This window comes from Pinus tabuliformis, chromosome 5_1 (assembly GCF_031772625.1).
Source record: "Pinus tabuliformis cultivar Carrire ecotype Pingquan chromosome 5_1, CPIR1, whole genome shotgun sequence".
NCBI lineage: Eukaryota > Viridiplantae > Streptophyta > Pinopsida > Pinales > Pinaceae > Pinus > Pinus tabuliformis.
In genome coordinates this window covers 860,090,087-860,162,175 of record NC_142305.1, presented here as the reverse complement: position 1 = coordinate 860,162,175, position 72,089 = coordinate 860,090,087, and positions in this window count along the sequence as shown.

Here is a 72,089-nt window from a genome sequence, read left to right as displayed (position 1 = left end):
TATTGCTGCTATATGCGACTGGCTCATTTTCTCCCTCTAGTTCTGTAACGATATACTTTTGATGTTTTTTGCCATCAACCCTTATCTGATTTGGCTTGCCATTATAAGGAAGACACATGTGAAACCAGTCAGTTGCAAAATAGCCATGAAGCTTTTCTGACCAGTCTCTGCTAAGGATTAAACCATAGAACTCAGGGATATTAGCCACAAGAATGTCAATGACTTGACACAATTTAGGGTTTGATGAGAGTCTGATAGTGACTTGATTGATCTCTCCTATAACTTCGACTTGGGATCAGTCTAACTGCAAAATGTGCACAACAAATTTTTGGGGCTCAACATTCAATTTCGCACAAACTGTTTGTGGTAGAATGTTATATGAAGCTCCAAAATCAACTAAACAATTGTGTAGATTCTTGTTGAAAATTTCAAAAGTCAACAGGAATGGAGGAGTATGGGATTTGGATCTTCCTCCTATTAGAGCAATATCGGTAGGACCGATCCTGTCTAATGAGGTATTAGGAGGTCTTCCCATTTCTTGGGCAGCTTCCGAGATTACATCAGTGAGAAGTGGAGAAGTAGGGACTGCTTTTAAATCTTTGAGCAATATATTTTGTTGATGTTTCAACTTTCTAAGATCATGAAAGGTAATGTTCACCTTAGTATTTTTCATATCTTCCACTATGTTGTATTCGATTTCATCAGAGACTAATAGGGTTTTAGCTGAAGGTGAAGAATTTGTTTGAGAAGGAGCAATTTGAGTGGATTTAGATGAATATTTATTACCTATTATTTTGTCTTTGGGAGCTGGAGTTGATACCTTATGCTTTGAATTTTTTTGTGGAAAATCAACATGGCTTCTACTCCTGGTTGCAACAGGTAGTGCTTCTTGTGCTTCTTCATCGGGAAGGACAAAATCCCACATTCCTTGTAACTTGACTACTTCATCATCTATTTGCTCTTCATCTTCCTCCACATCCAATTCAACATTTGATATGGTACTTGGAGGCATAGTATCAGAGGGGGGATTTCTTTTGTATGGTTTAAATGGTTTCTTTGAAGAAGTTTCTGCTACCTGTTTCTTGATATCAACCATTTCATTGGACATGGTTTTAAGGAATTTTTGTAGACCTTCAAGATCAAAAGGATATTTGGGCGGTTTTTTCTTGGATTCATCCCTAAAAGTTACTTTCTTGGATTTGCATTCTTCTAATGCATTTTTCTTATCTAAAGATAGAATACGTTTTTCTATAACTATGGCTTCTTTCATGTTTTTTTTCCAAAGTAGGTTTGGTAGCCCTATTGACAAAAATAGTTGTTTTTGAGGGAAGGGCAAAGATGTACCATTCATTTTGGACTTCATCGTCGGGCTTAGATGTTGTTGGGATTTTATTCAATAACTTGTTAAAACGTGAATTGAAGTCCTTAATTGGTTCTCTAGGTTCGGCTTTTAAGTTGGAGAGATCATTGATAAGAGTCATCGTTGATCTGTCATCTCCAAACTTGGTTAGGAACTACTCTTGAAAGGCATCACAACTATTAATGGAACCCAAAGGTAATGAAAAGTACCACAACCCTGCTAATCCTTATAAGGTATAAGGGAATAATCTTACAAATGAATCTTCTTCCACTACTTCATTTAGGTTTACGGACAAGATAAAATTATTTATGTGTTCTTCGGTTGGTAAACCATCATCAAGATTGAACTTTGGTAATCACTTTCTGGATGGGCTAGCAATGGATGTAAGGGTCCTGCCATCTGTACAACTCCTGGATTTGTCCATGGACTTTGTAGGTTTTGAGCCATCGTAGGTATCTGTGTAGAGGAAGATGTTCCTGTATTTGAAGGTGATTAGGTAGAGGAGGCTTGTGCTCCAGTACCAGTGTAAACCATGATTTGGAGTTGTGAGGCGGATGGTTGATTTTGTGATGAAATGGATGGAATGAATGAGGATGTTTGAGGTGATGATGAGAGAACCTCACTATGGGATTTAGATTGTGTCTTCTTAGCTCTCTTACGGTTTGGTAGAGGGAATTCAAATGGGGGGATCCCAAACTTTTCACTTTGTGCTCTAGTTAACCTTTGAGATGAGGGGAACTGAGAAGAAACACTAGCTTGAGATAACTCAAATTCTTCTTGAGATATTGAAATCCCCTGTAGCTTATGGATCAAAGACTAGACTTCAGGGGTTTCTATAGAAGAAGATTGATCTGACTTTTTTGAAATCATAGTAGTGGATTCTAAAGGGTTCTTTACAACTTCTCACTTAGGATTTGGAGATTTGGAATGCGATTGAGAAGTTGGAGGAGATGGTGAGGGAGTTTTACTCTTAGAATGGCCTATTGATTTGAATTTACTTTCCATTCATAGTTAGGCCCTCCTTCTAGTGCCAAAATGTTGAAGCCCCGAAAATCGTTGCTACAACATGGGGGAAAACCACTCGGTCCGAACCTTGGTTAGCAGCTCCTTTTCTGTTTGGTGTAGTGGCTCCAACTGGGGATAATGGGACCAGTTTCCCAGAAGAGATTTTGATAGTGTTGATGGGGTGATATATGACGTAATGGGGGAATGATTGAGCTAAGTGTAATCTAATCTAAAATACTAATAACATGCATATATCCTAGTTTAAACACTATTTAAATATAAATATACCTGGGAATTCAATACAATATGCAATCTACAATAATGTCCTACATCAATTAGTAATATAGATCATTCAACTACAATAAGAAATGAAATCATTTAACAATATTCATTTTGGATAAATAGTTAGCCAAAATGATTGTGAAATATATATCACATGTAAATCGTTCATGTATTCAGAATAAAGTCAAAGCCAACATCATACAAAAGTGCAATAATGCTAAACTTTAATTCATACTTTCACACATAAAACAATTTAAAGAAGAAGTATTTCCTGATACATAAATAAAACAAAATCATAAGATAAAAGTACCATATATAACAAGTCCTACTCATGTGCTTCAACAATATTGATCAAATTTCAATCAATCCAACATATTCGAAGAGTACAAAAGTGAATTTCAGTAGAGCATGCTAGATATTTAAGAGAAAATACATCCTGTTCCATTCATTCCATCTGAACCTCCTCAAAAGTACAGAAGTGCAATGTTTCGAAGAATGTTTCTGATAAAATTTCTGGACCCCTCTTTAAATGCATGAGAGGGGTTTAAATACTAAACTATAGGTCCTAAAATAGATTATTACAAAAATAGCTAAGGAAGTTTAAACGACCCACCTTAGATCATGCAAAAATAAAACTAAAAATAAAATAAACTAAGTGACCAACTCCTTTGCATTCGATCTTTGAGATCGCAAATATCTATCATAGGCTTGAGCTGTGTCGGTTGGCCGATCGCAGATTTCAACTACCCAACAAATATAGTGTATGTTAGCGCTGACACCATTTTTTGTGTAGAGGTTGTTAATCATCTCAAGGTCATCCACTAGTTGTATGGTTTTACCAAGAACTACTAGTACGCTTCCCAGTTTAGCTTACTCACCTGTCTGATCACCTCCTCTTTTTCCTTTGTTGCCTGTCTCCACTGTTGCTCTAATTGTTTGACATTTGGAAGAAATCCTAGTATGCTTTTTGTAACTAGGTTGGCGCCATGCAGATTTTCGTTGATGGCTTCTATTATGCTATTTGCTATTGCTACTGCAATTGTTGTTGCCCTTTCCGCTTGCTTGAGCCGAGAATCCCAATCTGTGAACAAGATGTCTTTATGTGATTCCTCCAGTTTTGGTAGATCAACCTTTCTCCCTTCTTCTGATTCTTGCCAGGTGATAAAGTCAGAAATATTTTTATGGATTTCATCATACTCAAGTCTCATGTCGACAACTTGGCTTGTTATCTTATCACTGATCTCACAATAAGGACTTATTTGCGAGATTTTCTGGCAAAGAACTTCCTTTTGCTGCATTAGTTGGGAGTTAATAATGAGTGCTTAATTTATGAACTCATCGATTTGTGGATTGTATTTATACTTATCTGTCATAGCTTGTATCCGCACATCTATTTCTACTAGGCTGGACTAATGTTGTATTTTCATCTATTCAAATTCTTGTTGGAGCTGGGCTCTGCTTATTGATTGGATTTCTCCTGAGCCAATTGTTGTCACAACAATAGAATTCTTTGTTCCTTTTCTTTAAGCAACATTTAGACCTCTCTCGCTTTTTCAATAATTTCCGTAGCATAGGCCCCTACGAATTGCAACAATCTTGTGATATTTTCAGATGTGTCCATGGGCGAGTCCTTACATACAATGTCCATTGGTTCATTGTCAAGAGTTGTAACAACTGCAACGTCTAACTTTCTCTTCTTCCTTTGTCTCTTGATGACCACTTTTTGGGTAGGACTGTAAAAGACATCCAATGGAGGAATTTTCTCAATTCTCAAAATAATTTCTGAAGTGGGGGTGGTAGGAATGAGCTCAACATCTTGAGTGCCTACAGTTTTCTCTATTGTTGTTTCTTGAGTTGACTTGTGTTGTGCTTGCTTAGGAGTCTGTATCTCAGATGTTTGTTCATATGTGTGAAGCTTCTTGTTGAAATGTTCCCATTCCTTTTCCAAATCAATAATTGGGGTTTTTGCTAACTGAGTGGATGTAGAGTGAACTTCTGCCTGTTTCTTTGTTGTGGTTTGCTCGACTGTTTCCTCTGTAGTTCTAGTTGTGTCCTTTTCAGACTCTTTATTTTTATTGCCTCCTCCATTTTGAGACTGGTGCTCCGAGTGCTTTGACTCATGAGTAGATCTTTCTTGGGTTTCTTCTTCAAAATTCTCTTTGGAGCTATCCTCCAAGCTTACACTAGGAGTTGGCTCCCTTATTGGTTCAATCTGCAGTAGGTCCAATGGGACCTTCAATAATCTCCTCTTTCTGTACACATGGAAAGCTTCAACATCATCTGGGGCAAAAATTAGTGATGCCATATGCGTCACTTCTGAAAATGTTTCTTTTTGTAGGAAGAGGTCATTGAAGGCATCCTCCTCATGGGTGAATGGTTTTACTTTCACCATAATAGTGAAGTATTTAGTAGTGCCATTTGGATCGTAATGCCTTCCCAAGATTGTAGCTAATTTCAGAGACTTCATGATATCTGCTTCTTTTCATGCATGTCCAAAATCATGTAGTGCAAACGCACCACATTAAAATGGAAATGTAGGCCAAATGGCCTTCTTCTGCTCTTTCAATCCTTTGCTCAACCCACCATCCCCTGTCGTTTGGTAGGCTATCTCCCTGGCCATTAACTTTTCGGGGACATAGTATGGGAGAACATGTGGTGAAGTAATTCTCCCAAATACTCTGATATAGGTAAATGTTTCCTCCCCAAACCATCTAGCTACATGTGAGATATCCACTTCAGCTTCATTTGAAAACCTAGGGGCGGTTGTGTTATAGACTTGTTTATGGATGGGTAGCATAAATCCTTGACAAATATTATAAAAATGGGGGTGAAACTGAGACTCCCACAAAATCTTATGGTACACATGGATAGGAAGTGGGTCATACACGGTCCACTTCCATCCCATAATGGGAAATTTGGAACTAAAATAGATTGCATCCATTACAAAAGCGCTCATGAAAAATGGGGGATAAACCCTTAAAGAGGGACTTCTCTTTCTCCTATATTCCATAATGGATTTTTCCAAATTATCAGACAAAATTTGAGCCCAATTCATTATTGTTGCATTCACAGCTGCATCTATTAATGGAAGCCATTTTGGGGAAAATTTGGTGCTATCGGGTTTACTGAACAATCTACATAGCATGGCTGCTGCAAAACTATAAGGGGGAGAGATAGATGTTGTAGAATACATACCCGTCTTATCCCATTTGAGCTTGCCTTCACTTGCTATCCAGGCCCGCGTGACGTCTTCCAGGTCTTCATTCTCCTTAGAAAATTGCTCGAGGAACTGTTTATTGTAGAGCTTCTGTGGCTCTGGTAAATGGTACATTAGCCGTAGGCTGTCTGCTGAAAAAGATCCCATAACCTCTTGCCTTTGATTCTTGAATTCTCTATCCAAAACATCCACCGCATAAATTATCCACTTGATGATATCTATGTATGGGATTATCTTTGGTCTTGCGGCTATGCGGTGTAGGAATGAGCACGTTGTCTCAAAGTAGGAGGTGTCAGAGGAAACATGAGCATTGACCGTGGCCTTTGCTACTAATGGCCTTGGTTTTTCCTCTTCTAACAAATCATACATGGCCTCCCAAGTTGAAGTTCCTCCGTCTCTATTGCATGTAGTATCAGAGAAAAGAGGGATCATTTTTTACTTTTCAGACACAGCTGCCTTTCCCCTCTTTGCTATTGCTTCTACCGACTCTTCCTGCGGATTTTTCCTGAAATGGAGCAAAGCGGAAGATATCAGATAAAGGCAAGTGAGAATGAAAATGAGGATGAATGATACAGATAACCTTGAAAAGGTGACAAGAAAGGAGTTTTAATTAAATGCATATGAAAAGATATCGTATCACGTCGAGATGATTTTTAACATAAATGCCATTAACCCATACTAAATATCCATTAATGGTTCCTTATTGCTACCTTTATTGCTCATTAATGTTCTGCATCATAAAACATGAAGGAAAACTTTTAAGGTGGCGAGATTTAGTTTTGCGAGAATGCCGATTTTGCGATTACCATGTAATATCTCTTTTTTTCTAAAGCAAGAGTCTGACCTTCAATATCATTAAATCAGAAAATAATTTACATAGTTTACAACCATCCAAGTGGATCCATGGACCGGGAAAAATCTACCACCTAACAACCAAGGGCATCTAGTTAAGGGTATAAACCCTGCACCCTCCCAGACAAAACAACCAAAAACCCTCAAGTGCTCGACCGTACCAAGGCCAGCCAATCAACTCACCACAAACCAAATGGGGGACTAACACTCAAACCAAAGAAATACCTAAATCAACACGGAAATCAGCGTTGAAGCCTTTAATCGCCATCGTCAAATCACCATGCCCGATCCAACGGTAGGGGAAGAAATCACAGTGCCAAGGAGCCCGACGTTTAACCGTATTGACCCACTGACATGCACGAAGGTTCCTGTCCGTAGATATCCCAAGCTTGATCCAACGGCTGATGATGAAATCGCGATGCAAAAAAGCTCGCTGCCTAATCACATGGACCCACTGACATGCTCGATGAATCCTAGCTGTCGATCCTTCGTGCTTGATCTGACGGCCCAGGATCATATCGCACGGGCCAAAAGCACTGCTGGTTAGCGTGAGATGAGGGTGGTATTCATACCCACCCCTCGGCCATGTGTAGTGACTTGAGTGGGATTTATCCCAAATCTTTAAGACCACTTTCTGCTTGAAAGGCGCCCAATGACCAGAAAACCACTTTGCAGGCGGAATTACGTCTTCGTGAAGAGAAACAAGGAAATCCCAACCTCCACGAAAGCCTGGATTCTAGCTTCTCACTCCGTCCCCTCTGCACCAGTTGAAGAACCCTTGAAAAGTATAGTCCCAACCCTTCAACCAACTACCCAGGTAGCATAATCTGCCCAGCAAGCAAAGAAGGGTAAAAATGAGGAAAAAGCAGCAACTCATATAGAAACCAAACTATCTGGCCACAGCCTCCATGGCCTTATTGTGATACACTATCCTATCTTCATCGTCTTGGAAACCACACTGTTCCTTGAGTCTATTCAGAGACAGCCCCTGCCAACCCATCACGACTCTGTCAATGGTACAATTCACTCCTTCGTTGGCCAATAAATCCACCAATTTGTTAGCCTTCCTTCGAACATGGTTAAAACTTACTGTGTGTAGGCGCATGAGGTGGAGCTAGATCCGTTGAAAGACCTGGATCGACCTCCAATGTTTGGACACCTTATCCCGCCCCATGCCCCAACTGATTCTTTTGGCTGAGTTAATTATTAGCTCAAAGTCAGCCTTGATAATCACATTTTTCCGATTCTCCTTCACTAGGAGTTCTAAGCATTGCTCCATAGCCATTAGTTCTACCATGTTTTTCGTGGCTCTACCTAAATGGCAATGGAAGATGGAAATGGTATTACCTGATTCATCCCTTAACACCCCTCTAGAGCCAGCTAAACCCGTGTTGCCTCTAGAGGCCCCATCAATATTATACTTAAGAAAACCCTAGGGGGGTGCCAAAAGTCTTGCTCTGTATCCATTACCCTAACTTGTTTGTCCAGGCCCTGAGGAATAAGCCCCTGCATGCCCAACTGTCTGAGAATTCTCATTTCATCCTCTGAAGGTGGCTTCTTAGGGGGATTTCTCACAGTCGTACTAACCGTCTCCCTAAGTTGTCTTAATGTCTGCTCAAAAATACATTGGAAAGGTCTCTTTTCATTTTTAAATATCCTATTGTTCCTTTCTTTCTAGACATTCCAAATAATGAAGCTAGGCATGACAGCCCAAGCAGAGCACAGAATTACAGAGTCAGAAAAATTTCTCCTCCAATTGTTTAGGGCGTTGATAACACTCCTTCTATCCCTATCTATCTTTTGGAAGATGGTGGCAAAAGAGCCCCATAATCTAGAGGTAAAGATGCAATTGTTAAGGAGGTGTTCCATAGTTTCCTCTTGGGCCTCACAGAGTTGGCATCTGGAAGGCCCCACAACCCCTCTTTTCCAAATGTTGTTCCAAGTCAAAATTTTCTTATGGTAAACCAGCCACATGAAGAGTTTAATCTTTGTCCAGCCTTGATGCCTCCATAGATTCTGCCAATTCTGTTTGGAGCAAGAGAATCCAGCTCAAGGAGTATGCGTTTTTCCTCCTTAAGATTAAATGTGCCCTCATTGTTGTTGCCCCATCTTAACTGATCATGCCCCCCTATTACTAGAATCTTCCTTTGTTCCAACATTTTCATAAGAGCCTCTGCTTTAGCTTTCAAGGGGCTTTCTTCCCTGTAGACAATATTCCTCCAGTTTCTCCATTTTCCTGCATTATTGGTTTGATCCCAAAAATATTTAACCTTAGATAGCCCTATGATGTCTATCTCTATCTTGAGGTCCTTAAAATCCTCTTTTAACAATATCAGTTCTTGTTGCCATTTGTCTTCCCAAAATAGTGCTAGATCTCCCTCTCTAATTTCCCAGAAGCTATTCTTTTGAACTAAGCCTCTATTCTCCCATGCCTTATTCCAGATATATGAGCCCTTTATACTTCCTGACATCCTTATATGATCATTAATTTTCCAAGTACTAGCATATTTCTCTTTCCAAATACTAGCCCACTGAGCCTTTGGTTCTTTAACCCAACGCCACCAAAGTTTAGTGCCTAAAGCCCTGCTTAGAACCTCTCGATCATTCAAACCAAGACCTCCATGATTTTTAGGTTTGCAAATCTTTTCCCATGCTACCAAGGCCCATTTCTTTCTATTCTCTCCCTTGCCCCAGAGGAAATCTCTTTGAATGGATCTGAATTGTTGTAAGACTCCTTTTGGTGCAGGGAGAGCTGAAAGCATGAAAACTGGGATAGATTGAAGAACAACCTTTGTGAGCACCAATCTACCAGCCAAGTTTAAAGATCTGATGGTCCAATTTCTAATTTTATCCTGCATCTTGTTAATCACCAGCTCCCATATGCTCTTATGCAGAGGTTTAGCAGTTAGAGGAACACCCAAATATTTTGAAGGAAGGAAATCCCTTTGGAAGCCCAAAATTCTAGAGATATTCCTTTGAATAGCAATATTGGTGTTAAAGAAAAAAATCTTGGATTTGGAAAGATTAACCTCCATACCTGAAGCCATGGCAAAGTCACTTAGAAGTTGTTTGTATGCTAGAGCCTCTTTGACCGTAGGGATTCCTTGCAGCATGGTATCATCCACAAATTGTTGATGAGTTAAGGACTATCCATTCTCAGAAAGTTGGAGACCCTTGATTTTTCCGTCTTCCTTTGCCTGCTTGATGGACCGCCCCAGTCCTTCCATCATGAGAATGAAGAGAAAGGGAGAGAGTGGATCACCCTGCCTAAGTCCTCTTGAAGGAATAAAAGTCTCGGAGGGAGAACCATTTACCAAAATAGAAAAACTGGGAGAAGTTACCAGTGCCATGACCCATCTGACCTAGTTATGATCAAACCCAAAAGCAATAAGAACCCTCCTAATATAGGTCCAATTCAACTTTTCATAAGCTTTGGAAAGTCCAGTTGCATGATCATTCTAGCCTTCCTGTTGCTAGTCAGTGAGTGCACCACCTCCTGTGCTTGAATGATATTATTGAGAATTTTCCTGCCTTCCACATAACCAGATTGTTCCCCAGACACAAGAGTGGGCAAAAGAGGTTTGAGTCTATTGGCTACAACCTTGGATATTATCTTGTAAACCACATTGCACAATGCTATGGGTCTAAACTTATCTGGAGTGAGGGCATTATCCTGTTTAGGGATTAGAGAGATGAAAGAGGTGTTGAGTGCTTTCAGAATAGTTCTATTCCTCCTAGAATCTTCTACTACATTCAGAATATCCTGTTTAACAATATTCCAGCAAGCTTTGAAGAAATCAACATTGAAACCATCAGGGCCTGGCACTTTACCATTCTGCATTTCCTTGAGGACCCCACTGATCTCCTCTTCAGTCACTGGCCTATTGAGGTTAAAGTTATCCTCCCTGGACACTAGTCTTGGTATATGTCTTGTTAAGTCCTTGATGAAATGCTCTCTGTCCGAAATGGTTTCCTTTGCTATCCCATGAAAGTGCTGGACTAACACAGCTTCTATGTCTTCGTGGGAACTGAGAAGTTTCCCTCCCTCATCCTTGATCGAAGAGATTCTATTATGAGATTTGTTTGCCAAGGTGGATCTGTGGAAGAATCTCGTGTTTTGCTCTCCTTCTTTTAGCCATTGCACCCTAGATTTTTGACTCCAAAATATTTCTTCTTGTTTACAAAAGTTCTCCCAATCTTGCTAGATTTTGGTAGCCTTTTCATTGTTGACTATGTCAAAGCCAACCGTGATAAGGGTTTGGTTTAGTTCCTACAATTTGTTTTCAACAACTTTTTTTCCTTCAAAAATATTGCCAAATTCATTCTTGTTCCAATCTTTTAGCTTGCACTTGATATGTTTTAATCTTTTGTGAAGAAGGAACATACTTGTACCCTGAATGTGTAAATCTTCAGACCACCAACCTGAAATGTTGTTGATGAAATCTGGATGGGTGAGCCAGATATTTTCAAATCTGAAAGGTCTATTCCTGGGGGTGCCTATGCCTTTGACCTCCAATTGGACCGGCCAGTGATCTGATCCTCCAAAGGGGAGAATACTTGCTGCCATTTCCTTATTATTGAGCATAAGGTCCTCTGAGATGATGAATCTATCTAACTTTGATGCAACTAGAGACTCTCCTCCTCTTTTATTGTTCCAAGTAAAGAGACCATTACTGGAAACAATATCAACTAGCTTCATAGAATCCATAAAAGTTTGAAAGGCTAAGGAGTCTTTGTTTAGGGTTCTGGTACCCCCTTTTTTCTCCGATAGTGATTTGATCATGTTGAAATCACCACCCAAAATCCAGGGTATATCTGCATATCTTGCTCTGAGATCCACCAGAGAATCTATAAACCTGAGTTTATCATCCATTCTCTGAGGGCCATAAACATTCGTGACCAGATAGATCTCCCTATCCCCCACAGGTTGAATAACCACTGATAAATAATTTCTAGAAGCCTCAGCATCTATTATACCAATCTTTTGGGGGTTCCAAAGAGTAAGAATGCCACCTACTGAGTTTTCTGCCTTGACTTCTAAAAACTCAAAACGATTGAGCCATTTGCTATATATTTCTTTAATTCTCTGAATGGAACATTTAGTTTCCTGGATAAAAATCATATCCAGAGCTTCTTGTTTCATTCTGTTACTAATTAATCTTTGTTTCCTTTTACTACCTAGACCCCTGATATTCCAAGAAGTGAACTTCATCATTAAAGATTTGTGAAGGAGTAACTGGTTAGGTCTTTCATCTTACCTGAATCTATCATTAGCTTTCCACATTCCATCAACAACTCATTCTGCTTTTTTTTGCCTCTCTTCTTTCCTGGGCATCTAGGTGCTAATCCTGGTGTGTTTTTCAAAGTTTTCACCCCTTCGCTACCCTGTCTTGCAGTGTTACTTTGCCTGTCCATCCCTGTGGTCTGGGTTTTCCATAAGTACAACTGTTGTACTCTAGTGAACTCCTCTTGAGGTAATGAGTCTATCCCTCCCATGGTTCCTTGTTTCAAGAACCCTTCCAAATCTAGGTTTTCTCTCTCAAGAATCTCCTGTAGTTCATGGTCCTCCATTTCCATCTCGCTCTGGGTCATTTCTTGGTCCATATCCAATTCAACATTGCTCATCATAGTCTCTTTCTGTTTATTATTATCCTTTGTTTGCTCCTTGTCTTCCTCTTTCTCCTTCTCCTCTGGACTTCCCTCCATTCTCTAATCTGCTTTTTTTGTCTCTTCTTCTTCTTCGAGCACTTGGTACCTATTCATACTGACTTGAGGCCCTTCTGCTTGATGTTGCTTAAGTCCCCTTTTTCCCCCTTTTCCTTTATGGCTCACTTTATGAAAGCTTTTAGTGTCTTTCATAGTGGTAGCTTTGCTCCTATTCTCTATTTTATTGAGAGGGAAATCCCTGAAAAGGTGTCCATGCTCATGGCATCTGCGACATCTAAATGGAATATGTTCATAATCAACTGTTTAAAACCATTCTTCATAAAAAAACCTCCAAAATAACCTCATTCGGTAGGGCTCTGGATAGATCCATTTCCACGCAGATTTGTACAAAATAAGTGTATTTTCCCCTTCTGGTGGCTTCAGAGGCCTTGACAAAACGTCCTAATTTATTTCCTATGGCTGTTAATGACTCTGTTTTCCAATAATCAAGAGGAAGGGAGTAAATCCTTACCCATACCAGAACCAAGGTGAATGTCTCCCACTCCGGGACAAAGTTCATCATCCACAGCCTCATATAGAGGCCCACTGCCTTGAAGAAGTAGGATCCCCCTTCAAACACTCTGTCTTTATCTTCAATATTTGTGAAGACAACTGTGAAGAATCCCTTTGACCAAAGATGTAGGTCAATGCTTCCCTTTGGTTTCCAATGATATTTAATCCATGTCTGTAAAGCTTTTTTAGTGGGCCATACTCCCATGAATTTACAGATGATAGCATATGTCCGCATGTGGTCCCTGTGTGCCTGCAGAGCAGGATCATTCAGAACTACTCTAGGTCTGACTTCGGTTTTGGGTTTACATGGACCCTTCTGTGCCTTGGTTTTTTCCCCCTGTTCCTTATCGTCTTCCTCCTTGTCTTTTGTGCTATTATTCTCCTTTGCTGTATTTCCCTCTTGCTCTTCTTCCATGCTTTCTTTCCCTACTTCAGCAATACCTTTGACCTCTTCTATTGGCTTCTTACCTCGGCTGGCTACAACTTGCTTGTAGGAGGGAGTGGAGCTCCCTCATTTGTTCCCTTCCATGGAGTTCAATGTCTACTAATGACTGTAAACCCTAGTTGCTCGTTCCTCATGAAGTTGCTTCATGATTGCGATGCAATATCACAAATCACATTATCCCATAATTGATTGTGTAGTTTCTTAGAGTTCCTTAGGTTCCCGCGGGATATGAGATGTTGGATAAGCAGTGTGTTCTTTAAAGCGTAGCTTGTTTGATGGAATTTTTACCTTATAAAGCGTTTTTTGTTGCGTGGCGGACTTAAGTGCTACTTTATGACATAGGCTTTAATCGAGTCTAGGCTTTTATCGCATTTCGCAACATCGCGCAGTTCGTAAGATTTTAGACCTTTCTTAAGTGTTTCCGACGCGATGCGATAAGGTTGACTGTCTCATCGCAATATCGCATTTCACATGTTTCAACATGCTTCGTGAGAGTGCGCTCTTTGTGAATGATGATATGCAATACAGGCTTTTGTTTTAATAGGAAATGCCTTAGGCCTTAGTTTTAAATGAAAAAACCTAATGATATTTAGGTTAAGCACGGTGATTCCTTTTGATCACTTTTTGCGAGTTTTGCTTCTTAACAAGGCTCTTGACACACTTGGTCTAGTGGTATGCGAAAAGGCGAGTATTTTCTAGCTTTCAAAGGGTTTTGACTTGATATCTTGCTTTATTCCAAAAATTTAAAAGAAAGTGTCTAAATGCTAAATTTGTTTTTTGGAAGGATTTTATCAAGGGTCCCTATTTATTAATAGAATATTAGCTATTACATTAATAAATGGGGGGGGGGGGGTTGTTGAATAGCACAACAAGATCTCATCATGTTTTGATTAGTAAATGAATGAATATTGAATGTATGACCTACTAGATGACAATGCAACTATTTGAGAGGGCATCAATCCTTCTTGGTGAATCTCATATCAGTATGTGACCCCTATGTTCATATATGTTGTTATGAGTAGTAGATTACATGATCATGTTGTGTTTCATGGAATGTTTGTCATGTCTAGGCCTTGAAGGTCGGGTCCTTGTTCAAGTTTTACATTAGAGACCTTTTCATCATGTTATTTATGATTTCTAGGAGTTTCATGGAGTTCTAGGCAAAGGACTGAGTCCTAGCCCTGAAAAGGTGGCTCAAAATCTAGGGTCACTGGCACAAAAATGATTGACCACAATTGCATCGATGCCTTGCTGTGTGTGTGAATGGAGGGTATCAGTTGCATGGAAGGCTTGTCATGAGAGTGATTGGGGGTATAGTCTAGAAAAATATCAAGTTCTCTCAAGGGTAGGACACCTGGAGGTGTTGGTTGGCTCCTGAAGGTTCTATAGCTCCTAAGGAAGCTCAGTTTTGTTTTGTTTTGTCGATTCCACTTCCTTAACTACACTTGGGAGTTGAATAATATCATAGTAACTCTTTGTCACATGTTTACTCCAGTGGACCGATTAGCTTGGGTAAATGTGGGAGGAGTGTGTTACAGTAAAATTATTTTCTAAGTCAAAAAAACTTGAAGGCTTAAAGAATTATAAGAAATGGAAAAGGCACGTAGAAAGCACTTTAATCTACAATGAACTTTTTCAAGATGTATGTGATGGTGATGCTAAACCAAACAAACCTATAGATGCAGAATCACTAGCTAAATGGGAGATCAAGGATGCAAAGGCATTAGCATTAATTAAATCTTTAGTTATTGACGAAATGTATGTTCACATTGAAAATGATTCTGATACATGGTCTTCCTGGAAAACATTTAAAGACTTAATTGATACAAAAATAGAATCTAAGAGAGTTGATCTTCAGTTAAATCTGCTTCAACAAAAAATGACAGAAGGGGGAGATTTACTTGAGTACGTTTCAAGACTTAAGAACATTAAGCAGGAAATATTAAAGGTTGGTTTTCAAGTAGCGGGTGATAGATTCATGAATACTATTTTGGTCGCTGGTTTTCATTCTTCATTTACACATTTCTTAGAAACTTCATAGGTGAGTGGAAAATTAGAGAAATTAAAATTTGATGAATTACGTGAAATGTTATCCCAACATGACAAAACTTTTGGAAGGAATAAATAGGTTGGAGAAGATGTCATCTTTACAAAATATATCACTAGTAAATATTCAACTAAAAATTCTAGAGGTAGAGGAAGAGGGAACAACAATCAAAATCAAGGAACATACAAAAGAAAAGGTCATGGTCGAAGTCAAGGCAGAGGGAAAAAATTCAATAGAGGCAATAGTTCTGGCCGAGGCAATAATCAAGGTAGAGGAAAAATTCAAGGCAGAGGCAATAGTCAAGGTAGAGGACAAGGCAGAGGCAGAGGATAGATTCAAGGCAGAGGAAAATATTTTAATTAAACTGTTGGTAAAAGATACAACAAATTTGGTCATTACGTTGAAGATTGTCGAACTTCTATTGAAAAATTTCCAAAGTTTCAACAACATTTGGCACAATTTTCTAATGATCAAGAAGATGATGGCTCAGAATATGTCTTCACTACAATTCAAAGTTTAGAATCAACAAAATTATAGGTCTCCACATATCTTAAAAGTGATTATGAATATGCTTGGATCTTAGATACAAGGGCAACACAACATATGGATTTTTGACATGACTTCTTTTGGACTTTTCAATAGTGCTAACTCAATTCAATCTTTCTTGCAGATGATACAAGACACACTCCTTATGGAAAAGGTGTAGTAAAATTTTATCTTCCTGGCATTGGAGAAAAGCTAATTTCAAATGTTTGGTATGTACCAACTTTCAAGAATACTTTGTTGTCATTAGTCATAATTCGACAAGTAAGACATGAGGTTGTTATGGAGGATGACTTAGAAAACATCAATTCCATTAAAAAAAATATGAAGATAGTCATGAAAGAATATGAAGATCGAAAAAATCTAAGGATGAAAGGAACAATCATTCCATGGAAGTCTGATTTTGTAGGAGCAACAAGTATGGGTATTTCACCTATAAGGTTGTGGCATGTTAGATATGGGCATTTAAACTTTGAAAGTCTCACACAACTTCAAAAGTAGGAAATGGTTAAAGGAGTTCCATCTTTTAAGAAAGAAAATGCAATATGTGAAGCTTGAATTTATGGAAAACAAACTTGAGAGAATTTTCAGCAAGTTCATGGAATGAAAACAAGCATTTGCAATTGGTAAACAATGGCATTTGTGGACCTGTACATGCTTCTCTAGGAGGTTGTAGATACTTTTTACTCTTCATTGATGATTTTAGTAGAATGAATTAGGTTTATTTTTTTAAACTGAAGTCAGAAACATTTCAAAAGTTCAAGGCTTTTCTCCAACGGGTCGAGAATGAAGTTAAAGAGAAAATTGGAAATCTCTTTACAGAAAATGAAGGGGAATTCACTTCCAGTGAATTCCAAACATATTGCAGGGATAATGGTATCAAAAGACAATTTACAAATGTCTACACTCCACAGAAAAGTGGTGTAACAAAGAGAATGGATCACACCTTATTAGGGATGGTAAGATCCATGCTAACTTTCAAATATTTAAGTCCTTCATACTAGGCAGAAGCAATACATACAACAACCTACTTAAGGAATAGGTCTCCTACTGATTCTTTGGATGGAATTAAACCATATGAAGCATGGTTTGGTTTCAAACCTTGAGTTAAACATCTTAGAATTTTTGGTTCAATATGGTATGCCTTAGTTCCAAAAGAAAAGAGAACTAAGCTTGATTCATGAAGTTTGAAGTGTACATTAATTGGGTATACCCACTACAAGGAAAATACCTTATAGCAGAGGTTATAACAGAGGCTTTTAGTGTTATAAATTTGGCAAAAATTGTCAAAAAAAACATCTGCTAAAACATCCGTTTGTGATAGCGGACATTTTAGTGAAGATTATAACATAACTTCATCACAACTGAAAAAATATGGGAGACCAAAGGTTTTAGCAGATGCTTTTTTTGCAGTGCACTTAATGGAAAAGTTAGCACCAATGCACTACATATATGTCAAAAGCACCGGGAAAACATACATAACTAAAATCACCAAGGCATTGAATGCAAAGAACATTGGTGCCTGAAATGTATACTGCCGTGATGCATCTACATCAAAAAATTCCCTGCAACGTTCTTTTAAGGAATGACACCAGGACACGCAAAAGAATATTGCATGTCGATGTTTTTATTTAAACTCATAGTGCTAATGCACATTTTTTGTATAAACGCACCATTGCACTAAAATTATAAAAGTATCGGTGTTATTAACTTAAATATGCATTGGGGATAGAAATAATAATTTGTAGTACCAAGGCATTAGTTATATGAAAGTACCGGTGCGTTAAGAATTGCAATGCACCATAGCGTTAATTGCAAACAATATTAGTGCTTGAAGAACTAAACACCCTAGTGATTTCATTTTCTGAAAGGGCACCATTTATGCAAAAAAGATGTCGTCACAGTGATTTTATATAACACAATGCACCGATGCGTGTTTATGTTATCGGCGCAGCGGTTTTTTGGTATGAGTTTTTCTCTTTTTTTGGAAACATCGACTTGTGATAGTGCAATTATTGTAATTTTTAAAATCTGTTATTCATCGAAAAATCGACATATATCTTATAACAATATTCATATAAATTAAAATTTGATTAGTGCATTTGTATATGATGTTTGGATTAATTTGTTATATTATCATATTTCACATCTCTTCATTATAATATTTAATCATCCATATATTTAATTAGTGGTGTCACATTTCACAATGACATTAGATAACACAATAGAATAAATTAAAATGCATTTATTATATATCAATAAGAGTATCTTTGTCATAGAAAATGGGATTGTTATTGGTAACCCCGTGTCTTTCAATTGGGAAACTATGTCCATTACATTAAACAAAATGTTTGATTTTCATAGACAATTATTTCCAAAAATACAACAGGTTGCATTGATATCGAAATAGATAATCATTCTTTGCCGGAACTTCTATCAGTGCTCGAACTACTTCCATAAATTGGGTTATTTGGACGAATGTTTTGTTGATTGCAGCGATTATTTTCATCTTCTTGATCTTGTTCCACCTGAAAACATAAAAATACAGTGTAATGAGTGTATCTACATTGGTGAGAATAATGAAATTGAAATAAATAATATACATCAATGTACCATAGCAAGAAGTGACTCATAAACTATACACATGGTTTCAAAACAAAGTCTCATGCCTTGTTGCAACAAGTCTTCTGCTAGCGTAGTTCCATACTTTGTTTCTTGCATGTTTTAAACCCAATTATAAATCATAGATTTAATATAAAGGATTTTTTTGTTCTATTAATTATAAACTCAAAGAAGTAAAACAACATAGATACTTACAAATTCCACAATTAATTTTTTATATGCCAACATATACTCACAACCCATATTTAACCCAATGTCAATCAATTCTTTTGATGGCTCTTCTTTGTATGTTAGCACCTATTTGAAGACATTCAAGGATGGTTGTTGTAAAATAACTTAAAATATATAAAAATGAAACCTTGAGTTGTTATAAGGAAATATTAACAATTACTCACAAAATTTGATATCAACCCTTTTCTTCCTTGTCGTCCTATTTTATGTGCAGAAAAGAAAACACTTGAGAATTAATATTTAATGCTAAATTATTTTTTTATATGTACAAAATCAATCATGATTACATACATTTGAAGCACGTTGTTGTTTAGATGTATCCTTCTGTGATGCAACTATATCCATTTCTTTGAACATCTGCTTGTACACTTTTTTGGACATTCCTACTGGCATCCTTTGCATATCAGCTCGTTGATCATTTGGGATTTTCATAATCTTCCTGAAAAAAATGTAATAAAATATTTTTATATTGATATATCAAAACTAAATATAACAAAATTGATATTAATAAATGAATGGTTTGTAGTAATATATACATATAATTCTAGAAAATCAATTTAATTAGGAATATTACCTTTTGAATGATTCTTTTTTGTCATTGTATGTTCTTGTCATTGCAAGTCTGACATGTCTCATTGACCATTGCTCTAGAAACACTTTTTGTAGTTTAGATATAATTCGTTTCTTGGAATCATTGGATTTATTTTTGTATTGTAAGTGGAAAGTACATCTATATGTTTGTTCCACTAGATCCCTCATAGTTTTATAAAATCCCCCCTCCCCCCTTTCATTAACCTTCAATGCCACTCTAGATGAGCTAAGGACCAATTCATCGTCATTTACATGTTATATAATTTTTCTTTTCTTAGAATGACATTGATATTTTCCTTCGTTGTTTCTCCTTGTGGAACATTAAACATATATGAATTAATAGATTGTTTGAAACATGTTATCTAATGTCCTTAAGTATATTATTAATGAAAATTAAAAAAAAAACAACTTATATTGAATAATATTTTTTCATTCACCTGATTCATCCTTCTGCAATTTTTGTATCAAGATTTTACGCTCTTATGCACGCTCTTATGCACCTATATTAAAAATAATCTTATTAACCTTCTTCATTTTATGGCTCTGCATGACACACACTAACCAATACATACCAGTTAAACTTGCATATAGTTCAAACATATTAATTTTGTAAAAAAATTACAAAGAACTTGTCTTCTTTGCTTTTTTCGATGTGCTATCATTGTGTCGATCAATATTTTTGTTACTTGACACCTTATCAAAGATTTTTTTATTAATATACACCATATACCATTCGATACATAAGCCATTAAATATAATTTATACATAAATCAAATAAATTTCAACCAAAAAGATCTCTAGTAACCGGTGTGTTTATTCAAATAAACACACTGGTGCGTTTTTGCCTTTAAACACACCAAGCATTTGATTGTTCAACACCGTTAGCAAAATTTTGTTTTTAAAAATAACTTTTAATTATGATGGTGCTATTTGTAACAGTGAACACACCACAATGACTTAACGGTGCTACTTGGCAGAGGAGTGTCGATGTGTTATATTACACTAGGAGCATCGAAGAACAAATTGGACATAATTGACAGGGTTGTAACACACCGCTGCATTGTATTACACAGGGTGCACTGGTGCATTATATTACATTATCACACCAAGAAACATATGTCATTTTTAAAATAATTGAACAGGGCCAACATGGTATGGATCTAATTCAATAAGTGACCCCCCTAATTTACATGTCAAACCCCCTATATATAGTATGTACACAAATTCATTAAATCTAAAATGCCTGAAATGAAAAACCTTAATTATGAAGTAGTAGAGGGAGTTAAACCCTAGGTGAAATTTTACAGTCACATAAGTAAGAAGAAGCAAGGGTTTACAGTAAGTATTGATTTTTTATTTTTATTTTTCTCTGGTTTTTTTTTTTTTGTAAGCTTTGTGGGACTACATCTTCATCATGTCCAATATATCACCCCCATCGGGGTGGGGAATTAATTCGGTGACTTCACAGCAAGGAGTTTCATAACAAAACACTTGATTACCATCTATCCAAGACCCCATGGATGAATTTTAATTAAATTTAAATAGGAAGAGATATCGTAAAAAAATTTACTAGTAAAATCAATAATAATTTTTTTATTATACAAGGTTTTCAATTTAATTTAATTAATTTATTTATTTGAATTGTGAATAAATCTAACATAAATTGTAAACAAAATTAACAGTAAAATTTAAAATTTTTTCTATGCAAGGTTTAAAGTGAATCACTATACCTTTCAAATTCTGAATTTTTAGTAGTTCCAAAATATTTTGCTGCTCCACAATGCTCCCAGAGTGTCTCTCTTGCAAATGATCTATCTTTTAATTAAACCCTAACAAAAATTGTAAAAAAAATTATTAGTAAAATCAACAATAAAATTTAAAATTTTACTATGTAGGGTTTTGAGTGAATCACCATACCTTTCAGCTTCTGATCTTTTGAATAGTTCTGCTGCTCTAAATTATTTTGTTGATGCACAATGCTCTGGGGAATCTCTCTTGCAAATCACTCCCTTGAAATTTTGGTAAAAATAATGAAATAGTGAATAACGTTTTACTATTTAAAAGACTTTATCAAATTAGATTTCAAAAAATCAATTGTCGCTCATTCTTTAATTTAAAAAAAGAAAGAAAGAAAAAAAATTAGTTTTTTTTAATTAATTAATTTTTTTTTTTCACTTAATTCTAACATCGGTGCCTTTGGTAGTAAAGAGCACTAGTGAATTTACAGGTAAAGCGGAATGACATTGCTGGGGCACCAAATTTTTTCAATTCACCAACATGATACAATTTTTATTTATTTCTTTTTAAAATCCCGAAACGGTTCGATTAATATTTTAACACAACATTGCAGTTTGTATTTAAATGCATTGATGTTGTAATTGTAGAATTCATTTTTATTTTCAAAATCCGGAAACAAGTGCATACCGATGATGTTGTTATTTAAACACATCGATGCGTTTTTGCACAATAGTACCAATATGATAACATATTTTATATTTTTTGGAATGTTAAATATCGGTGTGGGTATTATTTGAATGCCTCAGTGTTGTTATGTTTTAAACACATCGATGCGATTTGTTTTGATAAGCACACCGGCAGAGTTTAAAAGCGATCTGAAATTTTATTTTCGCATAAAATGGCATATTAATCTCAAATTATCCTTTAGGACACATCCACATGAATCACAATAGTTCATAGTATATATTTTTCGCTTAAAGTCACCTTATTCTTGAAAAATGGTTTGGAAACTATATTGAAATTCAGATTGTGGTTATATGGTTCTTGAATTAGTTTTAGATATGCACACAAAATTTTATTTCTGATTTTTCTCAAATGCAAGGACAAAAGCTCAATAATGGCCAATTCTTCAAATTCTAGCTTGTTCCGTATTGCTGATCAAATTCCTTCACAGAGTTATCCCAAGTTCATATTTTATTTATATTTCCATTTATATATATATATATTTTTTATCCATGTCAATTTGAATAAAAATGTATCCAAATTTGCACGTTCTTGATTCAAAATCGAGTTCAGATGCAAAAGATATTACTCCATTTCAAAATGTCGAAAGCTCTTGTAAGGAGCAGCATATTGCAAGAAGTTGGTAGATGAAAATGGAAAACCTCTTTACCTTTCCAATTGAAACATGGCATCTTCCAACCACAATCCTAGATCAACAATGGTAATAGTTGTTTCGTATAATGTAATTTCAAAAAACCAATTGCATTGACGTGCTTACTAATATCACATATATTTTACTAACGACGTTCAATATTTTTTGAAATTAGGATTCTAGTGATAATGAGCGACCCACCTACCATCTTCCGATGCACCCTCCTACAACGACAACTACAGGTAAGGTTGCATTAAGAGAAATAATTTGAGAGGAAGCATACAAAGAAAGGTTGAATCAACCACCTATTCGATTCCCACCACATCCAGATTCAATAATTAGGAATGACTACAACAATAGTAGTTATTCATCACAAGTTGGCAATGGAGGCAATCAAATAGAGGTTGGTATGGATGATTACTTACGTGATACGATGTCCATGGAGACAATGTTGTTAGATGCATTCCAGAATACTGAGATAGGGGATGATGCTCATATCACTGATGCTTTATTCAAAAGTCTGAAATATGCTTCCACCACTCCTTTCTTTGGACCTGGAAGTAAGTCAAATTCTACTAAGTTGGGGACAGCGATGTTATTGTACAACTTGAAAGAAAATTTTGGCATGTCGAATTCATGTTTCTTAGCAATATTGAGGTAATTCACCAACATGATTGATCAAGTCCCTTATATTTTGAGAGATATTGTCACACAATCAACATTAAAAATGGTTGATTTTACGAATGTTAAGTATTGACATTGTACAATTATATTCCCCACCAACTGCAGGTTATTCAAAGATAAGGTTCTTATGAGTGATAATGTATTTTCGAGTAGTTGTAAAAAGGCAAAATAGTTGTTGAAAATGTTGGGTGTTCAGTACATATCATATCATGCATGTTCGAATGATTGTATCCTATATAGAGGAGAATGTGAAGACAAAGAGATATGTCTGAAATGTGGGCATGACAGGTACCATATTATTTTTTTTTTGGAAAATCATATGGCCCTCCTCATAATATATTAAGACATATGCTTATAATCCCAAGGATTCAAAAGCTCTTTCATTGCAAACAATTAGCTATGCTACAGGGATGGCATACCTCACACAGAAGTAAGTCAGGAGTTATGTGAATCCCAATAGATTCAATAGCCATGAAGCATATAGAGGATGGCCTGAAAAATTCAAGGATGAAGTACAAAGTCTATGACTCAGCATATCCATGTATGGAATTGACCCATATTCCCTCCAAAACGCCAACTATTTTGTTTTGCCTGTAGTAGTGATCAATAAGAATATCCCCCCCATGGTTGTTCGTGAAGAATGAACATCTTATGTTGGCTCTCATAGTCGCTGGTAGAAGACAAGTGAAGAATATGGATGTCTACTTGCAACAATTGGTAGATGAATAGAAGGAATTATGGGAAGGGATACATGTGTATGATGTATCAAGACCCATCACAACAAAGAGGAGTTTTACATTGTATGGCACATGTTCTTACACCATACATGATTATTTAGGCTTAGTAGTTTTATATGGTAAATCACATTTTTATTGATTTTTTTATATATGTAACAATATTGTTTCACATATATTTAATGTAATTCTTTGTAATTGTTCTGATCTTCATGGTTGCTAACATGCCGACCTATATACAATAACTTAGAAGATCTTGTAATAAAAGGGTATCATGGATGTAAATGTTGTGGACCTTCTTTGAAGGCTAGATGGTCTGATTGCCTATGAAATCCAGTGTATGACTACTCGAGGGTATTCATCCCAGAAGAACACCCTTACAGAAGAGAAACATCCACTTTCAATGGTAAAATAGAGAGAACCAAAAGGCTTGCAATAATGACACCAATTGAATGGATTAGAGCATATGATAGAGAGAGAAGGAGAAGGAGTTTAAAAAAATGCTCGATTCAAATGGGGAGCCTATGTTCGATGATCCAAAATTATTTGACACATATGTTGAGAAATTTCCCATTGGGATGAAAAGGAAATATGTCTTTTATGATCTCCCATATTGGGAGCATATTAAGATTTCCTACTTACTAGATCCCATGCATATATTTCAAAATGTTTCACCTGATTTATGGAGGCACATATCATCGATAGAAAATGTCACATTGGATATTAGGAGAAAGCTTATTTCTTCAAAAAGTAAAAAGAAACTTTGGCCAAGACAAGAAACTAGAGGAGGGGTTGGTCCCTCTTGGTCTTTCAAAGAAGGTGATGTCCCATGGATTTTAAAGAAAGATGATGTTTCTTTGGCAAAAGGAATTTATAATGAGTATGAGGGTGCTTGCTTTATATGGGTCTTCACTATGATGTTGCTTCACTATTGAAGACCATTTGTCGAGGTTGAAATAACATGACCATTTGAACTTTCTAAGAGTATGTATGTCAAAAACATGATTTTATTATTATTATTATTATTTTATGCAATGGGATATTTTACAATTATTTTTTTATAATGTACTATTTACTATGCAATGTCATTATCCATTGCTCATGCATGGGTGTGTGAACCATGATTTCCCCCAAGACCTACACCATGCCATATCTAAATTATCTGCATTTGTACGTTGGATCACATCAAAGGAGATTCATATGGCTTGCATTCTTTGGTGGCATCAAGAGATAGTTGAGATTTGTTATATGTTTGAGAAGGAACTTCCGACAAGTTTCATGGACTTACACGTTCATCTTTTAATTCACCTAGTATATGAGGTTGAATTAGTTGGGGTGGTTTCTTGTTGTTGGATGTTCTTCTTAGAGAGGTACATGAAGAAATTGAAATTTGCAAAGGGAAAAACTTGAGGGGTCTATGGCAGAGAGGTATATATCGTATGAGTCTTTCTATTATGCCAGTGAGTACATCAAGCAGATCGAAAACACACCAGGTGCAAAAATTTGGGATGACGACAAAAGAGAAGGGAGCTTCTCGAAACAAATGGAAAGAGGTGCTTGATAAAGAGTAAGTGGCTTATCATTTGTCAAATTTCTACATAGTAACTATTCACACTGAACTTCATATTAATGCATATTTTGATATCTTACATACTATATATATTGGTTTTATTTCATCTGTGAATTTAGAGATTGAAGCCATCACTAAATTCATTCTTTACAATATGGAAGTGACACAATCGTGGGTCACATTATATGAGCATAAGAGGAAGAAATGGGACAGTGACAAGAAATAATTCAAATTTTTGAATGGTAGAAGTGTGGCTTATCCTAATCATTTAAAATAAAATATGCCAATGGCATGCCCTAATAGTTGGGTTTTTTATCAAGTCAGAGAGAAATATGGTGCATCTGGTAGTTACCCACGTGCTGAAGAGGATGTGCTAAAAATAGAGATTGGGTGCAACAACTTGGTAATTATAATATATTTCTGTACATTTTTAACTTCATGCTGCACCTTTGAATTGTAGCATATATATATATTTTATATTTTTAATTATGTTTGGGTTATTAGACACATGACACTGTGATTTTTTTACTTTTTTATAGGTCCATTTGTTCCCATCTATATGGGCACATGGACATCATTTTTGCACGGAGGACGTCGATGATGAATGCATGACACAAGACTATGGAGTGGAAGTCGAGTTTGACCAATCTAGTCATGCTAGCCATCTCGATAAAATCCTAATGCAGGGGACATTAGGTTACGTTGGAAAGATATAAGAGATCATTCAAGTGGACTTCTCTTCATTCCATTGTGTTGTTTTTAGGTGTAAGTGGTGGGACACCTTTGATCGAAATAATGTAAAGGAAGATCACGATAGTGGGCTAATATCTATCAACTCTAGAAAGATGTGGCATGAAGCTAGGGAGCCTTATGTTTTCCCAAAACATTGTAACTAGGTGTTTTTTTACCCAGATGTGTTGGATAGGGATTGGTGGTTTGTATTAAGATAAGACTCTAGATCAAAACACATTTTTTAAAACAATAGTGTTATCATGCCAAGCGAGGAAGATAATTAGGGTGATGACAATGGAGAGTGATATGTACTTGTGTTATTTCATCATTTATACTATTGTTGTATGTTTTTGTTTTCTTTATTTTGCTAATTATATTGTTTTTTTATTTGTCCTATTGGCATTTTATATAATTGGTAAGATTCAAAAACGTTTTTACACTCTTTTCTTTTGCAGTGGAAACATTTTTACACTTAAAACTAAGTATTTCCAATTGTTTACAATATCTATGATAATAAGGATTCAAGGTCAAAATCCTTCTCAAATAGGAAAATTATAAGAATATAACCAAAATTAGAAAATAGTGAATTTAGAAACAACATTGAATATTTATTCTCTATTTATATATTTATTGGTTTATTAATCAGTTCACATGGTTTTTCTTCTTGTTTAATTCAAAATTAATATAACTCATGTAGTGATAACTCTATGAGGATTTTAACAATAAAAAAATGTTTATTAATATGTAAGATTAAATTCTTGACATGAGAGGTAAAGCCATGTTTACTATATTTAAATTACAGTTCTTGGAACATTATGTGAACTAAAAAAAGGTCTTATGCATGTATAAATGGTTGATTACATCTTTTTATGGACCATAAAAGAAACAAATGGGTTTACATGGATGCGTGGGAGGTTTTAATTTTTGCTTCATGGGTAATGAAATAGTTTCAACTTTTCTTTTCAACTGTAATTATAAATAAAAGTTAAATTAATAAATATCTTATGGCTAAGAATTAAAGGATAAATAATGTGATGGTGATTAAGAGGCATTTGTTAGACTTTTTAATATACTTGGTGATGCATTTTTCTTTCCTATTTAGATTATGTAAAATAAATATCGATTTTTATGTATTTATAAGTAAATTATTTAAAGTAGACATGTATTTATCATTGCGAACACGATGTAATATTAGCTAGGAGAAATGTGAAAACATGAATTTTAGTGACTATCTCATGATAAGTATGTGGAAAAAATAATATTTCTTCAGTTGTTCATTAAGAAATAATCAAATATATTATTTGTCAAAAGTCTAAATCTAATATATTGTATTATTTAACTCATATTTTTTACTAAAAAGAGTTAAATTTAAACTAGTACAATAACAAATAAAGAATCAAAATAACACCAAAATGATATATCTTTGTTACTAGAAAAAAGTTCACTTGCCTCTTTAAATGAGAACTTCCAATAGAGAAAATCCCCCACTACAAGTAACTTCACAAGCTTTATTTTACATTTCTTGATCCTCATCTTTAGAGAGAGAAATTTCTAATTTAAATTGGTAAGTTAATATAAATATTAAATTTAAATTGCTTGAAAATCTCATAGCTTTAGTAATAAATTAAATTTTATAATTTTTTTTTTAAAGTTATATTAAATCTAAATTAATTATAAAAAATGTTGACTTAAACTTTTAAAATTTAACAATATATTGAATTTTATAAACCAATATAGATCCATCTTACAACGGATCTACCAAGAGTTGAGAGGGACCATATCTCATTATATGAAAATCTCTTTTCAGAATGTAAAACTTGAAAAAAGATGTACATGTCAAAAGATTTAATCTCTTTTAGTGATTGATAAATCTGTGATTAAAATGGATCTATAGTACTGGTTTTCTATCTCTATATATAGATCGACCATAGTGTAATTTTTCATTGGTTAAATTGTATTTTTGAATAATTTATTATTATTAATATTTTATATTAAAAATTGAATGAGTTACACATTTTCGTCTTATTAAGAACTAACTAAATTATTTTACCTTTAATTATTTTTTCCTTGTGAGTATTGAAATATTTTACTAATTAAGTTAGAATGAATATGAATGAACTATCTAAGAAATAGAAAAATATTTATCATAATTTTACAATCATAGTTTCAACCATACTAAATTTTGTAATTTATAAAAATATCTTTGCATTTTTTTTTAAAGTAAGTCGTTTTGCATGCAATTTCATATATAAAATTTTGATATAATTTCACAAATTCATAATCTATAATAATTATTATTTCATAAAAATGAGCATCATGAAGATAACCATCTAACAAACATAAACATAATCTAAGATACACATTTAAATTCACTACCATCATCTAATTATATACACTTCTAACACATGTAAACACCATTAGCTAGCACACAAATCTAAAAATATAGCAGGGCATCATCATCGTGATCACATCCAACAAAACACAAACATTGTAACCTAACTTCATCACCACACACATCCTCAAATTAATATACATCTCATGTCAAATAACCACTATCACATACACATCTATATGCAAGCACACTAAATGAACATATCTAACATGACCTAACAATATACAAATCAACACCAACATATAAATTAAGTACATAAACATGAAAAAAAATGCCATATATATATATATATATATATAAGTCAAATAATTGTAATCAAATATCTAATACAATAGACATAGTAGTGTCAGCCTGGTATGCAGCAGAAGACGATGAATGGTCAACTACTTCATCAACGTTTGTCAAACTCTTACATGGAGGAGAAGGTGGATAGTCTTCTCTATCAGGAGAAAAATAAGGCACATCCTCTAGCTATGGCATTTTATCATCATGAAAATGATGAGGAGGTATACTACCAGAAGGATCACCGACAGCCTAACCATGATCTGATGGGATAGTACTAACAGAAGCATCATGATCACCACTGTCATCATCATGATCTGACATGGTAGCAATGCATGAAATCTCATTTAATGTATCTGTCGTTACATTCCCTGCATCCCTCATCACTACGAGTAGTCTACTAGACCTGACGATATGATGCATAAAAGTCATCATCTCGTACAGATAATCCCTCAAGAGATCAACAAAACTGGGATCTACACTGATGCCTCGAGCCATTATAGGGTGGACTCCCTCCTGAACCAAAACTCTAGACAATTTATCGCAGTAGTCCATCCTAAATCTCACACTAGCCCTATGCAACCAGATGCCCATGCCCCCTGAGGATGTGCCTCACCCATCTCTTCATATTCTACCTCCAATGGGGGAGGAGGCATGTCCCCAAGGAATGTGTCGATGTCTACAAAATATATTGTAAACAACAATAATTATAAAATTTCATTAAATAATTTAATAAAACAAGTTAACGAACGTTTTATTCTAATTAATTAAAAAAAATAAAATGAAACTAGATTAATTTAAAGAAAACACTAATATTACATCTATCATCTGTAGGCTCATCTGGTGTGAAACGAACGTTGGGACACTGTCTCCAATCAATACCTGCATATGGAAATGACAACAAAATAAATGTGTGGTCATCCTCACTGGCCAAAAAACTTGGCCGGATGCTTCGATAGGCCCTGCCCATTCCTAGGAAAAAATCATGGCCAGATGCTCCGATAGGCTCCTCTTGGGCATCATCTGGCCCCACATGTGCATCCATACCTTAGTCATTGGCCTAGGAGGGCAACAATCAAATTTAGTCATCATATCTAGAAACATCTCAAAAAATAAACAAAAAATCTCTAAAGCGAAAGGAATCTCTTCCTCCCATGTATCATTGCACGACATCTATATAAATCCATACAAAATCGCCTCAAAAAAATGGCATACCATCTAATACATTATGGCGCCTGAATCAAAGAATCGATATAATACAAAAGAGGGAAACTAATGTGTTTCCCATCACTAGTAAAGTGTGTAATAGTGGTGACTAATAATGAGAGGCACCTAACCTCCTGTGCAACAAAAGAAGAAATCTGTAGTTTTCCACCACGCACCTAAAAATCTATTGGACAGAGTGCATGAGGCCCAACATATCTCTGAGAGTAAGCATGTTGAATCTCTACTGCAACCCCATGGGGCACATCAGGGAACTAAGGAAAATCCTCCCATCTCCTGGATAGGCCAATGATAAAATATATGTCCTCCTCATAGGGCCTATACCACGTGTCAGGATCGACATGGAAACCTTGCTCCTGGGCACTTCACTGATGGATCAGATGTGCCAACAAGATAAAGTGCGCCTTTAAGGATGTAGCCTCCTCATATTACCTGAGGAGGTCTGCATTCCTCAAGAGTGCTCGGGTATAAATCCCTCTCCCTCTCTCGGGCTTCCCATGGTTGGACCATATTGTATTGGTTTGCTATTTGTTCCTCCTGTTATTGCTCCCTCTACTGATGTCTCTGCTACATGATTGACACATAAAATACGTCATCCTCGTACATAAAATAATTTTTTTTATTAAATGAAAAATGTATTTATAAATATGGAGACATAACTTTCAATTAAAAAAAAATCCTTGGTGTGCCCAAGAAACAGTAATGCATTGGCTCTAGTGCACTATCAAACAAAACTGCACCGAATACAATGTGCACATACGTATGGCGCACCATTGTTGGTTCACATATTTAAATTTTCATCACAGTGAATCTCAAACTTATGCATCGGTGCACACATATAACCTTTTCGCACTGGTAAGGAACATTCAAGTTATCGAATTCACATAGCTAAATTTTTTAATATTATTTTCATAGTGCATTTGGTAAATATAAACACACAGGCTGGAACCTAAAAATGTACGCACCAACGTACAATTTATAGCTTTTCTTGGTGCGTTTTCATTTACAAAACCCACCACAAAATAGTAGTGCATTAGGTTCACGCATCGAAAAGTGTTACACCCTATAAATTTATAGGGTGCATTGCTATTGGTGTGAGCTGAAGATGTCGAGCGCAATGCACACTAATTTTTTTTTCAAAAATAGTGGATTTTTTGAGCTAATTTTCAATTCTAATCTGCTAAAAAATTAAATTAGAGAGAAACATAAACATTACCTAGACATTTGCTTGTTGGGGAGGCATTGTTGACACATAATTGAGAAAAACAAATTTCACCACTGTTTGAGAAAATTGGAAAGCCATGCACTGAGCATGATACAGAAGGATGGTGAGCAAGAGAAGCACCGATGTTAGGGAACTTGCATGAGGAAAGAGTGGAAATGGTGCTTCAAATCTCTACAACACTATAGATGGTAAAAATGAAATTTATGGTTGGGAGGATTTTTTTTTTTTTTTTTTAACCCTCTTTTGGTGCATTATTATAACAACACTAGTGCGTCAGATATCCAAGAGCACTGCTTTTATTTTTTTTAAATTAAAAAACCTATGGCGGTGCTTTTTTTAGGACGCCCTGGGTATTCTAATACATGTACCACACTAGTGCTTTGTTGGACTATATCATCGCATTTAAAAAAAAAAAAAAACTCCCTAGCAGTGCTCCTTAGAAGACGCACTTAACACATGAATAACACCGATGCTTTGTTGGAATACAGCACCGCATTATTTTGAAAATTAAAAACTATAATGGTGCTCCTTCTAAGTATGCATCGGGGTGTTTTACTACAAGAAGGGCACTGGTGTTGCGAGTGTATATAGCACCGACAATTTTTAAAAGTTAACATTTTTCCAGTGCTATTGATTATTCAAGCATTGATGTGTTTTGTTATTTAGCGCACAATTTTTTTTTAATTTATAAAAATAAATCTGCCATGGTGCATCATGTTTTATTCGAAACCTATGCTTATATGGATAGTAAAGCTCAAGTGCATTTGTATATTGTAGACACACTTAAAAAAAAATTCCACTAAAACATCTTCCCACCCACCTCCGCTAGTGACCGCCGCTACAAATGGATTTTTGGGTTATTTTATAGGTGTTGGCATTATGACATAGGTGTTGTCCTTGATGGCAACAATGATGGAAACTCACTCAGATGACAGATCACAGCTCAGCAGGTTAACAACACAAAGTTCAGATCAAAATGAAGAAAGAGAGGTATACATAGGTTCACCATTGGCCAAGTTGTGTATACACGCGGGTTCACTATATACAAGTCGCGTATACGTACACACGCACTTTCACAGAATGCAAGGCGCGTATATATTGGAAAACTAAGTTTTGGTCCAAGGTATTTGGTCCATGGTGTTTTGATCCACGGTATTGGTCCAAGGTATCTGGTCCGAGGTATTTACCCTAGGTATTGGGTCCAAGGTATTGGTCCTAAGTGGTTTTGGTCCATGGTATTGAGTAAGGCCTAAGACTATAAAAGGAGGGGAAGATCATTTGGCCAGAGCACTCAAGTATTGAATATCTGATGAAGAGCAAGATCTAGTATTCAGGTTATTGGGTTATGGTGCATAGCCAGATCTAAACCAAGGATGAACCTTAGCGCTTGATGAAGGATAAGATCTAATGATGGGTCAAGATCTTAAGGCTTGAAGTGAAGTATCTTTATGTGGTTTGATCATTTATCTGAATAACTGGCGCATGTTGTAGTATGTAAATATGATGATCTAGGTATAACTGAAGTCTGGAATTGTTGTAATGTTTAAATCATCATTTACAGATCTGTATGTAGGTTCACTTTAGAAAAGGCGCGTATACACACTGTTTCTGCATATCAAAACAACGTATACATCTTAAATTTGATTTGCAGATCTGTACGCAGGTTCGCCTTGAGAAAAGAGCATATGCACGCAGGTTCGACACATGGAAGTAGCGTATACCTTATAAAATATGTTTTAGCTGCTTCTGTTTGTTGTTGCAGTGTTCTGGGTTCTGGCTTGGGTTCTGGTTATTGTATTTTGGTTACAGCATTCTGAAAGATAAGATTGAAGGGTTGTCAAAGTGATTGATTGATTCAGTTGTGGTTGGTGCAAAGGAGATTGGTGGATGCAGATATATTTGATGATGTTATCGATGGATCCAGTCTGAAAATTTATGAAACGTGGTCCCTAGAAGAAAAGAGAAGGTTGTAGTCTTCTGTAGGCTGGCACCTACGTACTAGTAAACATACCAGCTAGTACAAGAGATAGGGGGTTGTAGCTCCCTTCTAGGAGAAGCTGGAGAACAAGAGAAGGTTGTAGCCTTCTGTAGGTAGAAACCTGCGTACTGGTATAAGACTGCACCAGTACAAAAATTGTAAAAAGAAGTTTCTTATTATTAAAAAGAAGATAGAGACGATTGCAGCAGGTGGTTTTCACCCACATTGGGTTTCCACCTTATATCTTGTGTTCATGTGTGTGATTGTCTGTTTTGTTTTTACTGCACCTGGTTACTATTTATATGGTTCTGATGCACTGATTAAAGATCAACATATGATGAATTAACTGAATCATAAGTTTGCAGGATATACGCTAGTTTCCTTAAACACAGTTGCATATACATGCAAGTTCCATTAACTAAAGTAGCGTATATGAATCTGATTATGGAAATGAAAAATTATTGACTTGCTAATACTGATTCACCCCCCCCCTCTCAGTATTATTTCCAACAATTGGTATCAGAGAAGGTCCTTCAGAAGAAGCTTGATCGCTTGAAGGAAGATCCATCATCATGAGTAATCAAGAAAGAGAGGGATCCATCAGACCACCAATCTTTGATGGAAGCAACTTCGTTTATTGGAAGGTAAGAACCATAGCCTATCTTCAGTCTCTTGGAATAGATGTTTGGGAAATCGTGGAAGGAGGATATACATTTCCATCAGCAATTCCTACAGATGCGGTAGGTAAAAAGAAATATGAAACCAATGCCAAGGCTGTCAATACATTATTGGGAAGTCTGTCACAATCAGAATTTGTCAAAGTTATGTAGCTCAAATACGCCAAAGAAATATGGGACAAAATCGTTCTAAGCTATGAAGGAGACTCTCAGGTAAAACGTGAAAAACTGTAAACTCTCAGAATTCAATATGAAACTCTCAAAATGCATAATGATGAAAGTATATCTAGTTACTTCTTACGTATAGATGAGATTGTTAATTGCATGATTAGTTGAAAAGGTTTTAAGATCTTTGTCTGCTAAGTTTGAATCAAAAGTATATGCCATAGAAGAAAAGCAGGATCTTCAGACTATTGCTATGACACAGTTGCACGGAATCTTAACTGCTTTTGAGATGAAAAGGAGGTCCATCAGATATGAGAGAAGTTGCATTTAAAGCTTCAGGAAAAGAAGAACTCAATGAATCAGGACATATTTCAGAAGGAGAAGAAGAAGCAAACTTTGTCAAGAACCTTCAATGGGGTTTCGGAAGATTCAGAGGTAAACTACCTTTCAAATGGTTTGCTTGTGGAAGAGTCGGTCATTATGCTACCAAATGTCCTCATAAAGATAATTTTGATAAAGGTAAGGAATCTGAAAAATGGAATAGAAAACAAAGTATAAGTAAGAAGAGCTGCTATACGCATGAAGATAACGATGGTTTATCAATTAGTGATGAAGATGAAAATAGTAATGACTATAGACTTCTCATGGCTTTTGAAGATGATGATTTCTTGGATGCTTTAGATGAAGATGGCCTTTATGAAGAAATCTCTAAACTCAAAATCTGTTTAGAAGAAAAGAATATGATTATAGATACTTTGACATTTCAACTTACTGAAAGAGAAAAACACAATGAAAAACTAGAATGTGAAATTGTGGGTCTAAGAAAGGATATTGAGAAAACAAAAGCTCTCAATCTTAGATTTGCTAAAGGATCAGAAACCTTAAATGAAATTATCAAAGTGCAGCGTTCTCCTCTGATAAATATAGGTCTTGGATATACTGAAGAAGCATCTCAAGCACAAAAGCCGTCAACCTCCACTAAAAGCTATCTTGATGCAGCAAAGAGCAGTGAACAGTTTGACAATCGTCAGCAAAGGCATAAAGCAGATCACCAGGTAAATTAGGCTCAATTTACTTCAAGGATGAACAGAAGCTACAACCAACCTCAGGTAAATCATACTCAATCTGCTTCAAGAATGAATATCAATAGAAACTACAATCACCAGGTTAGTAGATTCGATAATCGTAGGAACTTCTTTAATGGCCAATGTTTTTCATGTCATAAATTTGGACACAAAGCTGCTCAATGTGTTGCTTACAAGACCATCATGACTAGAGAAGCACAAAATCAAAGGAATGTGACAGGGATCATGAAAAGGTCCTACAATAACTTTTCTCTTCTTGAAAATGAAATAGAATGCTCTATCTGCAACAACTTCGGTCATGAAGAATCTGAATGTAGGAGTAAATTTTGGCAAACATCTCAGAAGGAGAAAACTCCATTAAGTCCCAAAATATGGAGAAAGAAAGAACCACAAACAGAAAGATGTGGTATAGCCTTGTATGCAGAAGGACAAGAAAATCAGTGGTACATCGACAGTGGATGCTCAAAACACATGACAGGTGACAAAGAAAAACTTCATTCATATAATGCCTTAGAAAAGGAAAAGAAGGTCTCATTTGGAAATGACACTCCTGCTGTCATAAAAGGTAAAGGCTCTGTTCTCTTAAAAGAAAAAGTTAAAGATGGGAATGTTATGTATGTTGATGGTCTAAAGCATAACCTGTTGAGTGTCAGTCAAATGTGTGATCAAGGAAATGAAGTAGTATTTCAATCAAATGGATGTGTTGTTCGTGAGCTTGATACAGGAGAAACCGTGATCAAAGGTATAAGAACTCCAAAAAACTTATACATACTCAAGGGAGGACAACAACAGTGCTATCTAAGCAAAAATGATGAACACTGGCTATGGCACAGAAGATTGGGGCATCTAAGCTTCTCTCAAATAAGAAAAGCATGCAGATTCCAGGCTATTCGTGATCTTCTTGATATCAGCATTCCAGAAAATATAATATGCAAATCATGTCAATTTGGTAAGCAAACCAAATTGCACTTCCCTGAAAAGGAAGGATCAGCTAGTAAGCCTCTTGAACTTGTTCATACTGATTTATGTGGACCATCAAGGAAAAAGTCACCTCGTGGAGAAGAATACTTTATATTGTTCATTGATGATTTTTCCAGAATGTGTTGGATAGGACTTCTAAAGCATAAAGATGAAGCATTTTAAAAGTTCAAAGCCTTCAAAGCTTTGGTTGAAAATGAATCAAATTGCAAAATCAAATGCCTCAGATCTGATTGAGGAGGGGAATTTACCTCGGATGAATTCTTTGACTTTTGTGAAGAACATGGAATAAAAAGGAAATTCTCCACCGCAAGGACTCCTCAGCAAAATGGAGTGGTAGAAAGGATGAACAGAACTATTCAACAAATGGCTCGTGCTATGCTAGATGAGTCTGGAACTCCTGCAACCTTCTGGGGTGAAGCTGCATTCGTTGCCGTCACTATTCTCAACCAAGCAAATGTTCGAGTAAACAACACTCAAACTCCACATGAACTTTGGTATGGTAAGACTCCTACTGTAAAATACTTCAAAATTTTTGGAAGCAAATGTTACATCAAAAGGACTGATGAAAAACTTGGTAAGTTTGAACCCAGAGCAGATGAAGGTATTCTCCTTGGTTACTCTTCCCGAAGTAAAGGATATAAATTTTATAATAAAAGACTTGGGAAAATTATTTAAAGTATTGATGTTGTGGTTGATGAAGCATGCAAAAATCCAAAACAAATAAAAACCGAAGATTATGAAGAAGATGAGGATTATCCTCCCACATCAAATTAGAATAATTCTGAAGAAGAAACCAATGAAGCACCAGAAGAAGAGATAACGGTAGAAGAAAAAACTCCGTCTAGGTATGTTTAGAAAAATCACCCAGAGACACAAATCTTGGGATAGAAAGAGGTAGGTGTGCAGACAAGAAGAACTATTACAGAAGCTTCAAGCTATCTAGCATTGTTATCCTCCACCGAACCTCAAAATGTAAATGAAGCATGCAAAGATGAATGTTGGGTCAAGGCCATGAATGAAGAACTTGAGCAAATTGAAAAGAATAATACTTGGGAATTAGTTCCTAGACCTCATGATAAGAATATCATAGGAACTAAATGGATATTCAAAAACAAGCTAAATGAAAATGGAGAAGTTATTAGAAACAAGGCCAGACTTGTTTGTAAAGGATATGCTCAACAAGAAGGTATAGATTTTGAAGAAACTTTTGCACCTGTTGCTAGACTTGAAGCCATAAGAATGTTCCTTGCTCTTTCTAGTTTTCATAAATTCAAAGTATACCAAATGGATGTAAAATCTGCCTTTCTTAATGGAGACTTAGAAGAAGAAGTCTATATTGAGCAACCAGACGGATTCATTCTTGGAAATGATGAAAAACTTGTATGCAGACTCAGAAAGGCTCTCTATGGTCTAAAACAAGCTCCAAGGGCCTGGTATTACCATCTTGACAAATATCTCCATCAACAAGGTTTTTCAAAGGGATCAGCTGATAGCAATCTATATACAAAGATTGACAATAATAAATTACTAATACTTGTTGTGTATGTTGATGATATGATTTTTGGTAGCAATGAAGAAGCCATAAGTCGGAATTTTGCTTCGGTAATGCAGCAAGAATTTGAAATGTCCCTGCTTGGTGAGCTTACATATTTTTTTGGTCTACAAGTTCAACAAAATAAAGATGGTATTTTTCTGTCACAAACCAAATATCTCAATCAAATCTTGAAAAAATATGGCATGGAAGATTCTAAACCAGTATGTACCCCAATGGTAACAGGATGCAGTCTCAGCACAAATGATGAATCAGTAGTAGTACATCAACCAACTTACACATCCATGATTGGCAGTCTGCTTTATCTAACATGTACCCGACCAGACATCATGCATGTAGTAGGAATAGTTGGAAGATTCCAAGCAAATCCAAAGGAATCACACCTTCAGGCAGTCAAAAGGATTTTCAAATATCTTCAAGGAACATAGAATTTTGGTTTATGGTATCCTAGAGATACAAATCTTACACTTCATGCATATACAGATGCAGATTGGGTAGGAAGCGTTGATGACAGAAAAAGCACTAGTGGTGGTGCATTCTATATGGGTTCTAGATTAGTGTCTTGGTTCAGCAAGAAACAAAGTTCAATTGCATTATCTACAGCTGAAGCAGAATATGTGGCTGCTACATCTTGTTGCACACAACTCCTTTGGATGATGCAAACATTGCAAGACATTCAGATCACATGTACTCCACCCATCTCCATTCTATGTGATAATACAAGTGCCATCAGTATTTCAAAGAATCCAGTCATGCATTCCAAGACCAAGCACATACCCATCAAATATCATTTTCTACATGAACAAGTGCTTGAACAAAAGGTCAAATTGGAGTATGTTCCCTCCAAAGAATAGGCTGCTGATATGTTCGCCAAACCACTGCCCAGAGAGACATTTGAATATCTCATACAGAAGTTGGGAGTAGTTGATGCATCATCCTGCTGTTAAATCCTATCTGTTTTAGAGAAAGGTGGTTATACGTGAGTTTCATGAAGCGTATACAATCGCGTATATGTTGGTTTGAGGAAAAGCAGTGGGCGAAACTCAGGAAGAAAGGGGTCTGATATGGTTCAGTGAATTGTCTTCTCTGCTTGATGATGGTTACAGTCTGTGGATGACATGTGGAAATATTTTGGCTCTCATAAGTGGTTCATAACTTGATGAAATGATCAGATCTGATAGTGATCATCTGGCACAAGTTCAGGGGGAGCATATGCTTCTAATAATGCATTGTTGGCATTATCTTAGAAGATCTTGTTACAATTTCACACAGTTGTTTTTGATTCAGGTGGAACAGGTTCAGGGGGAGAACATGGTTGCTGGTTTGGATGCTGATTGATAGATGCTGATGACTATCATGATCTTGTTTAAGATATTTGGTCTCTATTATATATGTCATGTATATCTTTTAATAAAAAGGTCATGAAACGACCTAATTTGTTATCCACTATGCATGGGAAGGATGATGTAATGTTTCTTGTTTTGACACGTATAAACAATTGGTATATCTCCTTGGTTGGGTGGATGAGTCAAACTTGGTATATCCCCACTTGGTTGGGAGATGGATGCATGTATGAGTCATTGGTGATAGGAAGGTCATTTATGATGTATGTATAAAGTCATGTTCTTCTTTTAGAACATCTTTTTGCAGACCTTGCTTATATTTAGGGGGAGCATGGAATCAATCATGGAGCTCAATCAACACTCTTCAGCATATCAGATAATTCAGCATGTACTCAGGGGGAGCATAACCCTTTGCCCTTGATGAAAAAGGGGGAGAGTGACTTGGGGTTGCCATCAAGCCCAAAGGGGGAGATTATTGGCATTATGACATAGGTGTTGTCCTTGATGGCAACTCTGATGGCAACTCACTCAGATGACAGATCACATTTCAGTAGGTTAATAGCACAAAGTTCATATCAGAATGAAGAAAGAGAGGTATATGTAGGTTCACCATTGGCCAAGTTGTGTATACACGCGGGTTTACTATATACAAGTCGCGTATACGTACACACACACTTTCACAGAATGCGAGGCGCATATATCTTGGAAAACTAAGTTTTGGTCCAAGGTATTTGGTCCATGGTATTTTGATCCATGGTATTGGTCCAAGGTATCTGGTTCGAGGTATTGACCCCAGGTATTGGGTCTAAGGTATTGGTCCTAAGTGGTTTTGGTCCATGGTATTGAGTAAGTCCTAAGACTATAAAAGGAGGGGAAGATCATTAGGCCAGAGCACTCAATTATTGAATATCTGATGAAGAGCAAGATCTAGTATACATGTTATTGGGTTATGGTGCATAGCTGGATATAAACCAAGGATGAACCTTAGTGCTTAATGAAGGATAAGATCTAATGATGGGTCAAGATCTTAAGGCTTGAAGTGAAGTATCTTTATGTGGTTTGATCATTTATCTAAATAACTGGTGCATGTTGTAGTCTGTAAATATGATGATCTGGGTATAACTAAAGTCTGGAATTGTTGTAATGTTTAAATCATCATTTATAGATTTGTACGCAGGTTCACTTTAGAAAAGGCACGTATACACGTTGGTTCTGCATATCAAAACAACATATACATCTTAAATTTGATTTGCATATCTGTATGCAGGTTCGCCTTGAGAAAAGAGCGTATGCACGCAGGTTCGACACATGGAAGTAGCGTATACCTTATAAAATATGTTTTAGCTACTTTTGTTTGCTATTGCAGTGTTCTGGGTTTTGGCTTGGGTTCTGGTTACAGCATTCTGAAAGATCAGATTGAAGGGTTTTCAAAGTGATTGATTGATTCAGTTGTGGTTGGTGCAAAGGAGATTGGTTGATGCAAATATATTTGATGATGTTATCGATGGATCTAGTCTGAAAATTTATGAAACGTGATCCCTGGAAGAAAAGAGAAGGTTGTAGCCTTTTGTAGGCCGACACCTACGTACTAGTAAACATATCAACTAGTACAAGAGCTAGGGGGTTGTAGCTCCCTTCCAGGAGAAGCTGGAGAATGAGAGAAGGTTGTAGCCTTCTGCAGGTAGAAGCCTACGTACTGGTATAAGACTGCACCAGTACAAAAATTGTAAAAAGAATTTTTCGATTATTAAAAAGAAGATAGATACGATTGCAGCAGGTGGTTTTCACCCACATTGGGTTTCCACCTTATATCTTGTGTTCATGTGTGTGATTGTCTGTTTTGTTTTTACTGCACCTGGTTACTGTTTATATGGTTCTGATGCATTGATTAAAGATCAACATATGATGAATTAACTGAATCATAAGTTTGTAGGATATACACTAGTTGCCTTAAACACAGTTGCGTATACACGCAAGTTCCATTAACTAAAGTAGCGTATATGAATCTGATTATGGAAATGAAAAATTATTGACTTGCTAATACTGATTCACCCCCCCCCCCCCTTCTTAGTATTATTTCCAACAATAGGGGCTTCTGTAAAAACTTCCGCTAGAAGATCTTTTCCTTGTAGTGTCTAATGAAAAGAAGGGATGTCATCTTCTATCGAATGAAATGTTTATTACCAGTTGGAAGGTTATATTTAATGAAACAGAAAGCAAGAGTTCCACAAAGATAGAAAGTCTTCTATAGAAATTGGAAGATAAGGGTGATAAAAAGAAAACAAGAATGCAAAATCAACCAAGTACACAACATTGGTATGAGGTTGAATTGCCTTCTTCAGAAAATGATTAATCCAACTCATCTACTTCATTTGGACCATATGGATCTTCTGGAAGCTCATCTAAATCTTCTAGCAGTTGTTCATCTGACAGTGACTCTCCACCCCATGAACCTTCATATGATCAAAGAACATTTGTTTATATCAATCCACTTTGTAATGATGGTGATCATTCAAATCCAAAAACAATTCAACATAAACTTCCTAAATGGGCCATTCAACTTTTGAAGGATGTAAGGTAGAATGAAAAAAAAAAAAACAGGAACAAGAAGTTCACAAAGAAATGAAGAAAATTGTTTCTTAATAAAAAATGACTTTACTGATCCCGCCACATACAAAGCGATAGTAGAACATGTAGAATGGAAAAAAGAAATGGCTTAAGAATACAAGTTAGTGATGGAAAATAGCACTTGGAAACTTGTTGAATGTCCTAAAAATGTGAAACCCATCAGATGCAAATGGGTTTACTAAATTAAGCATAGGCCAAATGGAGAAATTGACAAGTACAAGGCAAGCCTTTTTGCCAAGGGTTTTTCACAATAAGAAGGAATCAACTATGAGGAAACATTTGTGCCTATAACAAAATGGAACACCGTCAAGTTAGTACTTGCATTAATAGCCCAAAAAGGATGGAAAGTACATCAAATGGATGTCAAAAGTGCCTTCCTCAATAGAGACTTGCAGGAAGAAGTGTATATGACTCAACCTCCAGGTTATGAGATTGAAGGGAATGAACACAAATTATGAAAACTAATCAAGGCCATATACGAGTTGAACCAAGCTCGACAAGCATGGTATGAAAAAATGGACAAGTACCTTCATAAGGTTGACTTTAATCAAAGTGAATTTGATGATACCTTATATGTGCGCCAACAGGGAAAAAAATTGGTGAATATAGTTATGTACGTGGATGATTTGATCATTACTGGGAACAATAATGATCATATTATGCAAGTAAAGAAGGAATTACAAGTTGGATTTAAGATGACTGATCTGGGATTACTTCACTACTATCTTGGAGTTGAAGTATTCCAACATCCAAATAGTATTTTCATTAGTCAAAGAAAATATTCATTTGAACTACTTAGAATATTTGGAATGAAATATTGCAATCTCATTCTCATCCCAATGGAGCAAAACTTAAAACTTTCAAAATTTGAAGGGGAAATTGGTGAAATATATTACTTATAGACAATTGATTGGCAGCATGTTCTATCTAACAACCACTTGTCTCAACTTATCTTATGCGGTTGGAATTCTCTTACAATTTATGCATGAACCAAGGGAAAACCACTGGAATGGAACAAAAAGAGTCCTTAGATATATCCAAGGGATGAAATATTTTGGTCTTGTTTGTACAAAACGACTAAGAAATTTGTACTTGGTGGATATTCATATGCATAATTTTCTAAAAGTATTGATGATCGGACATCAATGCTAGTTTATTTGATGAACATGGGGCCGAAAACGATTTCTTGGAGTTGCAAGAAGTAAGCTACAATAGCCACTTATTTCACAGAAGAAGAATATATATCAACATGGGAAGCAACACATGAGATAGTTTGGTTGCACAAAGTTTTGCAGGATTTGGGACTTCCTTAAATAGAAGCCATATCTTTATTCATTAATAGCTAATCAATTATAAAGCTTGCCAAAAATCCAGTTTTCCATTCCAAAACAAAGCATGTGGACACAAAGTATCATCACATCAGAACACTCATTACAAAGGATGTAATCAAGCTGATATATTGTCCTTCAGAAGATCAGATCTCAAACATATTCACAAAACCACTTGGCAGGATTGAATTCACTAAGTTCATGGATGAGCTTGGTATTTGTTGTAATGCAGTTTTGAATCAAAGGGGAGAATCTTAGGTGATCTGAAATACATATACAAGTTTTAATTGTTTAGATTCCAATATTTACTTATTATCTAGAATACATTTTAGAATAGCTAATTGTTATAGGATACATGACATCTAGAAAGGTGTCGATACTTAGGAATTGTTTTAGGAAAATAGTTAGTAGTGTTGTTAGAAATGCAATAAATGTAAATGGAAACTTGTAAATAAAATAAGTGATTCATAACTAAATTAGTTTAGGACACAATCTTATTTAAAGCTTGTTTCTATCCTTCTTGAAATAGTTGGGTTGAGTGATTATGTGTAAATTCTTGCATAATTTATGTAATTTTTCTTTTCCTTATTAATAATTTTTTTTGTGTCTGAGGACACTTCTGCTATTAATTTCTTTCTTTGCTAGTAGTTTATGAATGTATTTAAGTGTTGTTTCTTTTAAGTAGCCTAAAACTGAATATAATGAAAATGTACACCATATAGGTGGATAAAACTATCTCTATAATTCACTTGGAATAGGTCATTTATGGATTCTCTCTATGGCTTAGGTCAACCCCTAAAAAAACATTTGCTCAACACAAGTCAACTTCATGCTTTTTTTTTCACTAAAATTGAAAATAGGTCAAGGTGAAAATGATCTCCATCACGTTGTTCAACTATTTCTATCTTGTATATAATGGTTTTGTTTATGAGCATGAATATATTAGCAGTTAAGTCAATGTCCCCTTTTATCAGAGTAATCTCCAGCAAATTGGGTATGTACGATTACTAAAATCCTCGGACAATCATTTAGTCATCATTGTTTAAAAAAAAATGACCTTATTGCTCATGCCCTCATTTTGGATATGATGTTTAAAAATAGTCATTTTCTTAATACAAACCATTTTGCATCATCTTCCCTTTCACCATATGCAATATTTTTATTCTCCTCAAATCTTATTAATTTCTCATCAAAGTAGCCTTTATTTGTTGCTATTCAAGAATATTGTCCTAATGATCAATCTTTGCAACACTTTACTCTTTCAAGTCTTCTTGTATTGCTTCATTTTTGTTCTAATCTAGATCAAAAAATACATTCATAACATTCCAAGGTAGTAAATAAATTCAACTATACATCCAAATATAGTAATGTATTCCTTTTTAATATTCCATCCTTTCATTAAAAAAATAAAAGATAAGTAGAATCTTGCCTCAACGTTGGTTGGATATACTTATCAATCTTTCTTCTTTTGATTAGAAATATGGAACATCCATTTATATTAAATCTCCAGTAATAACCCATTTTAGTTTGTGGGAAAATGAACTATCTTTACCATTAGAGCCAATGCAAAATGTGCAGGCTAATAAACATAGTTCTTGCCATTGTTTATTTCTATTTTGTATAAATCCAATAAAATTCATGAAAGGTGCTAACTAATTCATTGTAAAAACACTTACTCATTGACCAAAATACAAGAACAGAATGGACACATGAAAACATATTCTATATTTTTAATGGTTTTGTAATTAGTGACAATGATTGATGGCATCTTTGGTTCTTGCACCACTGCCATAAGCCAGGATTTGCTTGGCCTCTCTTTGTTTGGGACATGGAGTGGCCTCAAGAACTCCAAACTCCCCTCTAGATATGGTATATTCCTTAATTTTGGATTCTTCTCCTACAACTTGTACCTTGATGCATGGCATTGTTCCTCTCCACACAAAATATGTTCGAAGATAAGGGCGGGACGAATTTAAATGAGATTTCAGCCCAATAAAATCTTTTAGCGTAATGTTTCTGCCTTAGACTATTATGGGCCTCATATATACCTCTAGGAGCATTTATGGTGACACTAATGGAGTTCCATTCTTTTGTCTAGGTCAGACGATAGTCGTAAGTCTAGCTCTGCATATTTTATCCTCCCATTTTCCATCTTAAATTTCTTTTACAGTTTGAATCCATGGAAAATCTCTGAGATTTTGACCCAAGGGGTTTTCTATTTTATATGGGCGATGGGGCCGAGTGTTAAATTCCAATCATGGGACTAGATTCCTCTTTTCGAGAGGATCAATTTTGACCTTTGAAGCACTAGATTTGGACAAGGGAAAGGGAATTTTTGAAGTGAAGCCCCCAATGTTACATTTGATCAGGTCGAACCTAAAGAAAATCAGTCACCCTTGGAATCCTATAAATACAAGTGACCTCAACCTCATTTGGATATCATAATCAAGCATCTTCTTCTCTCTTCTTTGGATTGGTTCGCACAGGTCTGAAGTGAGTTTTTAGAAATTAGTTCGTACAGGTCCAAAATTGTAGGGTTAGAAGCTCGCTCGTGTGATTAGGGTTTTTGTTTCCAACCACAGGCTTGACAAAAGCAATTTTTTTCTATAACCATAGGCATGTAGGCTCATTCATGTTGTTTTCAGTCACACACATATCTCTCCTTTCATTCTGTTGGAATCTAGGGTTTCAGTTTGACAGTTGACTGCATTTGACCACAGATTGGGAATCTATCTCTGATCAATATTGTTGTTCAGATCATATTTATGATATTGTTGGATACTTTTGTATGGGACCATTGTACTATCTGCTGAAAATTTTATGACAATATAATAGAAGAATTTCAAAGGGTTTTCCCCATAGTGGGTTTTTCCCTAGTCAGAATTTGGTGTCTCTTGTTGATGTATTGATTGTATCCTATTGTTATTGCATTATTGTTCTATCTTCAGTTACTATTGGTTGACGAAAATAATTAGTTGTTATTGAAATATTGCTAATTGAAGAATTGAATTGGGCTAAAGTAATTGAAACATCATAGAACATTGTAAAAATTAACATGGAATTAGAGCTAAGGTGAAGGACAAAGCCCAAAGGAGACAAGAGTTGAAGCAATCATATTTGGAAAATTTGAAGGAGCCTATCTAATCAAGTCAAGATGTCTTGCTCTTATTTCAATGAAAATGAGAAGTTGGGTGATTCATATAACTTTGCTACATGGAAAATTAGGTTGGAAATCACAGCTGATAACAATGATGCTTTGGAATACATTCAAGGAAAGGTCCCAAGCCTCCGGAAAATTCTTCCACTGCTGCCAAGCAAAAGTACAATAAAGGTGAGTTAAAAGAAAAGAAAATTATAGATGATGGTTTATAAGATAATTTTCTTGCATATGTTGCAAATTTCAAGAAATCTAAGGATATGTATGATAACTTAGCTGGCATGTACGAAGTCAACAATTTCAATGAAATCATATCCTTGAAAGATAAACTCAAATATATGAAGATGAATAAATAAGAGTTTGTGCAATCCTACATTATGAGGATATCTTGTCTTAGAGATAAATTGCAAAGAGTTTGGGAATGTGTCCGTCAAGGAAATGGTGATTGTAACTATTAGAGGTCTCCCTCCTATTTGGGAAACCTTCATTACTACTATAAACAACAACAATAGTTTCCTGTCATTTGATGAGATCATTGGAAATATCACTCAATAAGAATCAAGGATGGTTTCTAGAGGCAGGATAAAAATGCATGAAGAAGGAGAGACCACTGCATTTGTCACTCATAACAAGAAAAATAGAGGAAAATGATGTCCATCAAATTCGAGGAAGCATCCTCCTCAAAATTCAAATAAAATGAATGAAAGAGAATCATCACACATTGAATGCTACAATTGTCACAAGAAAGGTAACTATGCTTGAAATTTCCTTAAAAAGAACAATGGTCCATACTACAACACTAGAAGCAACAATAGCGGGTTTAATAATCAAAGAAGAGGGGATAACCAAAGAAATGATCGTAATGGAACAAATGAAAGAAGAATAAGAGATGCTCTGAATGTTCATGAAGAATACCATCGTGTATGAAAGTAATGTTGTAAATCAATCTGAATATATTTTTATTTCTACACACTAGTTCCTCTCCTACATATTCATGGGATAGTTGGTTGGCTCATAGTGGGGCCAGTCATCATTTCTCTGGGTATAAAGAAGTTATCTCTAATTTGGTAGAGAGAAATTCGAATTTGAAAATTATTCTTGGAGACAAATCCACTCATCCCGTAAAAGACTTTGGGTTTGTCAAATTTCATTTGGATTTGGGGGAATCGATTTTGCTTCATGATGTGATGTGTGTTCTTGGGTTGAAGAAGAATTTGGTATATATATCTACTTTGGAAGACAAATGGATGAGGTTTGCCTTCATCAAGGTAAAATTACTTACTTGGCCTATTGGATCCCCTATGAGAGATGCAATCACATTGGGATCTAGATTTTAAGGTATCTACAAAGTCACCGAAAGATCTCTTCTAGCATTGGTCCATTATACTAATTATCTAAATGAACTATGGCATCGAATATTGGACCATCTATATTATGATTCTCTTCCAAAATTGAAGAAGTTAGTCTCTGGAATTCCCAATGTTCAAGCCCCACATGATAGAGTATGTCTATGCTATGCCAATGGAAAGAAGACAAGAGGACCATTCCACCCTAGCAAGAATAAGATGAATGACATCCTCCAACTCATTCATTCTGACATATGTGGATTGATGCCTGTAGATTATATTTGTAGCCATCTCTATTATATAACTTTCATTGATGGTTTCTCAAGGAAGACATGGATATATTACTTGAAGCACAAGGATGAAGCCTTCGAAATGTTTAAGGAGTTCAAAACTTTGGTCGAAAATAAAATAGGGAAGAAAATTAAGATCTTTGGGTCTGACAACGGTGGAGAATTCATCTCAAATGAATTAATAGAGTTTCCTAAGAAGGAATGCATCAAGAAAGAGAAGATTATGCCCTACAATCTCGAACAAAGTGGAGTAGCTGAAAGAAATAACAAGTCAATTGTAGAAGCTTCTCATGCCATGCTCCATGATCAAAAGTTGTCAAAGCTCCTCAAGGGAGAAGAAATGAATGTTGAAATATATGTTCAAAATAGGGTGCCTCATCAAGAATTAGAAAACAAGACTCCTGAATAATTATTCACAAGATTCAAGCCCAATGTTAGCCACCCCTGTATATTTGGCTACTTCATATATTTTCATGTGTCGAAGGACAAAAGGAAAAATATAGAAGCAACAGGAAGAAAAGATACGTTTGTTGGATATCATGAAGATTCTAAAATATTTAGAATATATTATATTATTGGTCAAAGGAAGGTTGAAATTAGCAGGGATGTAAAATTCAATAAATATGTTTCCCTTGGGAAAGCAAGGGACCTTCCTCCACCTCCTCCTGAGAAGAAGGATGATGATATGGATATTTTAGATGGTACTTCCATGTCTGAATCTGAGAGGGACATTGTTGATGATCCCATGGAGTCTATGGAACCCTTAGATCCTCCTCCATGTGATCCTCCTACTAGGAAGAGGTCATTATAGGATGAAGAGAGAGGCATTCCCACTAGAAGATCTTTTAGATAAAGAAAGAAACCATGTAGGTACTATGGATATGCTTCAAATATGATTACTATGATTCAATCTGAGCCTCCCACCTTTGAAGAAGTCATTAAAGAACAAGTTTCGAAAGATGCTCTGGCCAAAGAATACAAATAAATTATGAAGAACAATGTATGGGATGTTTTGCTGAGACCAAAGGAAAAATCCATGATAGCTTCAAAATGTCTATTCAAGATCAAACGTGGAGTCAATGGAAGCATTGAGAAATATAAGACAAGGTTCTTGGCTTAAGGATTTTCCCAAAAAGAGGGAGAATATTATGACGATATATTTGCACCTGTGGCTGAATCTACAACCATTCGTTCAATAGTTTCTCTTGCTGCAAGTCAAGGATGACCTCTTCATCATATGGACATGAAGAACATATTCCTTTATGGTATGCTACATGAAGAAGTATACGTTGAGCATCCACAGGGATTTGAGGTAGAGGATCGAAAGACACATGTTTGCAGGTTGAAGAAGGCATTGTATAGTTTGAAGCAAGCCCCTAGAGCATGATACACCTGCATAGATATTTATTTGGTGAAGATGGGATTCACAAGAAGTGATGTCGATCCCAACCTCTACTTCAAGGTAGTTCAAGGTATGCCATTGATTTTGGTTTTATATGTTGATGATCTATTATTGACAGGTAGTGATCTCCTGACAATCGAGTGTAATAGGGATCTAGCCTCTGAATTCGAGATGAAGGAACTTGGACTCATGCACTACTTTCTAGGCATTGAGGTATGGCAAAGACCTGGTGAGATTTTCCTTTCACAAGGAAAATATGTTGTGAAGTTGTTAGATATATTTGGAATGACAAAATGCAAGTCCCTACCCACACCAATAGAAATTAATTTCAAGAAGTTATGTGGAGAAGTTGCAAGATCTGATTTGGTGAATCCATCCTAATATAGACAAATGATTGGGCCTCTGGTGTTCTTAGTGAACACTTGTCCAGACATATGCTATGTAGTGAACACATTGATTCAATTTATGACCAAGAATCTCCATGCACATTAGGTTGCTTCCAAACACATTTTGAGATACTTGCATGGGTCGGTCACCCTTGGTTTGAGATATTTTGTCGGAGATGTTTGACTACATGGATATATCGATGCTGACTAGGCAGGAAAAGTTGTGGACATGAAAAGCACTAGATCTACCATGATATCTTAGATGAGTAAGAAAAAAAAGTATGTAGCATAGAGTAATGTTGAGGTAGAGTACATTGCCACTAGCATGGCTAGTTGTGAAACAATTTTGTTGAGGAAGCTCTTTGGAGATCTATTTGAGAAGGTCCTAGACACTACAATGATATATTGCGACAATAAGAGTGGGATTCGATTGGTAGAGGATATCGTATTTATTGACAAGTCCAAGCACATAGAGATTTGATATCATTACATTTGATACATGGTGCAAAATAGAGTCATTAGACTCCATAACATATCAATAGATGAGAAAATTACAGATATTTTCCCCAAGGCTTTGTCGAAAGGGAATTTATTGGTCTTCATAGAGTAGTTTAGATTGACAGATGTGACCCTATTGATAAGGGGCATCACTGATCAAGGACACTATGCCAGCTCTTCCCCCTTGTATGAGCTCCTAGGGTGAGGAATTGAGATGTAAGGCTCTTGTGGTTGAGCGATCTCTATACAATAGGGTGTCATCCCCATATATTACCCATAGGGTGGAATATGTAGCTCCCCTATTTTGGTATAACAGAGTATACCCCAGTTGGCATCATACACATAAGCCGGGCTTGTTGGGAAGGATCCCCATTTCGCTAACGGGTTGAGAAAAGCTTGGGGTGTGTGATCCTTAACTTTGGTAAGTTAGGTATATCACACGACCCTTGAGGGTCATTATTGGGAAGATCAGTGGGAAATAGGATGGATAATATATTGTATTGATTAATGTAGGGTGGAAGAAGTTTTCTCCCATATGCGATGACTCCTATTGCTCAGCATAGGGTCGAAGATGTTTTCTCCCCTATGAGATGACATGAGGTGAGAGTGCCCCTTAGGACCTTCCTCATTGTCCCTAGAGGATCATAGATATTTCTCTCCAATGATTCATCTTCTTTAGATTCAAGAATGATTCAGCAGATAGAGTTGAGTAGAGATGGGACATGATTTGATGACCTGATACTTATGATGATTACATGATGCAATTGGAATTTCTCCCTAGATGAGAGGGAGTGTTAATTTTGGAAGCTTAGTTACAAATTCCAATCATGGTACTAGATTCCTCTTTTCGAGAGGACCAATTTTGACCCTTGAAGCAATGGATTTGGACAAGGGAAAGTGTATTTTTGAAACGAAGCCCATAATGTGACATTTGATCAGGTCAGCCCGAAAACAAATTGGTCACCCTTGGAAGCCCATAAATACAGGTGACCTCAACCTTATTTGGATGCCATCATCAAGAATCTTCTTCTCTCTTATTTGGATTGGTTCACACAAGTATGAAGTGATTTCACGAAATTTGGTTCGTACAAGTCTAAAATTGCAGTGTCCGAAACTCACACGTGTGATTAGGGTTTTGGTTTCCAACCACAGGCTTGATGCAGAGAATTTTAGGCTATAACTACAAGCATGTAGGCTCATCCATGTGGTTGGAGATTCTCATTTGCATGCATATCTCTCCTTCCATGCAATTAGAATCTAGGGTTTCAATTTTATAGTTGACGTAGTTGACCACAGATTGGGTTTCAATATTGTTGTTGGGATCATATTTATGATATTTTTGGGTTGATATTGTTGGATAATTTTATATGGGTTCATTGTACTCTCTACTGAACATTTTATGACAATCTAATAAAAGAATAATTTCAAAGGATTTTCCCCATAGTGGGTTTTTTCCTGGTCATTGACCAAAATATGGTGTCTCTTGTTGATGTGTTGATTGTCTCCTATTTTCATTGCATTATTGTTCTATCTTGTTACTATTGATTGATGAAAATAATTACTTTCTATTGAAAATTTACTAATTGAAGAATTGAATTGGGCTAAAGTAATTGAAACAACATATAATAGTGTAAAAAGTAACACCGTATCTCCCCTATCCTTTGTGTTTTTTTACAAGCGCTTTGCTACTTGTGACAAAATAATTAAAGGATGTGCCTCCCTCTCTTTAGACAAAGTAGGGTAAGGGCACAAAATTTCATATTTTTATAAGGAACATGGGGGTAAATCCATTATCATTTGGGAAAAATACTCTGATTCAGTCTCATCCCTTAAAGAGACTATTGCAGAAAAATGGGGTATTCCCAAAAATTTCCAATGTCTACAGTATGAAGGGAAAGTACTCCATGAATTCTCCTTTATAAAGGAAATCAATATAACAAGGAACTCTACTATTATACTGAACTCCATATTGTGTGGGGGTGCTCTTGGTGTTGGGTCAACAAATGACACAACTATCTCATTTAAAGATGCAGTCCAGGGAAGGGTTTTGGGAATTGTAGCACAAGGGAAGACCACAACCCCCACAGAACAAAATCAAAATATTTCAGGCCCATATATTGTAGAACAAATGGAGAAATTTCTAACAATGGATGTGAATCTCCCTAAGGTATCATCCATTTTCTTTTTTCTTCAATCTAAAGCAGTCATTAGCAAATATAATGGCTTATGGCCAAAACCTAAAGCTTTAATTAAGTGTATGTTCTCATTATGGACTCCAAATTGTGACATATATTTTCTCTCAAAGGGGTTTTTTATTGTCCAATTCGAAACACAAAAGGACTTAGATTATGCTCTAAATGAAAGGCCTTAGTTCTGGGGTAGAGTCAGGCTATTCATCACCCCATGGTTTCCTGAGTTTGATGCCAATACTATGGTGGTTTCTACCATGCCAATTTAGATGAGGCTCCCAAACCTCCTCTTTCCTTTCTGGAATCACAAAGTCGTTGAAGACATTGGAAATACACTGGGAAAATACAAAAAAATAGATCAAAAAGAAACAAAAAATGGAATCTTCACATTTGTCATAATACGTGTGGAGATCGACCTCAGCAAAGGGGCCCTAGATCATATAATTTTGAAACACAACAAATTCCATTGGACACGAGTTCTTGACTATGAGAACATGAAATTATGATGCCATATATGTTTTCAAATGGAAATTTATAGAAAACATGCCCACAAACAAAGAAGAATCCTAAGAAGAAGAAAAAGAGGCAATCTAATAGACCAAAAGGATGGAAATTCATAGAACAATATCCTTCTAAGGATGAAGAAGAAGATAACAAGGAAAACCTAGTTGAAAAAGAAGAAATGAATGATATGGCCCAACAGGGAGACATGCTGAAAGAGGAAGCTATGGTTCAGCTAGGGACAGTGACCATACATCAGAATGGAATGGATCTAGAGGGCTCTTCGATATTGGATGGAATTGGCGGCACAAAAAGAGCTCATGTCTCTAAAATCCCAGATTTTGATAAAGTAGTACCCCATGTGAGACATGAGTTGGCTTTGGTTCCTATCAAAGAAAATCTGGATGGTTGGCAAAAAGTGCAAAAAAATAAAAAGCAAAAAATAAAAAACTAGCTCTAGTTATCAGCATTGATTTTTGTTCTTTCGTTATTGTTTTCTTAGATATTCTTGGTGGTTCTTAGCCATTAAGAGAACCTTTCTATTGATTTTTGTCCTTTTCAGTTTTGTCATGCTCTTTCTGTTGATATTTATTTTCATACACACATTGTGCATCTACAAAATGTAATTTGTATTCCATTAATAAAAATCAGTTTTTTTTTTTTTTTTTTTTTTTTTTTTTTTTTTTTTTTTTTTTTTTTTTTCTGTAGAAAAAAAAGATGGTTTTGTAATGAGTATTCCACGTGATATTTGTTCATCGAAGAATTAAGGGGATGGCCTTAATGGAAATGCTATATTTTTAGGTATAACTATAAATTACAGTCTCAAACCAACACATAGGTGTCCATCCCACATAAAAACATTTGTCCAAGATTTGGGGGATGGGCTTAATGGCAATGTGATATTTTCAAGTGCAAGAATGAATTGTAGCCTCAGACCAGCATACGAGTGTCCACCCTCCATGGATTAAATCAAACTTCTTGATTAAAATCATCTAAACAGATATCATTCTCGAACCATGTTGATCTACCATAGGAACACATGTAGATGTTATCAAAGACCTAGCTAGATGTTGAAGAGGATGTGTTGATAAGATCAAAATAAATCCACAACATCTCACAATAGTAGGATATAGAATGTTCTTCCACTCCTACACCATATCTTGTATAACAGACTTTGTATTAGGAACATAGCTAGCTTCCCTCATCTGGCTCAATTCTTGCAAAATAACCTCCAAGCTTCCTTTGTGCACGAAACTAGAAGATGGTGAGGCATATTTTCAAATAACTTACAGGCAACATGTTTAAGCCCGCATTTGACATAGATCTCCAAAAGACCGCTCAACACACAAATATCTAACTCCAATCCATTTTTAACAACAAGGCCACGAACCTGTTTACCCTATTGATCTATAGTCTAATCTATACCACAACCACATCATGCTTTGACAACACTAGAAAATGTAAACTAGTCTATAATAGCACTTGTTTCTTTCATTTTACAAAATAATTCTAGACTATTCTTATTCAAGCCATTCTCAGCATACCTTACAATCATAACCTTCCACGAAATTGCATCCCGATAAGGCATAATGATAAACACTCTTGTGCACATGGGATATTTCCACATTTTGAATACATGGTAACGATGGCATTCCCAAACAATACATCCAACTAATTAGAATTCATTTCTATTTACCTGTGCATGTAACTAAACACCTAATCCCATTAGTTTCGATATACCACATGATTTCATCAGTGAATTTATTAGAAAGTATACCAACTGTAGTGGTTTGCATCTTCATCTAAAAGTAAAATCTCAAAGCCTACTCAAACTTCCAACATTGCCCATATCCTACAAGCATTGAATTTCGAGAACAATGTCCGGTTGAGGCATTTCGCCAAACACTTGATGTGCATACTCTACTCTTACACATTTACAATACATGGTAACAAGATCATTTTAAATGTAGATATTTGAATCAAATCCAGACTAAATTTCCCATGGAAAATCCCCTGTAATTGTCAACGCCATTGAAAACTGTAGGCTGAAGATTGAAATATCACACCTTATCCAAATCTCTCTCTTACATAGTAGAGGGGATAAAAATTAAACAAACAATCTTCAATTAGTGTGGATATTTTTTAAGCAACATCAATGTAGCATTAAGAATCATAGTGAAGTTCCAAGATCACATTTCATTTTTCAATTCGGTGTACAGTCCAATCTAGAACATGAAGTATCCATTAGAAGTTATGAAAGCAGGTTACATTTGATAAAAAAGTTCCAAGCTTCCTATCCATGCCCATTTTGCACATTTATTGTACTAATAACATTCCATGAAATGGCATATCGTTGAGGCCTTTTGTTCAACAATTCGCATGCCTTCTCCACTTCTCCACATTTTCCATACAAGTTTCAACAAGGGCGAAGGATTGTAGGAAAACAAACCTTTGTTATGAAGATTCTCGATGGCATCATGCAAAGATGACAAAAATCTTTGAATATTTTCAAATCTCAAATCATCATTGATAATCTTAGAAACAGGTAATAGTTTCACTGCTTCTTTTCTTTTGCATGATATTTGTCCCAATTATAATTCATATTTGCATGGTACCAAAATGTGAGAAATGTCTAAAGCAAATGTTTATAAACTAGATATTTCTGAAATACTAGATTAATGCCTTTGTAGAAGCTCTCTTTAAGTTCAAGTGATGCCACCTTCTCTTGTTATTGAAAACACTAGGATCACCTATATCAAGTGAGAATGCAACATAATTAGGCTATGAGACAGAGAGAACTCTTAAACACCTCACAAGATAGAGCAAGCACAAGATTCATGTACTCTTTGAAATTAGGTTAGGTGAAGCGAATGAAGCTCCTTCTACAAATTAATTACTCCAGAAGACTTGGAATATAAAGATATCCATGAGGATACAAATATTATATATTAAGTGTGTGAAGAATGATGATACAATGAGAATGAGGCACTTTCTTATATACCAAGCAGGTGTCTCTTCATGGAGAGTCATGTCTCATTTGGACATGAATCTTCAAACTAATTACTAATTAACTAATCATTATTTATGATTACTACCATTTACATTATTTTACATCATTTCCTATATATTTATTCATAACATTTCCTTCCTCCTCAAAAAGCTTTGTCCTCAAATCTTGTCGATGAAAAAGGCTTGATCTCTTTTTCGGTTTCGAATGTCTTTTCATCTCAAAATAGTCATCTTCATCGATACAAGTTGATATGATATTCTAAGTGACAAACAAAATTGTCGCACTAAGAAGGGATCAGACCATCCTAGATTAATCTTCTGTGTAATATTCTGATCATTGGAATTTTGTAACGACTTGTCATCATAGGACTGGATTGAGGTTACATCACTATTTTTTGGAACATCAATTTGTTGTTTATGTTTTGAATGGTCCTCATATGCAGCATGGTTGATTTGTCTACTCTCATGATTCAGATGCCGATAGGGAACTTTTTTGGTTTGACATTCCCTTATTAAGTGTGTGGAAATTTTTTGATTTACTTCAGGGGACGATGTTATTTAGTTGGTTACAAAACCTTCACTTGGGATGTTTATAATCTTGTTGTAGCCTCAAAATCCTGCTGCACCAACATGGGGGATAACCACCTAGTCCAGACCTTAAGACAACTCCTTTTCTGTTTAAAGTGCTGGCTCCGACTAGGGATAATGGGTCTAGTTTCCCAGTGTGGGTTTTAAGATGAGAGTGGGTGGTTCACGAGTGATTGCAATAGAATAATGATAATATAAATGACCTATTATATCATGCAAATTTCTAAATAACTTATTCTAATATAAACCCAGGTATTTTTGTGTGGTATGCGATCTACAAAGATATCTACTTAACATGTGATAATAAAGATCAATCACGCATAAACAAAGATGATAACATATAAAGATAATTTCTTTGACTAAATAGTTAGTCAAAGAAATTTATAAAATATATCGCATATATGATGAGTTATATATGAAAATCAACAATTTTAGCTAGGCATCATACAATAGTGCAATTAATGCTTAACAGAAAGGATAAATCTCACATACAATTCACGAAAGTAAAGTGTTGTCACTAGCTAAACAAAAATAGAATCAATCATACAAGATAATAGTACTATATGTGCGAAGTTCTGCTCATTTGACTAATGACATGGATCAACTCCTTTCTTCAAATCAAATTATCTCCCAAGAACACAATAGTGCATCAACAAAGGAAAGTAGTCTGATATCTAAAAGAAACGATCATGTTCCATAATTTCACCAAAGAATTCACAAACTTACAAAAGTGAATTCTTTGCAAATGTTTTTGATAAAATTCTAGACCCTTCTCTAAATGCATGAGAAGGGTACAAATACTATTCTAACTAATGTGAAAAAATAGACCATACAAAAATTTGAGGAAGTTTCAAACAACCTTCCTCCTAACTAGTTAACAAACTCCAAAAATAAACAGTGGCTTGATGAGCAGAGGCTAAGATGATGATTTGTTTTCTGCCATCTTGTCCTTCAAATTGCATATATCGGTCATTGGTTTGAGTTGAGGAGGTGCCCCAAAATGTGTCCTGAGCTGTCTTGCGAAAATCACATCGGTGAGAGGTGGCAGCATCTGCTGAGTCGAATGAAGTGAGCAGTTAAGGGTCATGATTTGGCTGTGTAGCTTGACGAGGTATTGCCAATACGAATCCCAGTCGGTCTTGGTCAATTTTGTGATTGCTTCCCTTTGAGTCTCTGCCTTTTCCTGCCAGCTTTTATGCAAAGCACCTAAATCAGGCATTTCTTTTAGATTGCCTTCCTTTACCAGGTTGGTGACAAACAAAGTGTGGTTCACCACCTTGATTATATTCTTTGATACCCCAGCTTTCCTTGCCACTACTAGCTCAGCTTTCTTGATTCTCACATCCCAATCCATGAAAAGAATGTCTTTGTGTGTCTCCTCAATCTCAGGTAGATTGGCTTTCCTTCCGTCTTTTGTTTCCTACCATTCGATGAACTCTGAGATTCTGGTGTTCAAATCAGTAAAATCGGTCCTCTGGTCAATTACCTTATTTGTTAGCTGTTCGCTAGTGATCAGATAAGAAGTCATGTGTGACATCTTTTGGCAGAAGTGATCTTGCTATTTCATCAGGAGGAAATTCAATTTCATCGCCTCTTTAACGAACTCCTCGGTAGTAGGAACTTCCTTACATCTTTCCATGGCTTGCTGCAATTCTTGGAGTTGCATGTTTTTGGCCAATATATCGAATTCATGGCTTATCTTCAGGACCTGCATGCTCTGTTGCAATTGGGAAAGCTGCTCAGCTGCTTTCCTGTTCACACTTTCTTTCTTTTTTTCGAGTGCTACTCGAGTTGTGCAATCCTCTCCTCCTTTTCTCTCAACAAAGTAGAGACTTCAGTAGTTTTGTCCATGGTGGCCATTGCATATGATCCCATGAACTTTGATAATCTAGTCCAGTTCTCAGCTAAAAGGAATGTCCCTCCAAACTATGTCCATTGGCTCATTTCCCGGTGGGAGCTCGGGTGTTTCTACCCTTTTCCTTTTCCTCTGTCTTCTTACTACATCCTTGTGGAACAGGCTGTAGAAAACATCAAGTGGAGGGATTTTAGTCACTTTCAAGATGATCTCTGATGTGGGCAGAGCAGGGATAATCTTAGTCTACTGGGATGTTGTTGCCTGCTCATCCATAGGCTTAGATTGCTCATCCATGGATTTGTAGTGCTCATCCATAGACTTGGACTCTGTATTTTCCTGAATATGCATAGGAGTTTGACACTCCTTTGTTTCTTGGGTATCTGTCATTTTGGGAGTGTCTTGCAGTTTTTGATTAAACTGATCCCACTCCTACTCCAAATTAATGATTTTGACCTCTAAATTGATTTCTTTAGGTGGGGTGCTCATAACCTATTTCTCGGCTAACTTCCTGCTGAACTCTGTTGTATTAACTGTGTCTTGGGCCTTCCCTATATCTGGGGTTTTCTCAATATTCACCTGAGATTCTATGCGAGAACTAGGTCCTTCACTGTTAACAATCACACTGGGCGTAGGCTTATCTTCGATCTTCAACAAGTGCATTGGGATTACTTTGAGCCTTTCATTTCTAAATTCCCGAATTTTTTCAAAATCTTCAGGACTCAGGTTGGCTTTAGCCCATTCGAACGCTTGTTTGAAGGATTCAACTGACTGTAACAAGTCTTCAAAATCGTTATTCTCATGGTTGTATGGCTTGAGCTTTACCACAGTAGTGATGTTATATACTACATTTCCTGGATCAAATTTCCTTTTCGGCAAAGTATGAAGCCTAAGAGCTTCCATGCTTACTGACTCCTTAATCGCATGATTAAAATTTTATAAAGAAAAAGAACCGCACTTGATAGGAAAATAGGGCCATAATAACTTCTCGTTTTCTTTGAGAACTTTAGTTAGGCTTTTTCCGACGGTCTGGTGGGCGATTTCCCTTGCCAAAAATTTATCAGAAACATACAAAGGAAGGACATGTGGGTCGGTTGTGCTACCAAAAACCCTAATGTAGGTGAACCATTCTTCAATAAAATATTTTCCGACAGCTAGAAGGTCTGTAGCGGCTTCTTGGGAAAACCTGGGGGCTTTCTTATTGAAAATTATTTGATGCAGGGGAAAAATAACAACATGACATATTTTATAGAAATGGGGTATATAATGGGATTCCCATATTTTCTTATGACTGAGATGGATAGGGTAGGGGTCCTATAAGTTCCATTTCCAACCCATGGTCGGAAACGTAGTGCAGAAACAGATGGTGTCCATAATGTAGGCACTAAAATATAACAGAGGAAGGTTCTCTAGAGAGGAGGATCTCTTCTGTCGATATTCGGTAATGATGGTGGCTAGGTTATCAGATAGGATGGTGGCCCAATTCATGATGTGGGAATTAATGTAGGCATCAATCAAAGGAATCCATTCTATGGAAAACTTAGCATTATTGGGTAACCCATATAGTCTACATAACATAGTAGCTGCATAGTTGTAGGGGTTTTCCAATGAGGCTATAGCATACATAACCGATTTGTCAAATTTGAATTTGTTCTCCAATACTCTCCAGCCCTGAATCAGCTTGAAGGGGTCTTGGTTCTTCTTTGTAAAGTTGGCCACGTATGTCTTGTCATATATATCCTGAGGGTCAAGTATATGGTACATTTTCTTCAGGTCCTCTGCTCTGAAGCACCCCATGAGTTCCATCCTTGAATTCCTAAATTGCCTATCTTCAATGGTGAGGTTTTCAACCACCCACCTGATCATATCAGTGTATGGGAGGATTTTAGCCCTCACTCCAATCCTATGAAGGAAAGAACATGCAGCATCCTTGAATTGAAGTCCCGAAGGTCTTGTTGAGTCAGTTGTTGCTCTTGTGACAATAATCTTGGGATGCTCGTCCTCAAGCCTATTGTATATGACCTCCCAAGTTGTTGCTCCTCCGTCAGCGTTACAGAATGTATCAGAGAATATAGGAGCCATCTCTGTAAACTTGGATTCAACAATGCTCTTATTTTTCTGTTTCTGCATCACCTTCCTCAATGACATGTCTTTTGTAGCTTGCCTGAAATGGACAAGATATATCAGCGCAGACGGTGTCAGGCAATTAAGACTGAAAGCTTTTCTAAAATGACTTTGGATCATGAGAAAGGTTTAAATGAGATACTCAATGTTAACTACCCATAACTTGGAAAATCATTACCTCTCCTTGGGCCGCTAAACATTTATTAACCTGTCAATCCATTTGTTTTTATATTAAAACACAATTATTTCACACGCTTACCGCTCTTATTCGCACATCGCAATCTTTAAAAGGATGCAATATAGTGTTGCCTGCTCTATAAGGCGAAATGTGATTGCGATTGTCGCAATATCGCATTTCACAAATCGTTAATGGATGTCATAGTGGCATAGCTTAATTACTTGTGATTTTTGCGAAGTGCGATTTGCGAAATAACAAGGTGCTTTTGATCAGGATATCGCAGCGGGAGGTTTGATCGTGCATCGCAATTTTTTAAAGGTGTTTTATGATCATCACATGGAAAAGCGCGATTTGCGATTTGCGATGAGGATCACATCCTTGGGTTGTTTTGCAAGATTTTTTCAAGGCAATTTCTTAGAGTTAGGTTTTATTATCCTAAGACTAAAAATTTAAAAAGGGTCCCCATTTATATCTCTAACCTTAGCTATTGTTATTCATAAATGGGGGGGTTGTTTCATAGTACAACAATTGGCGATTCACTTGGGAGAACCAGTTATCTCTAAGTAGTTTTCTGAAATTTCTAAAACTTTCAAAGTAATTAGAGTTATAGGAATAATAATTACATGAGTTATAAAGTAAACAACATTTCTCTAGAATCGTAATCACTTACTCAATCTATTTATTCAACTACTTTACTCTTGTAATGATAAAAATACAAATGTTTACATCAGTCAATAATAAGATTTAAAGTGATATAGCAGGTGTTTTCTACATATTAGTTTTTGGTGTTTACTCATTTATCATAGATAGAGCCTCTGCTGCCAGCAGGCGTTCATAGCCTCGACAGGGTTATCTTTTAACCAACAATGATTCATTGTCCCATCTGAAGCAATTTTCAAATTTCAAAATGATATTCACTTGCTTTGAATCTCACTTGGATCTTGTCCCTTTTTCCTTTTTAATATAATTTTTTCTTTTAGGTTTCTTAAAAGACATCGTCTAGGCTTGGTAACCTAATAATGACAATGCCATTCACTGGTTGTAACTAAACTGAACAAGATGGCTCTTGATGAGACCCCTTGTCTTCTGATCGATGAGATCATTGGCTATTACCCTGTTTTGATATGCAATATTGGTAATATCAGTTTAATTATTTCCCTATGACCATGGTAAACAAGCTCGTAATGAGACTTTTTATCTTCTAAGTTTTACATATTTTAGAATTGCACTTTGAAAAAGGAAAATTTTATCAGATGGGTTGAACCATTGGATCTTTTAAGAGTTTTGGATGATAATGATAGAGTTTTAAGATACTCATCTGCAGAAAGTCCTTACTAAGTTAAAGATTCTTTTCTCAACTGATAACAAAACATTCATACTCTAAAAAGATAAGGGTTTGTTCATAGAATAATTTTTTTTTAGTAAGATCAAGTTTTTCCAAGGAAATCAGGTTTACTTTTGTACTCAAATGTCCTAATTATTTATTTTAACTTTTACTTACTTATAGAAGCGAAAAATCAGAAATATTATCAAAGATTTTATTTTGACAAGCCAAAAGTAAATACTACTTAACCTTTGTTTTCCTAAGAATCTTAAAGGGGATATGATACAAAATTGGAAGAGGCTATCTTTTAAGAAAATTATTTTTTCAAGATTTTCCCATTAATGGGCAAAGAATCCTTCTTACCAGACAAGTTTTGTAGAAGAAACGTGATTGTCCAATTTTCTCGATGATTTGAAAAGGGCCAAGCCATAGTCTTTGGAATTTGGTATGTTTACCTTTTTCCTCGTGTGCTTTGTCCCATTTCAAAACCAAATCGCCTACTTCAAAAAAAAATTGACTGGTAGAGGTTATATCAAAAGAGGCTTTGACTAATTGTTGATGATGGAAGTGGGTTTCTTTGGCCTTTTCTCGTTCTTCTTCAAGCTTAAGAATCTGAAACTATCTAGCTTGGTGAGAAGAAGAAGGGTTTTCATCGCTGTATTTCACTAGTGCAAGAGATGGGATTGTTATTTTTATGGGAAGAACAACTTCTTTTCCATAAACTAAAGCAAAAGGAGAAGAACCAATAGAGGCCTTCTATGTAGTTCTATTTTCCCATAGAGCAAATGTCAATGCTTTGTGCCAATTCCTATGATTTTGGTCAATATTCCTTTTGATAATTCTGATGAGGTTTTTGTTCATTGATTCTGCTAATCCATTATTGTTATGAAACCAGCTCACAAAAATATAGAAAAGAGAGATCCACGCCTTAGAATTCAGCCTCTTCGAGGGGGCAACCTCCTTTACATTACATAAATGAACAATTCTTGGATCATACAAATGAAAATACCTCCTTTCTATATATAGGAGTCTAAGTGGTCCCAATACAATCAAAGCCTACATAACAATAATATTGTAGGGCACAACAATAACAATAGTGGGCTTCTATGTGGCACAATAGTAACAATATGGGCACTACATGGGTACATCAATATAAATAAGGGGTATAACTACAATAGTAATGGGGTAATCACTAGTATTATAGGGACCCAACATGCCCCTCTCCTTCAAAAAAGTGTTGTCCTCAACGCTTGAGTAGTTCAGGATACTTCTGCATAAAATTCTCATCCTCCCATGTGGAATCTTCAGCGGATAAGTTCTTCCACTTGATAAGGTACTCTGAAATTGATCGATTTCGTAGCTGTCGAGTTCTTGTTTCTATAACTGCTTCCAGTTCCAATATAATTTTTCCTTCTTCGTCAAGTTCTGGCAATATTGTTTGAACTGGGAGCTTGTTGCCTATAACCTTCTTTAAGCATGAAACATGGAAAACTGGGTGCAATCGAGAAGCTGCAGGAAGCTCCAATTTGTATGCCATAGTACCAATCTTTTGCAACACCTTGTACGGACCATAATACTTTGGTGATAATTTATTATCCTTCTTAGCTTGCTTGAGGGACATTTGCTTATATGGTTGTAGCCGTAGGAATACCCAATCACCTACATCAAAACTTCTTTCACTGCGATGTTGATCTGCCTGTTGTTTCATTCTATTCTGTGCCAACACAAGGTTATCCTTTAAGAGTTGGAGGACTTGTTGTTGATGTTCGATGTGATGTTCCACTGCCTGAACCTTAGAATTTTCTCTTAAATATGATGTGATGGATGGTGGTTGATACCCATAAAGTGCCATAAATGGGGTCATTTTTGTTGCTGTATGAAAGGAAGTGTTATACCACCATTCAGCCAGAGGCAACCATTTGACCCATTGTGTCTGTTTATCAGATACAAAGCAACGAAGATATCCTTCCAAACATTTGTTTACTATCTCAGTTTGCCCATCAGATTGAGGATGATAAGATGAGCTATGAGCTAACTGAGTACCAAGACAAGAAAATAATTCTGTCCAAAAATTTCCAGTGAAAATGGGATCTCTGTCACTTACAATAATCTTTGGGTTTCCATGTAGCTTTTGAATTGTTTCCATAAATGCAGTAGAAACTGTACTGGCTTTAAATGGATGTGATAATGCACAAAAGTGTGCATACTTGGTAAGTCTGTCAACTACCACCATGATGACACTCTTTCCCTCAGACTTGGGTAAACCTGTGATAAAATCCATTGATACCTCCTCCCAACGTTGGCTTGGAATGGATAAAGGTTGTAATAGACCCGGTGTCTTAATTGTTTCAACTTTATTTTGTTGGCAAACCAAACATTCTGCCACAAACTTTTGAATATCTGATTTAAGGCCATCCCAAAAAAATTCCTTCTTAACCCTGTGGTAAGTTTTTAAAAATCCTGAGTGCCCTCCTAAGGGAGAAGTGTGCAATTCCATAAGAATCTTTTGTTTTAGCTGGGAATTCTTACAGAGGTATAAGCGATCTTTGTACCATAACGAATCATTTTTCCAGCTAAATGTATCAGATGTACTGGAATCTTGTTGTAGCTTTCGAATAAGTGCCCACACTTCTTCGTCATTCTTCCATTCCTCCCTTGCTTCATTTATCCAATCTGGTTGGATAATAGAAATGGCGCACAACAATGCTTCCACATCCTCATCCTTTCTTGAGAGTGCATCTGCCACCACATTTTGCTTCCCTTTTTTGTAGATGATTTCAAAGTCATAACCCAACATCTTTGTGACCCACTTTTGTTGCTCTTCAGAGGATAATCTTTGTTCTAAAAAGTATTTAAGGCTATCATGATCTGTTTTTACCTTGAAGTGTCTTCCCATTAGGTAGGGTCGCCATTTCTTAAGTGCATGGAGTATTGCCAACATTTCCTTCTCATAAATAGCTTTGCTTAAAAACTTTCCCTTGATTGGACGACTTTCAAAAGCAATGGGTCTTTCATCTTGCATTAGAACAGCACCAATTCCATTTCCTGAAGCATCACATTCCACAATAAAGGTTTTTGTGAAGTCCGGTGTAGCTAAGACCGGTGCTTGGCACATTGCCTCTTTAAGATGTTCAAAGGCCTTTGTTGCTTCCGGAGTCCATGAAAATGCATCTTTCTTCAATAATGTTGTTAGAGGTGCTGCTATTCTCCCATAATTCTTAACAAACTTGCGATAATACCCTGTCAACCCAAGAAATCCTCGCAAATGCTTTATGGATGTGGGGATTTTCCATTCCTTAATGGCTTTAATTTTGCTAGGGTCTACCTTAACTCCTTCATGAGATACAATATGACCCAAATATTCCACCTCCTGGACTCCAAAGAAACATTTGGATCTTTTTGCATATAATTGTTTCTCCTCCAATAGTTGTAGCACCCTGTCAACATGTTCAACATGATCCTTCCAAGACTTGCTGTAGATTAGTATATCATCAAAAAATACTAACACAAATTTTCTAAGGAATGGTTTGAAAATTGAATTCATCAAACCTTGAAATGTTGAAGGTGCATTGGTAAGGCCAAAAGGCATGACCAAAAATTCATAATGACCCTCATGAGTTCTAAATGCCATTTTCGGAATGTCTTCAATCTTCATTCTGATTTGATGATATCCTGAACGAAGATCCAACTTGGTGAAGTAAATTGATCCATGCAATTCATCCAGTAATTCATCAATGACAGGAATGGGGAACTTATCTTTAATAGTGAGCTTGTTGAGCTCCCTATAATCTGGACACATGCGCCATGATCCATCCTTCTTGTGCACCAATACTACTGGAGCAGAGAAAGAACTTTGACTCGGTTGAATTATACCAGCCTCTAGCATTTCTGCAACCATACGTTCAATTTCACTTTTTTGGACATAGGGATATCTGTACGGCCTGATGTTTGGAGGAACACTTCCTGGAATCAGATGAATAGCATGATCATGATCACGCATAGGTGGGAGACCTTTGGGAGTCTCAAATACCTTGGAATGATTGTCCAGGACTTTTTGGAGATCTGGAGAAATAGATGATTCTAATGTGGAAACATCTAGCGAACATAATTGTGCAATTACACCCCTTTGCTCCTTTTTTAGAAGCTTTGTCATACCATTAGAGCTGATTATCTTTCCTGGTTTCCCTGCAATACCCCTTAATTCAACTTCCTTTCCTTCCACAGAAAATTTCATGAAAAGTTCTTGAAAATTAAAAGCTATTGTACCCAAGGATTGTAGCCATTGGACTCCTAGTACAACATCAGCACCTCCCATTGGAATGGAAAGCATTGGGCTAGTCAATACATATTCTCCCATGGATAGCTTGATATTATGGCACTTTCCAGAGCAATTTATTGTTCCTCCATTTGCAATCATCACTTGACACTCTGGTGCTGGATATAGGAAGCAATTCAATTCTTTTGCTACCCTACAATGAATAAAATTGTGGGTGCTTCCTGAATCAATCAACACTATTACCTTTTTCTTCTTGATTTGTCCTTCTATCTTGATGGTTTGAGGAGTGGTAATTCCCGCCAATGCATTACAAGATATGGTCGGATTTATTTGTTCTTCATCTAGGCTTTGTTCCTGGAGTATATCTTCTTCTTTTGACCTTTCTTGCTCCTTTTCTTCTTCCTCTTCACAATCTATGTAGAATAATTTCTTCTCAGCACACTTATGACCCTTTGTGTATTTGCTATCACAATTGTAACAAAGCCCTTTTGCTCTTTTTTCTTCCAATTGTTGTGGTGTCAACCTTGTAGGTTGTGGAAGACTATGGGCAACAACACTTCCATCTTTATAGTTGTGAATGGTATGCTTCCTAGTTGCCATAATTTTGCTTTCCATTTTTCTTGCTAACCTGAATGCCTTCTCTAATGAATCAGGTTCCCAAAGGCGAACATCATGTTGGATATTATCCTTTAAAGACCCTATGAACACATCAATCCTATGCTCCTCTGGAATATCTTTTACCCTTATGTTCAATTTTTGGAACTCCTCAATGTGCTCCATTATTGAACCCTTTTGTTTGAGACTTATCAATTGGCTAAAAAAAGTGTTGCTTTTTGTATCCTCATAATGTGCTATCAATTCTTCCGTAAAAATTGCCCAAGTGATAAATTGTTTACGAGAGCAAAGCCATTGATACCATACAAACTGATTTGGTTCCAAATATAAAGTTGCCATACGTACCTTTTGTGTGTTTTGCACATTATTGAGATCGAAGAATTGCTCCATCTGTAATATCCATGTGGCGGGATCCTTGCCATCAAACTTCCTCATATCGATTTTTGGAATATGGTGGGTCTTCGATCCAACATTAGAGTCTATGGAATCATGATTAACATTTCTTTTGTTCACATCATGAGTTTCCTTTACAACCTTTTCACCATTAGTAAGTATTTCTTGTAGAAAATTTGTCAAATCTGTCTTCAAATCTGCCATGTCTGTCTTCAAATCTGTCTTCAAACTTGCCATGTCTTTCTTCAAATCTGTCCTCAAATCTGTCTTCAAATCATCCATCTTAGCTTCCATGCCCTTTATCTTAGCATCTGTTAGCTTTTGTGAGCGTGACATTTGTTGCACTTGTTCTTGTAATTTTGATATATCATGTAGCATTTCTTCCTCTTCTTCATGAGTCATGCTAGAGCTTTCAGGTTCCTTACTAGGTGTTTGCATTTTCTTTCCTCGGGGCATCAGTTACCGATAATAATTCTTTACTATGCCCTTTGAATTCCTTCAAACCAAGCTTATGCAAAAATAAAAAAAAAAACTACACACCTTTTTTTACTTTGTAGAAGCCTGATATTGAATCTGATGTATCTCTGTAATTTCGAATCATCCAATTCTGAAATTGTGATCTGTAGTAGCTTTCTATGTCCTCTTTCCAATGCCACTATTCTGAACCAAATTGGATTCTCCAAGAAAGAGTTATGCACAATCTCCCGCAGTGACCTGATTATAGACTGTTTCAGTAGAGCGAACTTGTATGAAGTGCCACGTGTCACTGTTTCAACCCTTGACTCTGAAAAATATATAAACAAAAACTACAGTTTGTCCTCTTTCTGTAACTTCTTACGAAATTTCAATCCGATGCTCAGAAAGAAAGTTATGACGATTTTCCCCAGGTCACCTGTTTTGAGTGTAATTCAGGAGTCTGCAAAAAGACCAACTTCCGCAGATCATATCTCCGAAAATATTGCGCGAAAAGATCTGAAATTCAGACCCAAGGTTCAGCGCCAATTCTTCTCAAATGGGTTTTGTTTGCGACTTCTGAAACGTCACAGAACAAAAGTTATAGTGAACATGCCACGATGACCTGTTTGGAGCAGCGAAACCCTAGAATCCAAAGCTCTGATACCAAATGTTATGAAACCAGCTCACAAAAAGATAGAAAAGAGAGATCCACGCCTTAGAATTCAGCCTCTTCGAGGGGGCAACCTCCTTTACATTACATAAATGAACAATTCTTGGATCATACAAATGAAAATACCTCCTTTCTATATATAGGAGTCTAAGTGGTCCCAATACAATCAAAGCCTACATAACAATAATATTGTAGGGCACAACAATAACAATAGTGGGCTTCTATGTGGCACAATAGTAACAATATGGGCACTACATGGGTACATCAATATAAATAAGGGGTATAACTACAATAGTAATGGGGTAATCACTAGTATTATAGGGACCCAACAATTACCTTGTGGATAATAGTTGGCTGAATATTTTAATTTAAAACCTCGCTTTAGAGAAAATTCTACTATTGCATTTCCATAAAAGTAAGATGCATTGTCAAACATTAAAGCTGAGGGTAAGCCAAACCTGGTAATTATGTATTGATCAATGAAGTCTGTAATTCTTTCTGTATTAGCTACATTTAGGGTGATAGATTCTACCCATTTTGTAAAATAATCAGTAGTAGCTATAAGGATGAATCTATGTTATTTGGAAGAGTTAGGAACAATCTCACCAATTATGTCTAATCCCCATTATTCAAATGGTTGTTGGATGTTTACTGGTTGCAAAGGGAATGTTGGCTTCCTTTCTCTTCTGGCTGTGGTTTGACAAGTTTTACACTTTCTTGCATATTCATGTGCATCCTTAAATATTGTTGGCCAATAATATCCTGCATGCAGGATTTTGTGAGTTGTGGTATTTCCTCTGAAATGTCCTCCAGCTGGTCCATCATGTAATTCTTGCATGACCTTTTCAGCTTCAGGTTTCTCCAAGCATCTTAGCAATACTAAATCATATTTTTTTCTAAACAATACATCATTGACTAATTCATACTGATTTGATTTCAACCTTAAGGCATGCTTTGTTTTATAATTAATATGCATAGGAGCATATCCGTTCTTCAAATAAAATTTCAAATCAGCATATTGTGATTGTGTATCATTGAGGATTACCTCTGATATTTGCACTTCATTACCTTGATCTTCTTCTGTTGATAACTGGGAAGCTCTTGTTAACATCCTATAAAAACCTTGGCCCCTAACAATTTTAGCTGGCCGGATTTCTACATCATATTCTTGAAGCGCAGTAACCCAATTGGCTCTTTTTTCCCCTACTTCTCTTTGGATTAATAATTGTCTTACTGTAGGGTAGGGTACTAATATCTTTGTATGGGCTTTGAGAAGAAAAGGTCCAAAATGTTTCAAGGTTTTAAAAATAGCAAATACTTGTTTCTTGACAGCTGAATAATTTAACTCGGCATCTTGCAAGTTAGAACTGAAAAAAGAGATGGGTGCCTCAATGTTTTCATTGTTCAGCTGTGTTAAAACGGCTGCATATGATGTATCGAATGAAAAAGTATATAATACAAAAGGTTTGAGAAAGTCGAGAGTTGTCAGCGAAGGAGCATTGATAATGGCTTTTTTAATCAACTAAAATGACTCCCTTTCATGCTTGCCCCATTTGAAAACTGTGTTTTTTTGTATCATTGTCTGAAGGGGTAAGATGACCTGTGAAAAATCTGGAACAAATCTTTTTACAAAATTATTGGCTTAGGAACGATTGCATAGTCTTTTTGTTATGTGGGAGAGGAATCTTTTCGATCTCTTGGACTCTATCGGGATCATTGTAGATCCCCTTTTTGGACACTATAAACCCAAGGATTTTGCCTTCTGGTAAAGCAAAATAAGATTTTTTTGAATTTAGGGAAATGCCATATTTCTTGCATCTTTCAAAAATGTGCTTCAAATAACTCAGATGATCGTTTCTATCCTTAGAATATATTGTGATGTCATCTAAGTAAATAATAACTGATTTATTAATCAGACCTTTGAAAGAAATATCCATAGCACGTTGAAACGTAGCACCTACGTTAATGATTCCGAAAGGCATCTTCTGATAGGCGTATGCTCCCCACTTGGTCCTGAATGTTGTTTTTAATTTGTCATTTGGATGCAAAAGAATTTGATTATATCCTGAGAATCCATCTAGAAAAGACATTAATTCGAAACCTGCAACTGATTGTAATATCTGCTCCATGGTAGGCAAAGGAAAGTTATCTTTTTTACAAGCTTTATTCAGGTTCCTAAAATCAATACAAATCCTAATATCACCATTATTTTTCCTTACAGGCACCATATTTGATACCCATTTAGAGTGTCTAACAGGGAAGATTATTTTGGCTTTCAGAAGCTTGTTCAATTCGGATTTGATTTGACTCTCAAGGTTTGGGTGAATTTGGCGAAGCTTATGTTGAATTGTCATTTCGTTCAAAGTCATAGGTATGGTATGTTGAATCACAGAGGTATCATAGGTTTTGAGATCTGCATAATCCTAGGCAAAGACACCTTTGTATGTTTTTAACAACCTAATGAATGATATTCTTTCTTCTGATGATAGGCCAAGACCTAGGTTGAAATTTTGAGGTTTTTCGATTGACCCTAAGTTTACTACTTCAAATCTCAAAGTAGAACGTTGAGTTTTGGAGTTAGCAACTTTCTTGAATCTGTCTTTTAGATCATAGAGATCTTCCATCTTAACTACAGACTTCGGGATTGGGTTTTGATTCTAATCATTTTTAATTTGCAAATCATGTTCTTGTTCATCTATGATTTGTTCCTCATAGGACCCTTCTGATGTAAGGAAATTAACTATATCCACATCGTTATTGAATACTCTCCAATTTGTTACATTATCGGGAATAGATGGCCTAAATATTAACTCTATTGAAAATCTATCTGGACTGAAATCTTCTGAGGGTATAAGCTTGGATGCCACATTAGCAAGTAAGTCAGCACTTGCGTTTTGTAGTCTAGGAATTGAAGAAATGTTAAAAGCAGAGAAATGAGAAGTCAGATTTTGGGCTAATGATTGATAATGTTTAAGGTGCCCAGAGACACAATGAATTGTATTTCTTACCTGCTTCACAATTATTTCAGAATCACCATAGACTTGCAGATATTTGACATTAAGGCCAATGGCTTTATACAGTCCTTGGATCAATGCTTCATAATCAACGATATTATTGGTGCACTGAAATTCAAGTCTATAGGCTAACATGGTTTTTTTCTCCTTGCAGATTGATCAAAATGCAACCTACGCCTGCACCGTCTTCAGATTTGGAATCGTGAAAATAGAGAGTCCAGAAGAAAGAATTATTTGAAATTTTATCTACTAAATTTACACAGTTGGAAGCATCTGTTTGTGAAATTTTTTCTATTTAAGAAACTACGATGTTATCTAGAAAGGGAGACCTCTGAGCATTAAAGGATCCCAAAAATGACTCAGCCGAGTAATTTCCAATGATGTTATTGGTGAAGGCAACAGGTTCATTGCTTCCCTCAAGGTCAGTGACTGTATATTTCATGAACTTTTCTCGGTCTACCCTGATTTGGTTTGGTTTACCATTATGTGGAAACCACATGTGAGACCAATCAGTTGCGAAGTAACCATGCAACTTTTCAGACCAATCCCTACTTAAGATTAAACCATAAAATTCAGGGATATTGGCCACTAAAATATCAATTATTTGGGAAACTTTTGGATTAGAGGAAAGCCTAATTGAAACTGATGTTATTTCTCCAAGTACCTCTACTTTTGTCCTGTCTAATTGAACTATGTGTACTACATATTTTCGAGG